Source organism: Pelecanus crispus, chromosome 13 (genome assembly GCF_030463565.1).
Source record: "Pelecanus crispus isolate bPelCri1 chromosome 13, bPelCri1.pri, whole genome shotgun sequence".
In the NCBI taxonomy this organism is placed as follows: domain Eukaryota; kingdom Metazoa; phylum Chordata; class Aves; order Pelecaniformes; family Pelecanidae; genus Pelecanus; species Pelecanus crispus.
Genome location: NC_134655.1, coordinates 10865711 through 10937799, shown reverse-complemented (window position 1 = coordinate 10937799; position 72089 = coordinate 10865711).

Below are 72089 nucleotides of genomic sequence, written 5' to 3'. Positions count from 1 at the left end.
AAAAAACAACCTGAACTTGGAAAGTGTAATGGTAGGCAACCTGAACCAAGAAAGCACAATGATAGGCTACGCAGGTTCTAATTGAAACACTTATAAGAGGAAAGGAAAAAGAAGAAAAGAAAAGGGGAAAGAGAGAGAGAAAGATCACCACCCTTGGATCCCGTGATGTCAGTGATAAACATGGCAATCCTCCAGTGGTGGGCACGCTGCTCTTGGAGTGCAGGGCCTCCGGCTGTGCCGGCAGTGCCGACACGGGGTGGGAGAGGCAGGTCCAGAGCAGCAGCAGCATGGAGTCCTCCTATGGTGCGGACGCGCACGTGGCTCCTCAGAGTTGTGTGTTTTATAGGCTAGTCCCTGCCTCTAGTCTTGCCCTCCTGAGGCTTGTTCCAGAATGTTCTTCATCTTCTGTGCAGGTGCTACTGTATGTGTGTGGGTGGTTGTGAGGGGTCTTTCGGGTGGTAGCAAGCCCCTTCCTCAAATGAACCTTCAACCATCAGAAGGCAGAACTGTGCATCCTCCGACAGCCTCCTGCCTCTGTGCCAATTGGCTTCTCACCTGTGGTGCTATGCAGACCCCAATCTGTCATCATGGAGACCCTAACTTGTCTCTTTGCACACCTTAACTTGCCTCACCACGATGTTTGAGACATTAACGCTTTCAGTCTCTCACAACTGGGAATCCCCGAACTACTGTCCGTATCACCCCATTGACAGGACCTGAGCTCAGTGACTTGCAAACTAAATTTTCATGCAGACCAGGCAAGACGGAGATGGAATATCTGTGGTGTGTTTTGCTTACCAGAAGTGATCTGATATTATTCAGTAATGATAAGGCTTGAGGGTTTTGGGGACCCAGTGCATTTCTAAGTGACGGGCCAGCTGGCAACCAGTCTATAACTTCTCTGGTGGCTTACTGGGCTGGTGGTATAGTCCCCAAAGAACAAGGGGAGCCTATTGCCATTTGGATAAGGGGATTGCTGGAATTTCCAGAAGAGATACAAAAGGCTGTGTGTATATAGGCGATATATGAGAGGGGGCAGCAAGGCATACAAATGGCTGCACCAGTAGATCCCGCCCACCTCAGCCTCTCATTAGGGGGTTGCCAGATGCTTTAAAAACGCATGTCCAGTCCCTTAGAGAGAGAATTCAGACAGCCATAGAACACAATCGACAGAACCCCACAAATTTGCCTGCACGTATGCTGACGTGGGCCAAAACACTGCATAGTATAGTCACCCACAGGCAAGAAATGGGGTGGACAGATTCAGGTGGTGGTGCAGATGGGAGCAGAAGGGTCCGGCAAGCCAGCCGTGAGCCTCATCCCTGACAGCCATGCCCAGCCCCCAGGAGCCTGAGCCCTTCTGAAACAAGCTGGCCAACTGGGGCAGAACAACTTACAATGGACGGCGTTAGCATTGGGGGTACAACAAGTGCTGTTGCATGAGCAGACCACCAAGCATGTATGGAAGCTAGTGGAATTACTGGAGGGAAAGACTGGGAACATAAAGGAGACACCAGTGACTGCCCCCCTCAGGATTGGAGGCCGAACCCTAACCCTTTCGCATCTCTGTGAGGGGAATTACATGAACTAAAAAAATAAAAGTTGTGGTTTGGGGTTCGGGCCACCCAACCCACTTGGTAAATTCTTGTCAATGGTTCACCGTTGAGGAACCTTATGTACATATTCCTGTTGGTCCAAAGCAGGTAAGTTTGGAGTTTTTGATTGACACAGGAGCCCAAATTAGTGTTCTAAACATGCAGCAGGCTGACGAGCTTGGAATCAAAGCATCGAGAAAAGCCACCAATATAATAGGGGTATCGGGTGCAGCGGAGAATCATAGAATCATAGAATGCTTTGGGTTGGAAGGGACCTTTAGAGGTCATCTAGCCCAACACCCCTGCTGTGAGCAGGGACAGCTTTAACCAGATCAGGTTGCTCAGAGCCCCATCCAACCTGACCTTGAATGTTGCCAGGGAGAGGTGTCCTTTAGCCCGAACCCAGTTCTGGCTGCCCGGGGAGAAGCAGATGATGGCTGTGGAGGTTGCTCTGAGCCCTCACAAGGAAAACATATTAGGGTTTGATGTTCTAGCACCCGCTAGTTTTGGAAGCAGTGGGGTGGGAGCCACTCACATTAGGACCTTGAAGTGCGCTCCTGCATTGCCACCATCCAAAGTAACCTGTGCTTCCCAATACTCCTTGCCAAGCACAGCAAAGTGGGGTATAAGGGAAGTTGTTCACAATCTTGAGAAAAGGCAAATAATCAGCCACACCCATTCTCCTTATAACTCCCCAGTGTGGCCAGTTTGCAAGTCCGACAGGCAGTGGCGACTTACTGTTGATTATCAGAAATTGAATAATAATACCCCACCCCTAACAAGCATTGTCCTAAACATAACCTCATTGGTGACTGCAATACAAGCAGCAGCCCATCCGAGGACAGCTGATTTAGATGTCAAAAACATGTTCTTCATGATTCCCCTAAGACAGGAGGACAAATCCCAATTTGCCTTTACATAGAATCATAGAATAGAATAGAATCATTTAGGTTGGAAAAGACCTTTAAGTTCATCCAGTCCAACCATTAACCTAACATTACCAAGTCCATACTAAACCAATCAAGGGTAGACTAGACTAACCCAAGTCCCAAAGTGCCACATCTACCCGTTTTTTGAAGACCTCCAGGGATGGTGACTCCACCACCTCTCTGGGCAGCCTGTTCCAATGCTTGACTACCCTTTCCATGAAGAAATCTTTCCTAATATCCAACCTAAACCTCCCCTGGCACAGCTTGAGCCCATTTCCTCTCATCCTATCACTAACTACTTGGGAGAAGAGACCAACACCCACCTCACTACAACCTCCTTTCAGGTAGTTGTAGAGAGCCATAAGGTCTCCCCTCAGACTCCTCTTCTCCAGGCTAAACAATCCCAGTTCCCTCAGCCGCTCCTCATAAGGCCTGTGCTCTAGACCCTTCACCAGCTTCATTGCCCTTCTCTGGACATGCTCCAGCACCTCAATGTCTTTCTTGTAGTGAGAGGCTCAAAACTGGACACAGTATTCCAGGTGTGGCCTCACCAGCGCCGAGTACAGGGAGACAATCACCTCCCTGCTCCTGCTGGCCACACTATTCCTGACACAAGCCAGGATGCTGTTGGCCTTCTTGGCCACCTGGGCACACTGCTGGCTCATGTTCAGCCGGCTGTCGACCAGCACCCCCAGGTCCTTTTCTGCCAGGCAGCTTTCCAGCCACTCTTCCCCAAGCCTGTAGCATGGCATGGGGTTGTTGTGACCCAAGTGCAGGACCCGACACTTGGCCTTGTTAAACCTCACACAGTTGGCCTCAGCCCATCGGTCCAGCCTGTCCAGGTCCCTCTGCAGGTTCTTCCTACCCTCGAGCAGATCCACACTCCCACCCAACTTGGTGTCATCTGCAAACACAGGTCCTAAAGGATGGGCCCAGTGATAGTCCTGCCTTGCTTACTAGTTTGCAGGTAGGCTGAGATTGTTTAGGGCATTTCCTATGCTCTGCTACTGTTCTTGACTATTTTGTATTGCCTGGAATTTGCAGAGGAAAAGCTACAAAATTCTGTCTCATTCAGTTAAAATCATGCCTGTTCATGAACAGTTTAGGAAGGCAGTACAGGGGTCACTGGCTGATCTTTTTTTCATTTTCCCCTAATAAAGTGCTATGCCTGAGAAGAGATCTCTATAAACAAGACGCTATTGCTGTTGTGAGTGCCGCTTTGACTATGATAGGAAAATTTTATCAAACAGCAACACTTTATTTTATTTCTTAACAGTGATCAGATCCTGAAAAAAAAAAAAAAAAATTACTGACTCAGTGAATGAGTTTAAACCAAAATATTATGAGCATTTAGGCTATGGCTCTGTGCTGTACTAAACTTCAGCTCCCTAAAATGAAACAAAATGTCATCTGGTGCATGTGTTCCCTACATACTGCCCATACTGCCAGTGGAATACTCTACTTTAACCTAAAGAGGACGTCCACTACTTTGAGTACTTTAGAACCTGTTTGTTTCACCTCAGCCACAAGGTAGTCTTAGGTCCTTTATGGATACTTAAATTTCTCTGACAATAAGCACTGGAAGATTCCTTTGTTCTATAGTGCAAATGTGCTTCTTTCTCAACAATGTTTCTTTAAGTAACACCTCAGATTTAGATTTCTCTAATTGGTTAAACTTTATTTGCTTACTGTGAGATGAAATCAATGAAATAGAAAATTTTCTGAGCTACCTGAAGAAATACTCTCTTAGATGTATAGTTCTGACCAAGGTAGAATATTTCTTCTTGATATAATCACTCCAATTATTTCTCTCCCCCCAGCTGGAAAAAGCAACTTATCAGAAAGACATGACATATTCAAGGAGCAAGAGGAAAAAACAAATATACAGTCTTAATTGATGTCAGTCTATAAGAACCTAGCTAGAACAATCTGTTGTCCATATCCTGGGAAGCTTTAAATTTAATCTACCACATCATGATGATTTACAGGAATTGTCTTGCCTTCAATTTACTGAACATGTCACCCATCCTAATGTATTTTTGGTTGTTTTCAGATCGCTCCTTCTGATAGAGAAATCATACCTTGAACCTGGGGGGAGGGTGTTCTGAATTTCTCAACATTGAAAGAGCTAGTGTAACCTTATTATCAGTGTTTGTGATATTGTGTTTAAAAAAAAAATTCTACTGAGATAAATGGGGAGTGCAGAGAAGTAAAGTTTCTGTTTCTCTGACTATACATAGTATTTTTATACATGCACTAACAATCAGACTTATAAGTTGATTGCTTTAAAAAAAACCCAAACAAACAACAACTGAGTTGGAAAGAAGAAATAAATGGCCTAGAGTGGTTAGGGCAAAATGTCTGAATTTAGAGAGATATCTGCTGCCACCTGAATCTATTTATTCTTGATGGTATTTTAGGCATTTTTTTTTAAATCAATGAGATCATTTGAAGACAGTTTTCACTGAGCATGAGCAAGAGAATGTGGCCATATGAACTGATGACTGAAAGACAGTTCCCTCAAATTTTTTTTTAGACCTTTGAGAAAAAGTGTTGGCTTTTCTAAGCTAAAGATTTGGGATGACTTTTTTTTTTTTTTTTTCCTTTGTATTCAGAGACTCTGGGATGGATTTAAAGGATATACAACTGTTAAGTGAATACAACGAACTTTTAAAACATAAGGAAATAAAGTAAAGGAACAAGTGAAGATAAGAGGATGAAATTGAAAGAAAGACCTCCCAGATAAACTACCTGAGTTTGGGAAGACACCTGACTTTGGGAACATCTGTAGCTACTTCTTACAATCTTCCCTAGGCTTTATAGATCCTTGGGCACCTTTGAAAAGCCCAGCCTTCATTGACTGGGGTATACTGAATATAGCAACCAAATGGGGAAAAAATTGCCAGGAGGAATCTTCTCTATATGTGGGCAAAAGGTGCCAATATAATACATGATGCCTCAGGATGTATTATTGTCTATAGGGAGAACTTACAGGGTTATGGCTTGCATGAATTTTAGTAATCAAAGTATCCCAAGATACCGCAGTACTTGCTCTGATGATTAGTGTGGCATCAGCTCCCATGCTGCTCCATCTTTGTGACTGTTGTTACCCCTTTGGCAGGATAAAACCAAAATTAACATAGCAGCATATGCTTGAGTTAACTTTCTCCAGCGCTCAGTGGGTTTTTTGGTCATTTTTTTGTGCCGTTGAAAAAGCGCTCTCTCATATACTGAAATTTCATTGTTTTGGGGGCTGAGGGTGGGGTGTTTGTGGGATTTTTGTCCGTATGTTTTTTGCCTCTGGCTTATGCCAGGGCCTGAAGGAGCGAACGCCTCGCGGCGCGGCACGGCGCGGCAGGCCGAGGCCCGCAGCGGGACACGTTCCGGTCTCCGCAGGGACGAGCCGGGCTCCGCACACCCCACGGCCCAGGAGCCGCTCGGCGCGGAGCGGGCGCGGAGCCGCTCTGCTGCCGGAGGCCTCGCACCCCGCCCGCGGGGCCGCAGGCCACGCGCAGCTCGCTTCAGGAAGCGGCTCGCGACCGCCCCGCCCCCGGCAGCGGCGCCTGCGCAGAAGCTGGAGAACATTCCGGAACCAGCCTCGAGCGGGGCGGGAGCAGAGGCGGGGCCGGGCCCGTGGCAGGCTCAGCTGCCGGGAGCCGCGGGCGGCTCGCTCTCCTCCTTGCCTTCCCTTGCCCTCTGTCAGTGTGTGGGTGGGAGCCCGGGGCGCTCGTGGCGGTGCTTTCCTGGTTCGGGTGGCCGCCTCCTTGGCATAAGCCGCTGGGCGAGCTGAGCCTGAGCCTGGGCCCAGCCGCAGCCGGGCTGCTCCCTGGAAAGGAGCTCAGAGAGCGGGGGGGGGCTGTGCTGAGCCTCGCGGCGCAGCGGGAGGGTCCCCCCCGTGCCCTGCACATGGAGCTGCTGTCCAGGCTGGGCTGGGGTGTGCTGTCGGTAAAGCGGGCGGCGATCGTTCGGCAATCGTTTCACTTTAATGTAGCCCGAGGGAATCAGCACCTCCAGGATCCTCTCTGGACAGGCCGGTTCGGGTCAGGACAGCTTATCAAAGCAGTATGTTGAAATCAGGATCTCTGAAGAAATCCTTATGCACTGGAGACTAAGGTCTAAGTCACTACAAGTATATGCCAGGTAGTGAAGTTAATATTAAGTGTGTGTATTTTACTAGTCTGGGCAAAGCATGATAACACCTGTACTATTTTGAACCCAAGCTTAGATTCAGAGCTGGCTGGGTAGTTCTCGGTGACCTTGTACTTCATCAGATAGTAAGTTTCAGAGAGTCGTTCACACATTGAGACTAAGACCACTGTGTGTAATTTGGCATATAAACTTATCCTTTCTGTTGCATGCACTGAACAAACTTAAAAGCAATTTAATAGCTATTCATGATGTGATGTCAAGCAGACCTCAGGGAAAGAGGCTTGCATTTTTCTGGCTAACCAACTTGCCATACTGTTACTTCCCAGCTTACGTACAGTGTGTCATGTCACATTTCTAAGCTCTTGGTGGCAGATCTAGCTGTGTTCCTCCTACAGTCTAGTCAACTCTCCTTTTCTTGATCCACGTTGCATTCATTAGGTATGATAGCTGAGATGAGCAATTTTACAGAAAGTCATTTTATTCCAGCTGAGATAACGAATTCATAGGGCTGTGATAACCATCTACAGCACTTGAGATAACAATACCCCCCACTTGAACAAATTATCCAGCCTGCAAACCTGTACCTCTAACAAGATTTAGGTTGTCGCTTTTCTAGACCTGCTCTGTCAAAGTGTAAGGAGATTCTACACAGTCAAGCTCCTCTGAAATGTCCCAGAAAACAGCACTCTGGCATATGGCTTCCAATAAAGTAAGAACATTCCATTAAAAATGGAAGCATACATACCTCTATGTCTCTTCTGAGGAAGCATGTGCTACAAAATGAATGATCTGGCAGATGTCAGGAACAGCTAATGGAGCTTAGTGCAACTGAATGAAAAGCCATAGGACTGAACTGGGTGGTTCTTACTGATCAGTCACCTGTTCCAATGTATACTCATTCCATTATTCCTGTCAGCCCAGAAACTGAAAAAGGTTTTGTAACAGACTTGTGATGGACTTCAAAATTGGATTTCCATTGTATTTTTCTAGGTCATAAAAAAAGCGTGGCTAACGAACCTGTGACTGAATGCATTTATTGGAAGGTCACTGCAAAATTGAGTCTCCTGAACTGACAAGGTGGTAACCCATTATGTGAGACAAATTATTTTTCATTCCTTGAGTATGCATTATAATATCATTAATCATGATTAAATCTTTAGGTATTAATGCAGCTGTGCTGTATAATTTCAGAAGATTTTCAATTTATTTTAGCACCATTCTACATCCACCATAAAGTATATATCACAATGTTAGTGGCTTATGTGTACAGAAGATGCAGTAATTTTTCTGCTTTGATTATGAAATTTCTCCTTTTACAAAGATAGAACAAAGTACTGCTTATTATTTTAGAGTGAAACTGCAGACAATAGCACGAATATTGCTATACCACTAAAAAATTGGAATAACTCAGTACAGTCAAACAAATTTTACATGGACAGTCACATTTTCCATTTCCTGCTAACTAACAGTCTTTTTCATTGTCAATACTCCAGACTTCTTTTTTGAGAACTTTGAAATGCTTCATAGATAACTCCAAATGTTATAGATCACATGCTCTTCCTTAATTAAAAGACAATAACTTACCCAGCCTTCTGAGGGAGGAAAAATCTACAATTTTAGATTTGTTGCTGTTGAAAGGTCAACATTTATCCATATATCTTGCAGTAGATTATCAGGAGTGTTTCTGTTCTTCTGAGTGTTAATTTCTTTTGAATATACAGTCAAATACTGTGCTATCATGGGATGCCACAGTGTGGTAGCTGTTGGTAAATGCTGGGGTTTCTTGGTTTGGTGTTTTTTTCTTTTTTCTTAAGAATTACTTTTTAAAGTGTGTTTTCATGTGCTTACTTGTTACCTTATTGAGTTTTTAAATAATACCTTCCTTTCCCAAAAATTGACCTTTTTTCTGTGAGTGAATTTTAAGAGTTTTCACTACATTATACTTGCTTCTGTTTTGTGGTTTTTTGGGTTTTTTTTTGTGGTTGGGGGGGACGCCTTTCCAGTGGCCCTCATAATGTATTATTTACGAACACACAAATAGAGTATAAAACATTGCTACTAGATAGGAGTGGAGAGTTCAGCTCTATACTAAAACAGATTCTCTCCTACCAGGAGTCCTTCAGCAGCAGATTGTGGATTATAGTTCCTTGATATTGTAATCTGAATGATGTTTATACGACCAACAGGGAGCTTGTCATAGTCACACTAGATCTTACAGTATCAGAGGAACAGTAGAGGCACAGATGGAAGTGACAGTACCGGGTACATAAGCAGTGAGGGATCAGATGCTGCACATCTGTTTTATAGAGAGTAGTATACAAATATAAATGCAATATTGGCATATTCATCACTGTGCTTGTGGGAATTGCAACAATTAAAGTGCTGGTAACTAGCAAGAAGCTTGCAGGAAGTCTAGGATCTCCTTATCTCTGTTCCCAATAAAAGATTTCCTGCTCTACTTATGTTGATGCCAATATTTATTTCTGTGGCAGAGACAAAGATTTTTAAAATTTCATAGCTTTGAATAGTAGGGCAAGGAAAACCAAAATAAGAGGGGGTTTTATATCTCTCTGGTTGAGAGAGGCTTAGGACAGAGACTTACTTTATTTATTAGCCTGTCAATCTGTTTTCTGTGTTTAGAACTACTTACTTCCTGGTTATGGTCCATTACCCTGACTGATCACTTTCATCTCAGGACATGGGTAATGGAGAGAAATGAAACTGCGCTTTGTCGAGAGAGTCATCTCCTGCTTTTTCAGGAGATGGAAAGCATGTTGTAGTTTGTGATTCAAGTGCTGCAGAAGAGAATGGCACTATCCCCATCATAACTGATGATGATGTCAGATTTATCCTTTCTTTTATTGTTCCGCTGTAGCTACTAATAATACTCTTGCAAAGAACCTTTTTCATTCCCTAAAGCTCTGGTAGGATAATAGAAACCAAATTCTGTCTTACTCATTATGTGTAAGTTTTGGGCAAAGGTGAGTCCCTGACCATTGCAGAGCCACAGTACCCGAGATGATACCTTAACATGTGAACTAGAGGTTTTACTAGGCTGCTCCTTGTAAGCAGAACTATTTCCCCTTCAGTGAAGCAATTGAGGGGACTCTGCTTGAACTAAATTATGGGATTACACTGTATTTAACTGCTTTGTTTGTTTGAATCATAGAATTGTTTAGGCTGGAAAAGACCTTTAAGATCGTCCAGTCCAACCATTAACCTAACACTACCAAGTCCACCACTAAACCAATTAAAGGTAGAGTAATAATTAATTTCATGTTTCCTGGCTTGGTGGCTGGATTATTTTTTAATGAGTAGAACTAGGAATCATTAAGGTTGGAAAGGACCTCTAAGATCACCAGTCCAACCATCAGCCCACCACCACCATGCCTACTAAACCATGTCCTAAAGTGCCACTCTACACGTTTTTTGAACACTTCCAGGGATGGTGACTCCACCACCCCTCTGGGCAGCCTGTTCCAATGCTTGAACACTCTTTCAGTAAAGAAGTTTCTCCTAATATCCAGTCTAAACCTCCCCTGATGCACCCTGAGGCAGCTTGACCAAGATCTCACTGAGGGAATTTCACCAAGGCAGACCTCTTCCATCACCCCCAAGATTTTAAATGTCTAGGCCAAAAGGCTGTCTACCTTGTGTGGTTTTTGTGGGTTTGTTTTTTGTTGGGTTTTTTTTTCCTTCTCTTGCTGCTGCTTCCCACACAGCTTGTCAGTGTACTGCAAGAAGTGAGACAAAAGAATGGAAAAATAAACTGAATGTATTCTCAATACAATAAAAGCAAGAAAGTGACAGCCACTGACTGAGATGAGAACTAAAAGTACTCCTCTCTATTCTGAAGGTGAATCTTTGAGATAAGATTCATTTTGCTAATAAAAAGCAGCACAAACAGCTACTTTAACAAGTACAAAAAACTGATGTCCCATTTCAATAGAGACTCAATGCAGCATATTCTGCCAGGAGTTCCCACTCCCATGTGGGTTTTGGCTTTGTTTAGAAAAACATTGAGCACGGTTGAGCATTTTTGAGCAAAACAGTTCTGGCAGTTCAGTCTTCTCTCAACTATTTGTTACCACTGCTTCAGGTAAACTGATAACATGAGGTAGAAGAGAATAACATTTTTAACAGCCCCAAAACATGTTGTTTGGCTCTGTTCACACTGAATATCTTGTTCTACTGACTTACAGGTAGGTCGATTGACCTGATTGACAGTACCCACATGCAAAGATAAACATCAGTGCTTCTGTCTGAAATATGTCACAGTTCTGAGGATACAAAAAAAAAGAGTATTTTTAAGATTTTTGCATAAGCCTTTTGGAACTGGCTGTTGTATTACATGAGAACAGACTGAGAAGAGGCCTCTGATCTCTTCAGTTCTGAGTAATTTTTTAACAACACATAATGCTGAGAGTAAAACAAACTCGGGAAAATACTGACAGTAAAAATGACACAGTGAAAAGTGTTGTCAGGATAGACACTCTTGAACTGCAGCAGATGACTGCAAAGAAGAATTTCTCCTTTTTGTCTGAACTCAATGGGTGACAGCAAAATAAATAAGAAAAATTAGTTTTATTTCTTAATTTTTATACTGCTTCAACAATGAAGCCAAGATAACTAAAACCATTAACTCAGAGAAAGTGAGTTAAAAGGTGGCAGTATGGAAAAGGAAAATTAGGGGACTTTTGTGGGCTTGTGAACTCTCTTACGTTGTATATAAAAATGTACAAGGAACCACTGGAATATAAGAAAAATGTGCAAGTTTGTGACTCATCAGCCACTTACGAAGTTTCAAGGTAGAAGTTCCTGAGAAGAGCATAATATGATTGTGGTCTGGAACAAAGCACCTGAAAATACTGAAAAATCCAGAATGTGCTGAAGCAGTTCATCTGCTATGCAAACCAATAGGGTGTATGATGAGAACATAGTACTCTTACGCCATCCATTTGGGATTTTCCTAATCATAATTCAAGAAAATAAAACAAGCCAAAAGGGGCTGCATCACCTGAAGTTATAGCTGCAGCAGGGAAAAATGTCAAGTGTTACAGCAACCACCAAAAACCACCCAGAATTGGGGGGGGGGGGGGTGGGGGGAGGTGTGCTATAGGCTATAATCCTTCCAAGCCAGCACACTTTGCCACAAGAGCTAGGAGAGTGATCAACACTGAATAGAAGGAATCTGCCCACAGCAGTATAAACCCAGGGGGTTTGTTCTCTTACTCAGGACAGGAAAAGGGGAAATAGTTCTTAAAAGGGTTTCTTAAGAGATAGTTTACACTGCTTGGTATCATACCTGAACAGATGCTCATTTGCCAATACTGTCTGAATTCCAGGTGATCGATTTATGAAGTAGGAATGCACTGAATTCCTATGTTGTGAGTGATTACTCAACAGCAGCTACTTACATATCTTCAAAACATGGTCATTCAGTCCAGTGTGTATCAGTGCTTATTGAGAAATGCATTCATGATTTGTATACAAATCATGTATCAGAGAATCATCATATCAGAGAATCACAGAATAATTTAATTCAGGAGGGATCTCTGGAGGTCTCCGGCCCACTCTGTTCAAAGGAGACCAAATTTCAGTCAGAGTAGGTTGCAGTTTTGAATACTTCCAAGGATGGAGATTCCTGAGCCTCTCTTGGGTTTTGTTCTAGTGCTTTGCCACTGCCATAGTGAAGAATTTTTTTTTTTTTCTCATTTCCACCCAAAATGTTCTGTTCTGTAACTTGTAACTGTTGCCTCTTTTCCTTTCAAAGTATATCCGTAGGGTAGAGGGTTGTACCTGGATGATGGTAAGATACTGAGAACCTCAGACTGTTTAAGTATGAAGTCAGTTTCTGAAAGCACTGGGTTTCTGAGAAAATAGATGTATTTGAATGTTACAAGTATAATGTTTGAGGCATGCAACATAATACATTTTGTAATAATTTCTTTCAGTCATAGCAATACAATTGATCTCTCCTGCCTGTTGAATCTGTCAAATAATTTTTATAGTTCAGAAATGCTTGCAACTAAGATGAGTATATTGCAGTGTTCCTTACATGTATTCTTTATGATCAGAAATGTGTGAAAAATGGACATCTTTGCTATTTCTCCTTTTGTATGTGCCCACAAAGATGCTCAGATAGGGAGGAAATATGAAGCACTGAACACCATCAACCTCAGCCTGAGGCTTTATGGGGAAAAAAGAGAAAACTGCTATTTTAGCTTGTGAAATGTGCATATGGTTTCTTTCACCCTGAGCAGCAAATCAGGAAAGACAATGCTTCAAGTGTGCAGATGGAGCTGTACAACAAGTGAAAGAGATGCATAGTGCTATGGTCTAACTGTTAATTTTAATAAACTTACCTGTGAGCTAGAAGAAAGTGGCTTGTTGCTCTGTTATTATTTTGTTATTGGTACCCAAGAAGGTCCTTCAGAAGGCACTATGGTAAATTACTTTTTTGTCCTGAGAAACTTTAATTTGATGCAAGAGATAGGAAAGCTGAGAAGGGATAACTTTGGAGAATAAAAAGGGAATAGATTGGCTCAGTTATGAAAGGCAGATTTCAAAAAAATATTTAAGCAACTAAAGACGCACTTACGAAAGAAACCATGAAAGCTACTTGTGCTGGGACATGCATAGTTAGCCGATACAAGTGGTGTAATTGCTTTCAGAAGGGGTTTTTGTGCTGTTCAGTGCATAAATACTTTTCTGTGGGGAAAAAGAAATGTTGAGGGATGAGGGGATTTCAGAACCTAATTCTGTTTCAAGAGGCTGTCCTTGACCTTAGATACAGTAAGTCTTGGTTTAGACCCAGTGCAGCCAAAAGGTCCCAGAGCCTGATAGAGAGCAAAATGAAAATTCTTTGAAGTTCAAGCGTGTTGACTGCCATTTCTCAAGCCAGGCAGAGCTCTGAATGCTTTAGAAGAAAGAAGCAGGCCTGACTCAGGAGAAGGTGAATTGCATCATGAATATTCTTTGCATTCACTGAACCCCATCCACTCCTATTCTGAAAAGAAAACATAATGTACTTCTGTAGCTTTCTTTGATGAGAACCTGAACACCCTTAGACTTCTGATTATCAAATCACAGATGAATATGAAGGGAAAAAAAGAAAAATCTTAAATTGCTGCATAAATGTAATGTAGTCATCAAAGACATATTATCAGCCACAATTTCACTGTCGAAGCTGTGTATTGTTAGTAATGCTAATGCTCGTTTTATTACATATTCAAGTTTTATTATATTATTTCATGTACGATGAATGTGCAAATGGTAAAACAAAGGTAGGTACTAGTTGGAAAGATAACAAATATTCCAGTGAACTGAAAGAATTTTATTTTTTAAAATGTAGATAAAAACCCAATTTCTTTTAATATTTAGGAACATAGATATTAGTGTATATTTCAAGAGAAATAGTAGAAATACTTTTGCTGTAGGACACTTTCCATCAAGCAAAAGAACAAAAAGCTGTGACAGTGTTCAAAACTAATCATATTTCCATTTATCCTTTGGACCGTTAAAGACCTTGGTTTTGCTGTAGTATAAAATTTCATCAATAACTCTTACTGGTGTGACTGTTACTGACTTCATGCAAGGATCTGGGTTTTTCAGCCTTAATAAGGTCTCAGGAGACTGTTTTAGCTTGAAAAAGCATTCTCATGTATGACTCTTCAATTAAATTTTTTGAAACTTGCACCAGGTCTTACAAGACTTTGTCTCACATAATCTTCTAAATTGTTTCATGTTTATTGTAGCAGTGGTATGTTTCCAGTGATCAATGAAGCAAACATTTTCCTGTCATTTATTCTAATTGTCTTGTGCTCAAAAGGCACAGGGGTCGCTTCCAAACATATTTTATAACTTACCTTTGATTGCATGTTTTGGATATTTTCAGCTAGATAATTTGTCTGCTGAAAAATGTCATACCATTATTAAATTAGTCATAGTTACAACTTTTAAAAGGTCTCGATGCTAGATTTTGAGTGACTGATGTTGAGTAATTTGTTTTTGAAATGTTACTACCAAAACAGGCTGTGCACTTCAACAGTTTTGTTCTGTGGAGTGGAACAACACTGTCCAACAATTTTGGACAATGGAATACTTCAAAGAAAAGCAAAAACTACCCTAATGTAATCTTCTCAACAATGTTGGGATTATATTCATTGCTTTTAGTGTTTTACCTACACAGTAGGTCAAATCAACTTCATACTGCAGCAGCTTAGTGAAGTTCAGCTTTCATCAAGATTGTATGTAGTTCAGTAATTTTCACTCTTTTAAAAAAAAGATGGTCTACTCATGTAATCCCAGGTGAACATTTGGGTGAAAAGACTCTTCTAGTCACTATTTTGAGATTTGGGTGTGTTCCTAATTACGCTGACTCTGCTTGGGATAATCCAGGATCTTTGCTAATTCCCTGTCTTCTACTTTTTGAAATCTGAGGAGCATCCAACTCAGCTTTTTCGTTAATCTACTCACTCTCATCTGTGTGAACCAAAATGATTTTCATATAATCTGACAAACTGCTAGTTCTGGTGTGTAAGATAATTGCATCTTAGAAAGTATACTGTGCCCTTTCTGATGAGGAGCTGAACTGAATTTTACTTAGCCAGAACCCTTGCTGAGGAACCACAGCCAAAGGACAGTGAGAATGGATGGATGGATGCACTGTGCCAGCAAATGTCAGCAATACTCAGAGCTCCCTAAAAACTGTATGGGGATCATACCCTATTTTAAAAGCAGCATGTATAATGGAGCTGTTCAGTACACAAGGCAAGTTGTGTCTGTGCCTTCATGAGATGTTCCATGCTGTGCTCAGCAAATGCAAGTATCACAACACTGAGCTACGTCAGATACCAGCAGCTATGATAAATTTAGACAGTTTTTGACCAGTTTCATTCATCAATGCTGAAAAAGAGCTTTGAATGCTGAATTATGAGTGAAAATGTTCTGCAAACGTGTTGCGTTTTAAATAATTTTTATAGCACTCAAATTTGCTTTAAAACTTTACTGCTCCTTAAGAAAGAATCACATTTTTTAAATGTTCTCACTTTACATTTGAGGACCTCTGCTCACAGCAATAATGTCAGAAAGATGATATATGTAACTGAGAGCAGACCTTATGATGTAGTTTTAAAAATTACTTCTACTAAAGCATCTGTTCTGAAGGAACTATAATAGATTTCGTGGTGGCTGATGTTCTCTTTCTATTGAAGCTGACAGAATTCTGTGGCTGACTTTAATGAGCATCAAAATATTACCTCAAGTACATTTATAGGTAGTTTTACAGAAATATCTTTTCCTTGGAAGTTAAAAAGATTTTACTTTAATCTACTACCTCTGTCTTGTTTGTACATATCTGTTCAGAAAAGTCTGAGAACAGGTGGAGCATCCATTGTGAAATGGATAGAGCTGCTGCCTGCTGTCAGCCATCATATGGCACGACAGTTGTTAGAGGTCCCTCCTTCTGGAGGCTGTGTAAACTGGCAACCTCAAGCCTTTGGGCTGAAATCCAGAATAGTTTGCAGTCACAAAAAATGTATTTATTCTGTGATCATAGATTGTTGTGTGTGAACTGAAGTTTTGTGCACTTCGAAGTTCAATCCAAAAATATTATTCTGACAGTTGCCCTCCTTTCTGGAGTTGTCAGTAGAATGTTGAAGGATGTATTGAACAAGAAAATGAAGAGCAGATTTTCCTTCAGATTTTAATTAACTCTTTCTAATGAAATGACAATTCTTGTTGGCAAGGGAAGTGGGGAAGCATTTGCATTTCTTTCATGGACAGGTTGTCAGGGAGCAGCAAAAGAGGGGCTCTGCAAAGAGAGGGTGAGCCAAGAGCCAAGGGCAGCAGCAAGGCAGGCAGGACAGTGCCCTCACAAAACGGGGTGCAGCTGGCAGTCCAGAAAATGCCAGAGAAGGCTAATGATGAGGCACATCTAAATTCAGGTCAATAAGCCAAAGTGAAAGGCAGGTAGCTGCCTACATCTACATCATACCTACAGCATAGCAGAGGCAAGGGTCGAGGACAAGGGCAGCTCCCGAGACGCTGAATGGAGGGTGGTGGCATGGGGGCCCCAGATGAAGCTTCTTATTGCTCTTTCTCACAATTTCACTTTGATGATCTGATCTGAGGTTATGCAACTGCCATACCGGAGCAGACTTTGAGCACCAGCTGCTGAGCTTCTGGGGCTGGGATGGATGAGGTTGCAGAGGATTACACAGATGGGAGGCTACAGGAGTGTTAGGGCAGTCAGTCTGTTGGTGCACTCCTGATGTGAGAAACTTGTGTCAGACCCTGCCTTATTGGCTGTAGCTCCATTAGTAATAAAATAGTCCTTATTTAAATTAGCTGAGCTGTTAGTGTGTAGTCATTTGTTGCCATGATTCTTAGACCTTGCTGCAGTTCTGATGCTTCTTCACAGCACTAGGACCCAATTAAAAATAGAAAGGCACCTGTTACAAATAATGGCACCTATTCAGCTGAATTTAGGGGATAAGGAAAAAAACTTTTATGCTCTAGTTGTTTGAATTTGAAAATCCCAGCAGTTTTCTGATGAGGGAGTTACTAAAAATGGATTGTGAAGGTTGAAGTATAGGAATGACAGTCTTTAAAAAAAAAAATCAAGGTGAAGTTAAGATGTACCTATACTATAATATACAGTGCAGGTTGAGATGGGTTGAATACAGTTTCAGTGAGAAGTCCCCCAATCATTTAATGGTGTCAGATCCCCAGTGTATACCAGTCTTTATTGGAATCTCAATTTTCTTGCAGTAGAACACTGTCTTTAATAACATACCAAAAATGGAAGTATGTTTCCATCTTGACCAGAATTGAAAAAAAAATATTTGACCTTTCTCAGATTGGCTTTTGGGGATTTACTGCTGTGTCCACACTACTTTTTAAATGTTTTTTTTTTTAATAAACTCAATCTGTAGACTGAACAAAGTGGGGAAAAAGCTAAGTGTTTACAGTATGTACAGTCACTGGGTAATAACTGTGTTTAGTCTCTGTTTTCCTATAAGAGTATTAAATGTAATAACTCTAAAGTTTCAAGTGGATGACAACAGAAATGATTCATAGGTGTCCTGACAGAATATTTCTATTTTGGCATATAAATCAAAGTCATGTCAGATTTGCAGGAGACATCTGTGAGTAGTTAATTATTAGCAGCTTGCTTTTAATCAGTCTGAGTAGTTCCTTGACCATGTCAGGCTTCTGTAAGCACTGAAGGAAAACAATTTCTTGCAAGAGGTGTAGTATCTACCCTTTTAAAGTTCCAGTCCAGTTGAAATGAAAAGCCTTTTTTTTTTTTAAATATGTAAAAGACTGCATGTAAAAATAAGACTGACTTTAATACCTCTTAAAGTTATTGAGTTTAACACTGGATGTAGTGAGCTATAGTACCTTCTTTTATTAGCAGCAGCAAAAAGATTCAGAAATTAAGTAGTCCTAATGGGAAAGTAATACTTTTTGGGTTTTGTTTTGTGCTGTAGGTATTGCCATTTATTGTTCAACTGTTTTAATTTTAGAGTAAAAACCAAGAAATATGTCAAAGAAAAACATTTTGCTTTATTGGTGTAAATGATGCACAGGTTTTTAAAAATTATGACAGGAGGGGAAAGAAATCTTTGGCAGAAAACTGAAACAACGGCTTACAAATACTTGCGTGGTGGAAGCTGTAAGAATTCTTCTGTGAACAGGCTGAAGATCGATCTGTTTGCTACAAAATTAATCATTGGGTACCAACAATGATAATGAATACTAGCATCTGCTGAGAGTCCTGACTGTATATTGTATACATTTCTACTGACATCTTGGTTCCTGCAGGGTAACCATTCGAAAATTGGAATAATGGAGTACAAAAGTCATTAGATATATTCAGTTTTGCTGTAGCCATAGGATGTCATTGATGATTTTTCCTGAACCACAGTTTTCATCTGATGCATAATCAGGTGATCAGAAAATAACATTCTGGGAACTTTGACTATTATTGAGAAATGTATGTTTTTTCTGCTTTGTTCCTTCCAAGAAAAAGATGAGATTTTCAAACCTCCAACCCTTACTTGATTTGACGGATCTTCCATTGAATTTGATGTGCCCTTTCCAGAGGTTAGAAGTACAGAAACATGCTTTTCCTTGAACTCCATGACACTTACTCTTGAATTCAAATTATTTTCACCTATGTGTGACAAAATGACTGTATATCTGCTGTCCTCATCAGTCATTTGTATGTTACAACCACAAAGAAGGCATAGACTGTCAGCTACGCAAATTGTACAATTGCCTAGGAATAAAGTAGCAGCACTTTATCCATATGTACTCAATCGTTTTTGACTGACTGCCACAGTGGTGTCTTACACTTTCTTGGGGGGAGTGGAGCAAAACATATTTAGCCTATTGCCTGAAGCACTGTAGGGAACTATGACTATCTTTGATCACACAAGTACAACTACACATGAACAGCACTTACACAAAGTCTGTGTTTAAAAACAAGGCCAGCAAGATGGCACATCTCCAGTCTGGTGTCACCTGGGATAATACCAGGCTCCTTGGTGCAACAGAGAGGTATCCAAGAAGTCCCATTGCAACCAGTTGGACTATTTCCTTTTTTAAAATATCCAAAGACATTTGCAAGATTATAGCCCAAATTTAGACTGTAAACTCTCTGGACAGAGACACTTTTATCTCACTTTATGATGGTACAGGGTGTAGCATGATATAATCTTGGTTCAGCCTCTGACTGCAGCTGTCACATAAATAATGAAATTCTGTGCTGGAGTTACTCAGATTATTCCTAAAAGTCCAGTATAGGCTAACTCAAATAAAATAGGTCTCCAACTGACATTTTCGTCCCATCATTCTACTTTAAAAAGATAATAGGAAGCTAGAAAGGACATAAACTTTATTATAATGTTTCAAGATCTCTCTAACAGTGCCTAATAAAATCTTCTCAATGTAAGTAATGTTCAGTCTTTCCAAACCCAAATGTACAGTGGAAGGCAAACAGAGTAACATATACATTTCTTTATTTCCTCTGAAATAAAATCTTGTTAACTCTCAGCAGAAGCTGTAAAAGGAAGTGATTGTATTATTTCATTAACCTCTGGTTATAGCTAATTTTGTCTTAATGGGAATATGTGAACTTTTCCTCAATTTAGATGTCATTCTCCCGGCACATGGAATATTGTTCATGGGATTCTTACTGGGTTGGTAGATATTTCTTCTGCAAATGGTATTTGCAGAAGCAAAATCTTACTGCCAAGAAAAAGGGTGCTGTAACATCTTTAATATGCAAACGTATGTTCATCTTAATACTGCCCTTGTTGCTAATAGGTGCAAGCTGACATCTGCTTCTGTTAGCAAGCCTTGTCTAGGTCTCCAATAGCTATTTGAACAGAAAAGCCTGTGCTTAGATGCAGAATTAAAACTGTGAAGAAATTTTAGCTACTTGATCTAGAAATCCTTGAGAAAATGTTTATTCAAAATACAAATCTTCCTGGAAATAATTGGACGAGCTTGGTCCAGTCTAGCAATATGATACAGAATACAGAGCTGCATTTCTAGAAACTTGTGCTGAGGCGCAGGTTTCAGTGTAGTATTTTCCATACTTCTTGTGGGAGTGTTTCAGTTGAACATGATTAGTGAGTTTAACAACTGGATTGCCCAATTAGTTTGCTTCCCTAGCATGTCAGCGGTGCATACAGTTGTATCTCCTTTGCTCCACTCAAATAAATATGTTAACTTCTAAGGGTAGCCAGAGTGAAGCCATCATTTTTACGGATATCCTTGCTGGCAACTGTGTCAATATAGTTCCAGTGCCCATTGGCTCCAATCCCTTTTCCACACTGCTTTCTCAGTTGTGCCTTGCCTCAAATGCCTGGATTAAAGTACAGTACAGCACAACAGACCAGACAAAAGCTTTTTGTTCTGATTTTAAGGAATGACATTTTACTCTTGGATTTACACAGTTGAGGAGGAGGCAGGCTATGGAAAGGAGGAGAAGGAAGAAAATAGAAGGTTTCTCTCCGGTAATGGACAGCAGCGCTTCTCGCTTCCTTTAACATCTGCTTCTACAGAAGTTTAAGTTGGAAATGCTTGCTGCAGTCTAATGAGACAAATCTGTCCTCTATTACACTGATCCACAGGCAATATTGGGTTAATGCTAGGCTTGCAATTGCTGTAGGTTCAGACAGCCCCATTCTGTTTCTCCTCTCAGGCACCAGAGGGATGTTCTGTTTGTTATGGTTAGCACTGAATAGCTTTGCAAAGACTTGCAGTTGCTGAAGTTTTGCCTCTAGCTCTGGATGTACTGCAATAGTAGTGGGTGAAGGTTTTAAAGTTGAGTAAGCGTTCCCTCTCTAAGTACAAGCATTACCTTCATGTGCGTGCAGGTACGGCACTCTTCTAGACTGACTATTGTCTTGATGAGGACTTCAGTTAATTTTTATCTTGCACTGGAATTAATAGTGTTTTTCATGAAGCCTGCGTGAATTTTGTCTTGCTAGCCTGGATGAATGCTGTCTCATCCCTTCTCAAGTAATGTGTAATCCCCACAGCCACTCCACTTACGCTATTTAATAGTATATGTCATCATAATGTTACCTGTGCTGGTTTTGGCTGGGATACAGTTAATTTTCTTCACTGTAGCTAGTAAGAGACTGTTTTGGATTTGTGCTGAAAACCATGTTGATAATTCAGGGATGTTTTACTTATTGCTGAGCACTGCTTACACAGAGTCGAGGCCTTTTCTGTTTCTCACACCACCCCATCAGCGAGTAAGCTGGGGGTACACAAGAAGCTGGGACACAGCTGGGACAGCTGACCCCAACTCACCAAAGGGATATTCCATACCATATGATGTCATGCTCAGCATATAAAAAAAGCTGGGGGAAGAAGAAGGAAGGGGGGACGTCCAGAGTGATGGCATTTTGTCTTCCCAGGTAACTGTTACATGTCATGGAGCCCTGCATTCCTGAAGATGAGATGGCTGAACACCTGCCTGCCAATGGGAGGTGGTGAATGAATGCCTTGTTTTGCTTTGCTTGCGTGTGCGGTGTTTGCTTTACCTATTACACTGTCTTTATCTCAACCCATGAGTTTTCTTACTTTTTCCCTTCAGGTTCTCTCCCCATCCCACTGTGGGGAGGGAGCGAGTGGCTGTGTGGGGCTTAGCTGACTATGGGGGTTAACCCACAACATTACCTTAGTGAGGACTTCCTCTGTATATCTTTCAGAGGCTTTTTTCAGTATCAGCATTTCAAGTAGCCTTTGATAATCCTGCTGTGACATTAGAGAAAAAGATCCTGTCAACAGCTCAACTTAAAATTTTATTTTTTACACTTGTAAAGGAATACTGATAATAATTCACCTCTCTTCTATATTGAACTATTTAAAAGATGCCTCTGTGGACTCCATGCTGTCATCTGCAACCTGATGAATCTGAAATTTATAGCAGCATTGCCAGAAAGAGGCTGGCTGTTCCTTTACACTAAGCTGCATGTTTTCTGTGTGCAAATCCCAAATTCCTGCAATTTCTACAATATTTGTTCTTAAATAACAACAACTACTGATGTTGAGACCAAGTCTGGGTGGGCTGCATCTCCTAAAGAGTAGCATGAGTGAGGGGCAGGGTTTGCCACTCTGTGCTAGAACACAACCTTTTTAAGGAAATTGATTATTTGAGGGAAGAGCAGACAAGATGACAAAGGGACCAAGTATTAATTAGCCATGAGTGACTCCGGAGGGAGAACAGACAGCTTGCAAAGAATTTGTAGGCTTAGCCTGTGAAACTGTTTCCCCTCACAAGTGCTCCAAAGGAGAGCTGTGGCCTTGGAGAATGAAGAGGTGGGCAAGCTGCTCGACTGGGCATGACACCATCTGACGCTGAACTGCAGCTAATGAAATGTTCTCCCTGCATTTGACTCTATTCATTATGCCAGGTTAATGAATGCTAAGCCAAATTTAATCAACATTTTCATGACTAGTAGCAAATTCTTAAAATTTACAGGAATCTGTTATTTATTCTTAATAGCACTACCTGTCCTGGTTCAAAATACCTGTAATATGTGAGGTTTGCAGTCCATAAAAGGATTTAACTGTAGATTGAGTGTAGATAGCTATATATTTTCACACTGTTTTTATGTGGAGAAATAATGAGCTTGTAGCACATTCCTGATGATTTGGTGTTTTGCTACCCTGGCATGTGTTAGAGGCAAGGATGTTATGCATGTTTCGTAACTGAGGGTCGTAAGAGAGTCTAAATATTTTGTATTTTGCAGTGGAGTTCTGCTACTAATATATTTATCTTCCTGCTTCAATGCAATTCTGTTAGAAACAGGAAAGATACAATCTTCAGTGCGCTCACTTGATCAGTACAGTGGAATATTGTATATATTCAATATTTATTCCAATTTATTTCTTGTTTAAATCTTTTATTCTAGTTCCTCTTTAAAATACCATATAGATATTTGTTTTATTTCCTCCCACCATTGCACAGAGCCCAGATCAATGTTCTCAGATCTTTGGGCTATTGTGGTGAGGTTTGGAGTAAGGCCAGTAATTTCAGTGGAATGTGGCCCCCATTGGGAGCTCCAAGTTGTGCTGATACTTCAAGGAGGAATTTTGTAACTAAACTAGGGGTACCTTAAAATGAAGTTATTTGGTAAATAAGATGAGATTTTCCTAGTAATCTTGTTTCCTATGTAAAACTAAAAATAGACCCATTGACACTCCAGATCTCATTTGTGAAGTGCCCCGTTCTACCATTTAGGCAGTGTGTAAATAAGCTGTGAAATAATATGTCTTTCCTCTTTTGCAACTTGGGTTACCTGATTAGACTGACTCTTCCATTAAGAATTTGGACTTGAAGGGCAAAGCCAATGCACAATGAGTATCCCTGACTAGGAGGAATGCACCAATTTATGGAAGGTACAAGAAAACTGGAACTGCAGTAATGCCCAGTAGCAGCAGTTCCAAAGCACACCCCCAGAATTCTGAAAAATCTCTTTTATGGAAAGAAACAGTTTGAAAACCCAGTATTTTATCAAAAATTTTGATTAAAAAAAGTTGGATAACTTTGTGAATGTGTCCAGTGACAGAGGTAAGGAAAAATGAAAAAAAAAAAACCTTCTTCTAGTTCAAGAAATGGCAGAACCACACAAAGTCTACCTGACTGGTTTCAATAACAGCTTCTGAAATACACTGTCATAGCGGGAAGTTGTTGTTGACAGTATTCTTTTATTGTTGAACATAACTATGCAGGGGCCTAAAAAAAGTATTCTCAAAGAGGTAATTAAAATTTGTAATGTCTATGATGGATGGAGGAAAGGGGGAAAAGTATAACAGCTTGCAGTTAAGTATATTATAATCTTGGGAAGAAACTGAGATGTGTATGACCTGCAATTGTTTGGAGCATAGTGGGGGAGAGGGTCATATTCTTCTGAAGAAATAGAAGCTTACCTGTTGCCTGATAAGCAGCTTAAACTCTCTGCTCTGTAATCTAAATTAGGTAGAATTACTCTGTTCTCAAGGTTTTCTGCCTTAGTTATTCCCTTGAGCACTGAAAGTACTACATATTAATCTACTGTACTGTAGTGACCTGTTTCTCCTAGTTATCTTTTAAAGGACAAAATCTTTTTTACCTGTGTTGTTAGTTCAGGAATTTTCTCTTTTGTCTTAAATTAATAAGACTCCCAGAAAGTCTTAACTAGCATAAAGCAAGCCCTCGAAGCCTGTGAGCAATCATTTAACATTTGTCAGAGTTTTAGTATGGAAATGTAATTGTTTTACTTGAATTCAGTATGTTTTAATTTCATGTATGTATTTAATTGCATTTATTTTATATATAATATCTCTACAATATTATTTCAGTGTGAAAATTAGCCTTTCTGAAGAAACTAACTTTCAGTAACCTGTACTGTTTAGTCCTGAAGTAGTACCCAGGTTCCTTAGTCCAGATACCAAGGGGAGCCCTACTTATGCAGTTTTGTGGTTTGCCTGATAGTGTCCTATCAGTAGGGTATCCTTCTTGCTTGATGCATGAGAAACTGAAGGATCGAGATTTTTGTTAAGATTTTATGTGCTTTTTTCATTGCTCTCCTCAAGGCTAATTTCTAATATTCCCATTCACAAGTATTGACTGATCCCTTAGTTACTTCCAGTATAGTGGACAAAGCTCCTTTCATTTACTAGAATTAGCAAGGTGAGCTAATTTATAAAACCTGAATCAGGCGAATTAGAGGACATGACTTTGAAATAAAGAAGCCTGATTATGCTTTGGGATTTTATAGTTAATCTGAACTTCATAATTAGGATATGGACCAATAGTAATCTGAATTTAATCTTTTCAAATTCAATGTCAACCTCTCTCTCAACAAAAGCCATTTGAGGGCTCCCTTTTACTTTATTTTAATTTAAACATTCTTATGAAGCTGATTTATCAAAGTCCAGAATAATTCCCTTTTAAATTAAATTCTCTGGGAAATGGAAAAGTGCAAAGTTCCTGCCTTTTTAAGTTAGATTCCTAGATAGTATAATGTTTCTAAGAAGAAAATAGCTGCAAACAGCCTGTTGTTCCATAGAGGGCATATACGTGCTGGGCTTCCGTCAAAAAAGAGCTGCTACAAATGTCAAAACAAAGCAATTAAAGAAAGATTAATTGCATTTTTCAGGAAGCTAATCTTTGTTTAAAAAAAAAAAAAAAGACTGAAAGATTTTTCCTGTCAGTTGAAGTATTGTTGGGGGCTGTTTGTTTTTTAGGGTGGGGTTTTTTTGATATTAACTTCTGCCATTTCATTTGCAGAAAGTAGAAGATAGGTAGTATATGGAGCATGAGATTGCAGAAGGAAAAAAGGACAGTCAAGATAATACAATTACATAGAGATATTTTTTCCCTTCCTCTGCAGGTTTCCTTGCAATATGGCCTTATTGTGAGCAGTCCTCATTATGTGGGCCTGCAGGCTCTCTATAAGTCCCATTTTCGGAACATTCAGGCTCTGTGGAGGTCCTCAGAGTATCACCTGCAGGTAAAGATGAGGTTAGACCTAGCCAGACATGCACCGTCTCTGGTCGTATTAACACTGTGTTGTGCTTGCTACAGTATCTTGCTTGCACAAGATGCCTATTAGCTTAGGCACATTGCTTCTGCCCAGGGTTGCTTACGTACACCAAAGCCTTTGCTCACCAGATGAACCTAGCACTCTCAGCATTTTCCCAAAAAGTGGTATAAAAACCTACATCTTCTGGCAATGATAGCTTAAGCAACTCAAGCTACCACTATTTCAAAGCCAATAAACACTTAACGCTCCTTGCCTCAGTCTTGCATCCTTAAAATGTGCGAGTAACATCACCCTTTGTCTTTCCAATGTGTGAAATTAAAAATGGGAAGGGAGATTTTCACCATAGAGAAAACTCAGAAGTTCTTTTTGTAGCATACAGTGAAACAAGTTGTGTGGCTACACCATGGGCAAAGAGGAGCACTTAAAAAAAAAAAAAAAATTACTGATTATTTCCACTAGCTGAGCCTTGTCCTATTCCTGCTGGTGACCAGCGATAGGACACAAGGAAATGGAATGAATCTGCATCATGGGAAGTTCAGATTGGACATTAGGAAAAAGTTCTTCACTGAGAGATTGGTTGGTCACTGGAACAGGCTCCCCAGGGAAGTGGTCACGGCACTGAGCCTGTGCCAGAGTTCAAGGAGTGTCTGGACAACGTTCCGCTCCATATAGTTTAGTTTTAGGTAGTCCTGCGAGGAGCAGGGAGTTGGACTCAATGATCCTTATGGGTCCCTTCCAATCTGAGATATTCTATGACTCTGTGATTCTGTGGTGCAATTCAAATGACAGATTTTAATATCTACAATGTACATAGATTCTCTTGTGGTCCTTGGTCTCATGGAGTCCATGCATACAGCAGTGTGTAATGCTGACTAAGTTCACTGCGGGAAAGAACAGACACTTCCCTGGGATTTCAATGGTGATAACATTCAAAGTATATGTTCTACAGATGGCAGGAAAAGTATAAAGGGCTGGTTGTGGTTTTGTTTCATTTTTCTTCCAGAGAATGACAATTTAATTTAGGAAGGTAAAAAAGTATATGCAGAAAGTGAAAAAAATCTTCCTCTTGCAGAGCACAAAGTTAGGATGCTGTCTTTGTTTTTCTAGTTCATTAACAGTTTCCTGACTTTATGGCAGAAATTTAAAGAAAGTCTGTTTACTTAGTGTAAACTGGTTATAAAACTTTGCAAATTACACGGGTTCAAGTATGTCCTGTTCATCAATTCTTCTGATGGAGATACATCCTCCACACTAGTCTGGTACCCCATGGCAGTCAATTGAAACTATTTCAAAGTAGTGGGATTCTCCAGAGACACAGGCCTCCAATATCATGCATCTAATTGCAGAATTGAGGCCTTGAGGATTTCTGTCCATCTAATGAATTTTCTTGTGACCTCGTTTTCTAAAGCAGCAGCAGTTTATTTCTCCTTACTTCTTGCCAATAAGAACTGGGCTGCAGAAGGTTACTTGTATGACTTTGAAGTATTGAATCATTCATTTATTAACGGAAAGAATTAACAGATGTTGTTTCACATGAATTGTTTTGCTGTTGCACTACATAGCAATTTTATCAAGATTTTAAATCATCTGCAAATGTTAACAAAAAAAAGACAACCAACTGAAAATAAAGTAGGCTTTTTCTTAACATTGAAAGCTAATTTCTCTTTTGTTTTAGATGACTAAGTACCTACCACCAGAAATAAAATCTTTTGAGCATGAAACAGCTAAGCATAACATCTGTTAAATATGGAAGAGACCAAAAAAAACCCCAAAAACCCAAACAAAAAAAATCCCCACACTGCTGGAATTACAATTGAGACACTAGCCCAGGTGTTAGGAGACTTCTGCAGCGTCAGCTTGGTGCAGAGGTATTTGAAAGAATACTTGAAAGAATCCATAAACCTGTGTAACATTCCTTTTAGTTTTGCCTTGATAGGGAAAGGCAACATACAGGAAATTAAATTAGCCTTCTTCTGAGGTCAGAAAGATGTTTTCCCCCAAGGTCTGTCTTACAGTGAGTCTGCCCTGCCTAGATCCTTTACCTGCCCCTCTGAGATGGGCTGGGTGAAGGTGGTGAGAGCTGTTCTGGGAAGTGCTGCCCTCTCTCTAGGGCAGCAGCAGGGTGCAGCACCTTAAAACAAATGCTCTGGAGCCTGGAGTAAGGAGGCTCTGAAAGAACATTATGAAAGCAAAGTTTTTAATTTCACTGGTTCATCTCTTAAGCTATATGAAGTTCAGGTTTTAAAAAGCTTTGGTATATGTGTTATGTGTTATGCAAACTGTATAATCATTAAGAGCTTTCTCTTAATTTTTTTGAGGGTGTATTGACAGGTAGGCACATTAATGGAGAATTCCATCCTTACATCTTGTAATTAGTCTGGGTATTACTGGCAGCTTGTATTTTCTATGTTAAGCTACCCTCATGTTGGTGGTTTGTGTTGAAGGTACTGGGGCTTGATAGATTTCAGAATGCCATTTTTAAAAAAATTGTTTTCCATAACAGGTGTGGAGAATTGCTCATGCAGAGTTTAATGCCCATGTCTCAATAAATTTCAGCTGGACTGCACATGAGCTAGCTTTTATACTGGCATTAGAAAAAAGTCCCACACTGGTTTATAAAAATATTTCCACTTCACTAATGAGTGCAGGAGAAACTTATTACCTGAGATTTTAAAATCAACTCTGTCTTTAATTGTCATTACTGCCAATGATGCTTTGAAACTCAACTCTATGTTTATCATATAGCATTTGGTATCAGCTGTAAAATTGACCAATGTTCGATTAAATGGCAAATTTTATTATCCTCCCAAAAGGTGTTAATTAAGATGTCTGGAGGCCAAACAGCTGTGCATGGAAATGATTACTTCAGCTGAAAAATCAAACTTTAAAACCCTTAGTTTCAAATATTTAGTTTATGTGCCATACCTTCTCCTTGTTATAGAAATCCAAATTAATTGTACCAGTAGAAATTGCAGACACACTTCTGCTGGTACAGACTCGGGAGCTGGAAATGAAAATGAGCATGAGAGTCATCTCTTTCTATTTGTAAACATCAGAGTGCAGCACTTTGGCATGAGTGATTCTCTGCAAGAGAGGATCAAGCCTGGCATACTGGGGCCTAAGACTGGAAAAACAGGAAGGCTTGAAGTAGTGCATGACTCTGAGTGTTTAGTTGAAATTAAAGATTGCTTGTGTCATTTTTTTCATATGATTTTGTAGGAATGTACTTATTTGTATCCTTAATATCCATGTGTAGGGCACCTTGTGATCCCTTATGATGATCTTTTTGGAATGCAGGCTGTTTTTTTGTTAGGGCTGTGTCTGTGTCTCACTCAGTTTTTATTTATGACTGAAGCTGACAGTGTTCTGAATACCAATCTTTAGGAACTTATTTGTTTGGTGTGGGGTGGGGGGGGAAGGGCACAGGGAGGGAGGTTGTTTTTGTGGTTTTGTTTGTTTTTTTTTTTTCAAATCCCAGTGAGCAAATTCTACTGCCACCCTCAAAAATGCACTCTGTGTGTGTGCATGTGTGCATGTTAGGGGGCTGGGTTTTGTTTAGAGTTCAAGGTTTTTTTGGTGAAAATCCCATAATATGTAATTCTGGCAGCATGTACGAATATTTCCAAAGCAAAACAATCCTCTTCTGCCTGTACTGTGAACTATACAGCAGGCTGTGGGGTCCTAGGAGTCCTGGCAACTGTTGGATTAAATTACTTCAATTTTTTCTACTTTACTGACAGAATAGGTTTGAAAATTGGAAGTAGCCTTGAAGCTTGAATGTAGAAATGCAGTATTCTGAGCCCACCAAAGGAGGTAGAAGTGTCCAAGACCTGGGGATTGAACAGCCTTTTACCACCTGTCTTGTTGCAAGGGCTACATCCCGGTAGGGTGTGACGGTCAATGTAGATAGTGAAATAGTCATGGGGACTCTTTCCTGTGCTTTTCATCCTCTCTGTGCCTATCTCACCTCTTTCTCTTCCTTTCCTGAAAAAAATTCCTAAAATATATCTGAAGAGCTGTGTATGTTACCTCTGTAAATTAAAAAAATAATAGATGGCCCATTTTAAAAGCCTTTTTCCTGGCAGACACATCTCGTCTGTTATAGGAATCTAATTCAGAGACACAGCAGGTTTCCAGCCATTAGCAGATGTTGAAGGTTACATTCCATTCACTAACCTTGGAAAAAATACCCTGCACATATTTTGACAAAGAACTGTGCCTCTTGGGAAGAGGCTTGCCATGCTACAGCACTCTTGCTTAAAAATGTTCTCCAAAAAGGAAGAGATGTGGGAGACCTCCATATAGTAAAAGGGCAAGAAAGCAAATGTTCACACCATGTTCACTTTCCAATATGCAAGAGCAGCTTCCCAAAGTAAAACAAAAATCAAATCAGAACAGAACTCCAGTGGCAATAAAATGTAATAATTTTTGTGGCAGTGTCTTTCAATTGAATTTCAGGTTGTGCTTTCTTTCTTGCCTGCTGCACTCCCCTGCAACTGATACAGCACTGGTTGATATCTTGGAGATAGAACAGAAATCAAATTTATGGGGGTATCCTCTCCTCATCTTCCTCTCCTGTGTCTCATGTAGCTCTGATCTGGTCCCTAGAAGATGAGGACGATTCCCCTTCAGTCCCCTTGCATTCAGGAGGTAATGATAGGATTTACCACTGTGTTCAAGAAACAGCTAAACGGCAATATCCAGGGGTCTGAAGGTAAACTTCAGTCAAGAGAAGTGTCAGTCTTGCTCTTCTGCACTGCGTAGCTAAGGGCAGCAGAGATCAGGGAGGGAACTCCATCATGGCAAGAGTACAGCTCTGTTTGACAGCCCTCTTCAAGCTTGTGGAAAGAACCACCAGGCCACATTGTAAAGGTGTCCTCACTTGCATCATAGTTATCTATACCTGGAGATGCCAGGTTTCCCTGCACCAATGCACTAATTTTAGGCCACACAGTGGTAAGATAAGAATATAACACTGCAAACTGTAGCATCTGTAGCTCTGCTAAGCTGTTGGGAATTGCTGGAGGGCATGCTACACTGTTGGGAGTCCCAGAGGAGCCTCACTAATGTATCAGAATCCATTATATGCAAACAATATTTCTAAACACTTGCAGCTGAAGTCTCAACTCAGCAATAACTGAGAATTATGACCCTTGGGGTGGGAAGCAAAATGTTCTGTTGTTATGGTAGGAAGTAATGGATGTCATCTCAACTAACTATTACACTCCATGATCCAGCTCTTCTGTGCCTGGATCGCCTCAGCACAGAAGAGAAGGAAGCCCTCTGTGGCTCATCGATGCTCTCACAGAAAAGATTCTGGCTCTTGCTTCCCTTGGTAGCCCAGGTACATCGTTTGTGGAGCACCTGCCAGAGAGCTGGGGGCATTCTGATCCCCTTTCTTTGTCTCTCTGTCCTGACGTAGCACATACTTGTGTTCTAGTTTTACAGATTGAATGGTCTGGGTTTGATCTTAGGACTTCACAGTGATGTGAAGAATGATTAGAAAATTATGTTTGTGTAAAATTACATGTTGTGCTGCTTTGACAGGATTATAGTTATTGCGTGAGATTCAGATAAGGATTATTCAATAAGGTATTTATCAGAACAAACTGAATGTTCAGATATCCAGGTTTCTAAAGGTTTATTGATCAGCCAAGATAATGCAGCTAAAGTATCCTAATTTAAATAAAAAATTAACCTCATATTTTCCTATATTTGCAGAATTTAAGGTATAAATCAAAAATAGACTTCTAAAAACTAGGATTTTCAAACCCAGGGAAAACCATGTACTTGAGAATGATTTTCATTTTGATTGTCTGGCAGGCTGAATAGTAACTGAAAAGAACCCATTTCTGAAACCAGTGGGACAAAAATATTGGAACAGAGTTGTCATTATGCTCAAGTTTGTATGTGTGACTGCACTGAACTACTCTTGCTACAGAAGACAAAAGGCTGTTTATTTGTTCAAGATGTTTATTTGAACATTACTATAGCAGCGGCCCAATTCAAGTAATAAGAAATTTTGAGGTGGTCTATATTTGAGATTATATAAAATTTAGAATTAGATCTTAGACAGTTTCCAAAGATCTGGAATTTTTTAAAATAAATTTTTAAGAAGAAATCTGTGCCCAAGCCCTCAAACCTACAGAGTATCGTAAGAGTTACTTTTTGTACAAGGATGGTCTTTGTCTTCTAGGTTGGCCTCTGTCCCAAATAATAGGAAATAGGCAAATGTCCTGTATGTTGCAGGATTAGGCCTTTCAAATTATAGGTAGTTTCAGCCTCTCCTGTGAGGCTATGAGTAACAAGTTGCTTCCTTTAAGGCTTATCCATTGGTAGTCATACCCTTCACAGTTTTGTCTGCAGTACTCTTACAAAGAAATAAAAAATCTTCATAATGTGAAAGAAACTTGAATTGTCCAGCAGCCTTGGCTCTGCTGGATGACAGCAGTTAATGAAATCAGATGGCTGCCTGCTTCTGGAGAGTGCTGGAGTCCCTGTGCTGTCTGCAAAACCCTCATCCACAGCCTGCGAGGTAGCAAGTGATTGTTTCAGTTAGGTACAGTCAATAGGTTTCTTCTGAATGATCTCATCTCATTTGTGCCTTTCTGAAAGGACTGAAACATGTGCACTTACAATGTCTTCATGCTTCAGTACCAGCATCTGGATGTATTTGGATATAACAACAGTGCTGAGACTTGCTGATTCCATGGTATTGCTCCTGTTAGGGCTCTTACAATAACAGTTTTAAAGTAAATTGGCATGGAAGCAGTGAGACATAAGATTTAGCTTAGCCTGCCCAGCCTATAATCATAGAATCATAGAATCATTTAGGTTGGAAAAGACCTTTAAGATCGTCAAATCCAACTGCAAACCTAACACTACCAAGTCCACCACTAAACTGTATCCTTAAGTACCACAGCTGCACGTCTTTTAAATACCTCCAGGGATGGGGCTCAACCACTTCCCTGGACAGCCTGTTCCAATGCTTGACTACCCTTTCCGTAAAGAAATTTTTCCTAATATCCAGCTACCTCCCCTGGTGCAACTTGAGCCCATTTCCTCTCGTCCTGTCGCTAACTACTTGGGAGAAGAGACCAACACCCACCTCACTACAGCCTCCTTTCAGGTAGTTGTAGAGAGTGATAAGGTCTCCCCTCAGCCTCCTCTTCTCCAGGCTAAACAACCCCAGTTCCCTCAGCCGCTCCTCATAAGGCCTGTGCTCCAGACCCTTCACCAGCTTTGTTGCCCTTCTCTGAACACGCTCCAGCACCTCAATGTCTTTCTTGTAGTGAGGGGCCCAAAATCGAACACAGTATTCAAGGTGCAGCCTCACCAGTGCCGAGTACAGGGGCACGATCACCTCCCTGCTCCTGCTGGCCACACTATTCCTGATACAAGCCAGGATGCTGTTGGCCTTCTTGGCCACCTGGGTACACTGCCAGCTCATATTCAGCCGGCTGTCGACCAACACCCCCGGGTCCTTTTCCTCCACCAGGCAGCTTTCCAGCCACTCTTCCCCAAGCCTGTAGCGTTGCATGGGGTTGTTGTGACCCAAGTGCAGGACCCGGCACTTGGCCTTTTTGAACCTCATACAATTGGCCTCAGCCCATCGGTCCAGCCTGTCCAGGTCCCTCTGCAGGAATCCTTTCTACCCTCAAGCAGATCCACACTCCCATCCAACTTGCTGTCGTCTGAATAATAATCGTTATCATCTGTCTGTTAAACAATGTTAAGCACAATTCTATTTAAAAAGCAATAATGTCTACTCCTGATAATGTCCACTTTTACTGGAAACTTTGAAGACTGACACATAACATGCTTGTTTGGCTGAATAGCATTTTCCCCAAGTTTATTACAGTTTAAGATAGATTGTATTTACATTTCAGAGGATGTGCCTTTATTATTAGTTACAATGAGAAGTATATTCTGGATGCAGTTAGTAGAAGGATTACAGTTTCTCACTGCTGTGTGTACTTACCCACGGTTTGTAATTGTAATTCCTCCTTAATATGGTATTTCTTTTGATGGACAGAATGCTGCTGTGGATACCAAAATAGCTCACAGCCAGGCAAGATCCTCCAAGATTAATCATGAAAACATACTCTGAAAGCAGAAGCACTGGGGCAAGGGCCGTCAGCAATATAGGACAGGTGTGATTGCTTCCATGTTCATGTATTCCTAAGGCTGAACAACCCCATATTCTGTGCTTCATCCCCCTGATCATCTTGGTTGTGCTGCACTCACTGTATTGTGTCAGTGTCTGTCTTGTACTGAGAAACCCAACTCTGGACAAAATATTCCAGATGTAATCTCACAAGTGCCAGGCAGAAGGTATTAGCCCTCAGTATGTCAGCCACTATCCCCATTTTGGTATCATCTGCAAACTTGCAGAGGGTGTTCTCTTGGTCACCATCCAGGTTGTTAATAAAAACCTTAAGAAATATTGGGCCCAGTGATGTAGTATCGATCCCTGAGAGGTGCCACTAGCAGCTGGCCACCAGCTGGACTTTGGCTTTTCCTTATCACTTTCCTTGTTTCTTTTCTTGTGGCTAGAAATGGCTTTGAGAAGGACTTGCTCCATAATTTTCCCACAAACTGAGGTTCCCCAAAACCTCCTTCTTGCTCTTGTTGAAGATGGGTTATGTGCCTTTCTCCAGTCATCAGGAAAATCCCTGAGCACCATGCCCTATCAAAGTCATCTTCCTCAGGACCTTCAGCTGCCTTGCATCTGGTTGTATGAACTTGTATATTGTTCAGTCCTGCCGATGGCCTTCATAATTACAGAAACAGAAGATATATAACAAGACAGAAATGCACTGATCCACAACATTGTTGGAGCTTCTACTGCTGCAAATTGGAATTTTTAATTTTTTTTTTTTTCTTAAATCAGTTGTGCTACATCAGCTTGTACCCACTGATGCTTTGGCAGATGGTTGAGCATCCCATAAGACTAAAAAGAATATTGGAGATATGTCTTTATTGTTATCAGTCTCAACAGGTTTAATGTCTAGAAAAGAACTTTCTGTTGCCAGTAGCCTCTGGTAAAGGACAGGGTTGGTTTATTCAAATCCTGTAATGGTGTTGCTGATAGAAATGTATGAATGACTACTCTTTGTAATGGATAAGATAAACAACTAACTGACAGACATGAGAAATCTAACTCTTCTGAATTCTTGATCAATGCTTTTTCATAGGAAATACTTTCTGCTTGTTTTGAATGGAAGTCTGGCCCAGAGTGCTGGTAATGGTATTTCAAAACATTTTCCTTAAATCACTACTTGCAGACCAGACCCGCAAAGCAGTAACCGTAAGGTTTTGCTCTCTCAAGACTGATTGACGGCTGATGTGAAATAAGTTTGTGCTCTCAGTATAGTTACTAGTGGAAGAGATTCATGTCATAAAAACCAGCACCATAGTGTATTGTCTCTATGGAAATTTCAGCAAGAAACTGAGGACTGATAGAGCTTGGGAATGAATTGCCTTTCTGCACCTAGAGGATATTCTGTCAAAACATAAAATGGTGGAAAGGCATCAGTGACACCGTACTGATCATCTCTGTATTTAAAAAAGGATAACAGCAGAATATTTTTTACTATTCCTTCTGTTCTTAAAAACCATGTTAGTGTGTTAAATTCATCCAAATTACAATATCAAAGGGAGAAGATTGCACCAGATGAAAAGGAAGCTAATGAACAAGTGCCTGTATTCATTGCATGTGTTATTTTTAGAGCTGACTAGGGGGGTGGCTGGGCGTGGGTTGGTTTGTTTCAGGCGATTTTTTTCTTAATTCCTATTATCATCAGTAGACAGAAAAATAGATAGAAGAGAGGTGTATTATCCCTGTAACACTGCCCAATGTCCATCCTGTATCCCGAAAGGCTGAATCACTGCACACAAACTTTCAGCTCTTCCATGATTTTTGCAGCTGACTTCAGACAAAAATGTCTACATTCAAGTCCATTGTGTGCATTGATGACAGGTCCATGTAACACTGCTGTTGCAATAGAATGTGATTCACTGCTGTGCCTTCAGGATATTACAAATGTACTGCTGTAAAAAGGGGAAATAGTCCTGATATTCTCTCTCTGCTGCAAGCCGTAGTGTACCATATGCAAAAAGATACTGCATTTTAAGTTAATAATGAGATACAGCATAATAAGGTCAAAGCGGTGATGATCAAACCGAACATATGCTGTGGCTGTCCACTCCTACTAGATGTAGACCTCCAGTTATTGATGATGTTGCTACCAAGGCAGAAATATTTTTCTTCCAGGAGATATTCCTGACATGCTGTAAAAAATCTTCCACATAGGCCCAGGAAAGTAGGTATCAAATGATCCAGAAATGCCTTCAGTGTTAATTAACATTTCCATCACTGGAAAAGGGGTGAAACAGCAGGCTAATGAAGTTCAATAATTTGTTGAGGGTAGTCTCGGAAACATTTCTGGGAAGCAATGCAACTTAATGGGGGAATGTATTACAATGTAAAAAGAATTCCAGGAAAAAATTAAAAGTTAGAGAAGTATGCCAAGAACCTATTGGTGGAGAGACCTGATTTCCCCCCCTTCCCCTTGTTATGATCATAACCTCTTCACTGAAATAGAATATGGGCATACATCGCTTCTTTTATCACTGCTGAATGTCTCTCTGTTACATGCCCTGTCTTCAGAGGGTAAATGCAAGAAGAAGCAATGTGAGATCTAAGAAGGGAAATGGAAAATGTTTACCCAAACAGCAATATGTCAGTTATATTTGATTGTTTGACAGTTGGCCACCTTATTAGAATAATTTTGATTCAGGAAAGTCCTAATGCTGTTAAATAGTTACCATGAATATTATAAAGCAGTTTGGCTCCATCAGTGCTATCTGATGGGTGTGGAGAACACCCTTCTACGCAGAGTGATTTCCTCAGAAAAGACTGCACTGCTTGCTGCTCATGTTCAGTCAGGTGTCCTTTCACCGGATGTTTCTAATTTTATTCATGCTAGTGCATTAGACCCAAAAATTTCCCTGTAACATCCTCAGCCAGAGAGCACAGAGTATTGTAGAGGACTACATAAAAGCAAGCAAACAGGAAAAAACATACAAATTCCATGCTGACTTACAGCTAAATTAATTTTATTTCTTATGTAAGTAAGAACTACCCCTCAGTTAGGATTCTCTAATTAAAGAGTTGAAAGACAGGACTGTTACAGTGATTTGAGTTAAAAATAAACAGGAATTGCTTCTAAAGTACTAGAATGTTTAGGGATTTGGCCAACTTCAAAATCGTTGTGGGATAATGTTTGACTAACCTAAGAAATTAAAAAAGTTTATACAACTTTCTAATCTATGTATAACATTAACATTAATTTTTTAAATGTACTTTATTTTCAGTAGAAGTGATATGTACATGTATTAGTTAGCAATAATATTTATATATAGTTGTTTTGTTTCCTTTAAGGCAAAGTCAACATTCACAGTCAGATGTCCTTTAGTTGTCTAAAGTTCCTGTCTGTAAATACATTGCTTTAAATCTGAGGTAGGTAGAGGTAGTAGGTTGGTAGTAAAGATAAATCTAACTGCAAATTTTTGAAGTCCAGCACATGATCTGGAACCTGTTCTTCTCACGTGTGCCTGTATATATATGCATTCTCCCAAAATACCAGGTGACATTTCACTGTTTGAAATCTCAGAGTCCTTCAGATTAGAAGTGCCTTTCAGATGGAGATGCTTTTCATGCTGTTCTTTGCTAAAATATAGTGTTGTGAATTGTCATATTTGGTTATGCTACATTACCTTGTGTCAGGAAAGCAGGCTGTTGGAGCAGTAGACGATGAATGATGAACAGTCCTGCTACCCTTGAAATGACATTAGTATCTGCATGTGTGGTAGATAATTAGCAGGTTAAGTACCTGCATGATAGTGGTTCCCTAGGGTTTTTTTCTTTGAATTCCTTGCTGTGTTCCTGTCCTGTATCTCATAGTTTGGGATTTAAAAGTTACTTCCCATTCTGTCTTCATATAGTGTATTAGTCATTGCCTTATTCAAACATATCTTATAATAGTGCATAAAGCAATGTAACAAAAAGCATGGATGTATATTCACAAGTGATTGTGTTGGAAAATTAATATTAATTAGCTTTAGCCACAGCTGTTTCATTTTTGTTGTCATCCCTCTCCAATTCCAAAATAAAACATCAAGAGGGAGTATATATGTTTCTGTCGGTTCCAAGTTCCAAAGTCTCAGATGCTTAAAAAATTCATTAAGACATCAGTACACAATGGCTTTCAGTCATCTCTGTACCACACTAAACATATATCCACTGTTTTTCTCACCTTCACCCAGAGCTAGCGTGTTTTAGGGGAATTCATGCACATGCCTGTTTTTGTTGTTAGAAATAAGATGTTTCCAGGAAGCTTCCTAATGTTTGTTATGATTCTTTGTCCCCATGACAGGGGGACAGGCAATTTCTGCCTTCTACTTATGTCTGTCTAATCTCGTTGCATCATGAATATTGGACATTTTGTGTAATATGTCCTAAAACCACTAGCTGGTGATCTTTAATTTTTAAATTCTGGCATACATGTTTAAGATGCAGTGCGTGGTTAAAACTGTGGGGACATACTATGAAACAAGAACCAAAATGCATGTCTGTTTTGATTTTAATGCATTGATTGCTATCATTTCATCAGGTTAACAGGGGAGCATAGTACCCTTTTCTCTGCTTACTGGAACTAGTAACATGATGTGCAGTTTCCTAATTTTTCTGAATCTATAGTTAAAGCAAGAGCTAAAGTGAGGGTATCTTCCACTTTTTCTTACCTTTGAGCTATCTAATGGTTTTGTATGCAAATATAGAGGAGTTCACTGCTAACTCCTTTCTGGGAGAACTATCTCCAAAGCCAGCCAATGCAGATGCTCTCTGTTGATGCACGTTACATCTGACTAGGACAGCAGCAGTAGTGCTTGCTGGTTCAGCTTCCACAGCTTACCTCAAGGCACCTATCAGCGACCATTTCCCTTGAGACAGCTCACTCCCCCATTTATATTGATCAGTTGACTCCATGAAGATAGACTGAACTTTGTAATTTTTTTTCAGCTATGCTTGCCTTTCAAAATGAAACCAAAAAAAAGGGTTAATGGGAAAATCAAAGAGAAGGTGTAGGACTCAAGGCAATGTACAAAATAGAAAAGGGCTACAAAAACCTATAAATTCAATTCTAAACCATGCTTAACTATTACTAGATATTTTCATGGAGAATAACAATGAGTTCAGCTTGTCACAGCTGAGAATGAAATGTTACTGATGCACTTGAAGGTGGAGTGTACCCATCTTTCCAATGTAACCCCCATGTGGATCTGAAAACAGCTGCGGGAGCTGGTGACTTAGCTAATCCTATTAAGGGCAGCTCTCTGTGAGTTTATTTATATTCCTTTCCAAACATGTCTGAGCTGCCACAACTTGCAGCGTAGAACGGGAGGGTATCTGAAATAAGTTCTGATTTAACTTAATGTCCTTAGCTATAAATTCTGCAGTTCAGCAGCTGCTCTACAGAGAGCTGAGCTCCAACAGAGAGAGTGGGAAGGGAACTTCCAAGAAAGGGAGAGTGGGAGAAGCACTTCAAGGAAGCAACTATTACGTATAGCCGAAGGTATATCCATGAAACAGAGCCTTTAAGTGTAGCGGTGCTCAAACTCTGCATTCAACATTGCTAAGAATCTTGTCTTCCCAGTTTCCTCCACCATCCTGACAGATTGCTTTTTCTGACCTGTGTCAACTACTGCGTGCTTTAGTTTCTTTGAAAACATGTCACTTGACAACACCTCTGTCACAGTTTCAGAATACATTGTGACATTGCACTGTATCCAAGAATGCACTGTATCCAAGAATCCATGAAATGAAAGGTAAAGAGGTGCTTTAGTATGATGTACTTTGCCATAATTGAGACAAATTATGACCAGTTGTGGAAATTTGCAAAACGTTGTTACCTGTTATCTTCGTCTGAAACCAAAATTAAAGCCATTGCCTTTTTTATAAAAGTTAATTACATTTGAGACTTGCTTCAGTGGTTTGTGGGGGTTTTTTTGTTTGTTTTGTTCCCCTCCCCCTTACCTTAGTGTAATATTTTAAAGAATAATTTTTGTAACATAACACCTTTTACCTTTTACATTATATTTCAAAGTAACAGCCTTGAATGATTTTCTTTTTTCTTTCTTTTTTTTTTATGGTCAAGAAATAAAACTTTGAAAGCAAAGGTTAACAATGTAGAAGTAAATCCTTCCAATGTAGCATCAGCAGCAATTTGAGCCATAAGTGATCTTCAGTCTAACTTCTATTGACATCATAGAATTCTTCTAGAGAGCAAGGACAGTACATGGCTTTGTAAATGTTAGTCTCAATTAAATTCACCTTTGCTGCAAGTATGTATATACTAACACCCAGAGTACGCAAGTGTTACTGCCTTGAGGATTACAAGATTTTAGAAAGATGTATTTGACAAAGTTTATAGTGAAGAAATCATAAGTTTCTTGGATTTCATTTTCCTTTTCGCTTTCTCTGTTTTTTTCTTGGTGACAAATTATGAAAGAAGGATTTCAGTTCAATATTTGTATTTGTTCTTAATATATATTTACTGTTGCGGTGGGTTGACCCTGGCTGGACGCCAGGTGCTCACCAAAGCCGCTCTGTCACTCCCCTTCTCAACTGGACAGGGCAGAGAAAATATAACGAAAAGCTCATGGGTCAAGATAAGGACAGGGAAAGATCACTCAGCAATTACTGTCACAGGCGAAACAGACTCGACTTGGGGAAAATCAGTTTAATTTATTACCAGTCAAGTCAGAGTAGGAAAATGAGAAATAAAAACTAAAACTGAAAACACCTTCCCCCCACCCCTCCCTTCTTCCCAGGCTCAACTTCACTCCCTATTGTCTCTACCTTCTCCCCATGAGCAGCGCAGCGGGACGGGGAACGGGGGTTGTGGTCAGTTCATCAACGCGTTGTCTCTGCTGCTCCTTCCTCCTCAGAGTAGGACTCCTCACACTCTTCCCCTGCTCCAGCGTGGGGTCCCTCCCATGGGAGACAGTCCTCCACGAATTTCTCCAGTGTGAGTCCTTCCCACAGACTACAGTTCTTCATGAACTGCTCCAGTGTGGGTCCCCCACGGGGTCACAAGTTCTGCCAGCAAACCTGCTCCACCTGTTCCTGCATGAACTCCTCTCTCTCCATGGGTCCACAGGTCTTACCAGGAGCCTGCTCCAGCACAGGGTTCCCATGGGGTTACAGCCTCCTTCAGGCACATCCACCTGCTCCACTGTGGGGTCCTCCCCGGGCTGGAGGTGGATATCTGCTCCACCATGGACCTCCATGGGCTGCAGGGGGACAGCCTGCCTCACCACGGGCTGCAGGGGAATCTCTGCTCCGGCACCTGGAGCACCTCCTCCACCTCTTTCTTCACTGACCTTGGTGTCTGCATAGTTGTTCCTCTCACATATTCTCACTCTTCTCTCCGGCTGCACTTGTGCAGGGTTTTTTTTTCCTTCTTAAGTATGTTATCATAGAGGTGCTACCACTGTCACTGATTGGCGTGGCCTTGGCCAGTGGTGGGTCCATCTTGGAGCCGGCTGGCATTGGCTCTATCAGACATAGGGGAAGCTTCTGGCATCTTCTCACAGAAGCCATCCCTGTAGTCCCCCCACTCCCAAAACCTTGCCACGCAAACCCAGTACAACTGTATTCCAGAAAATTTACTAAACTGGTGCCTCTCCTTGTGTTATGTACACATTTACAATAATTCCATGTGAATTGTTGCCTGCTTATATGTTTAAATATAATTATGTTTTCTCTTTGCATCCTCAGCTGAACTAATAAAAAACTTGCTTCACTTTTTTTAATGTAAGAATGTAAAGTTTTTGCCACTAGAGATTGGAAAGTTTCTGAGGTGGTAACCTGTGTTATTACTGAGCACTGGTTTTGATAATTCTGTGAGCGTGGAGTTCTGACAGACTCTTAAAGTCCTTAAGCCACATATTTCTGAAGATGCAGAGTGATAGCAGAGTCAGAGATGAGAGTGATGCAGGAGTTCACCCACTGTAGAACAACACATATAGCCATCTCAGGTGCTCAAAGGTTTTAAGTGTAGGAGTTAGCTGGGTTTGCAGAACAATATATTCATTCTTCTTGTACCAGCCTTTTTTTTAAGAAAAAAAAAATCAAACTGGAAGGACATGAGACTGGGTCAGACCTCCTGTCTAAACCACCTAGTCACTCCTTTGCTGGGCTGAGTACTTTGTATTGGACTAAAGCAAGAATACCAAATAGAGCCCATGTTGATTTTAACGTGTCCAAGGAAGAATTTACAGCTTTCCCTGGAAGATTATTTCAAATCTGAAGACACAACCCATTAAAACATTTATCTTAATTGTAACTTAATTTTATCTAGATTCAACTTCCAAGACTCACTTCTGGATTTACTGTTTTCCAAATTCAGTCCTTTTTATGTGGCTAACTTTCCCTTTTTCCATCTGTATACCATTTCCTTTAGCCAAATTAAAATGGTCACAGCCTAACCACCAATCCAAGCCAATCTATGCAGCAGCTTTGTTATCGTTCCTCATCACTGTGCTACCTACCTTTGAAGGTATTAAATAGCATAAAAGAGATGTGGGTCACCCCAGAACCCTAATATATACATCCTCAATCACTGCTGATTTCTTTTTAGGTGACTGTTATTCTGCTCTTCCAGTTCATTCAGTGTTAAGTGAATTTTAAAGGGGACTTGAACCAAGAAAATGCTTCGAGGTTATTTTGGTACTGTCTTGTTCTACACCTACATTAGAAACCCCTGCTGTGGTCATCATGGAACAAGGCTATATAAACAGCTGAATCTATTTTTTTCAATTATGAATAGTTAATATGATGTAGCTCTCAAGGTGCTTCAAATATCCATTTTGTATGGGAAAATATTATTTCTGGGTAAACAAGGAGTACTGCTAAGAAGTTACCAACATTAGGTAGCTCTTCCTAATGGAATAATGGAATTTCTTGGCTGTCATCAATTCTGTTCAACAAATGAAAAATGGAAAAGCACCCAATGTTGGAAGAAAATCAAAGAAAGGTAATAACATCTGCTGTTAAAACACATTTCATTGTACAGATCCTACTAGCAGGAGTAAGAACAGAGGAGGATAGAGAGGCCAGAGTTTCCATAGAGTGTTGGATAAAAATTCTGTGTCTAGTGAAAACTGATGAGATCAAACAACGTTTTCTGCTTGACTACAGACTCAGTTGCTTGCATATAAGAGTGTGGTATTTTGTCTAGCTATATAATTTTTATGCACTCTCGAAAAGATAAATGAATTGCATATAAGGTGTTATTTAGTTCCTGAAAAATTAATAACTTTAAAAAATTAATAATGGTACTTCTTTTAGGTTTATTTCTTCTGTATATTCTAACAAAAACTCGAAAGGAAAGCAGAGACTAGTTTTTGTTTCAGCAGCTGTATTGGAAGGTAGGAGAACAGAGCGGTCCTTTTAGATCAGCTGAAACTGGATTTAACTCTAAGGCAGGAGGCAAGCTTTGTTTGTTTTCCCAAGCTGACTGCAAAAAGTTGATTAGGGTTGTGTGGAGGACAAGCAGAATCATTTGTTTAGAGCAGTAAGATATTCCTAGGGTCTGTTCGATAATTCAGAAATAAGGAAGAGATAGCATTAATGTTCACTGATGAGTTGTAAGAGAGTTCGATAGACATTACTTACTACAAAAATAAATCAGTTGTGTAAGTATTTAACCTATTGGAACAATTGGCAGAAACAAGAACCTGGAATAAAGTTTGCCATGCTTTTTACTCAGAGGCAGAGGATATAGCACTTCTCCTGCTGAGCATCAATTGCTTTAGAACCAAGAGGTTTACACATCCTTGAATAAGTATCCAGGCTTGCTTTTTGGGAAGTTGTTAAGCAGACACTTACACTTGAAACGCGTGGATGGTTCCATATCATATTTGGATTCTTCTGTGTCCAGTACTTCCAGTTCTTCACCTGGCTGAAACCAAAAACTCAGTCCTGCAACTCATATTGAGAATAGAACCAATCACTATGAAATGCTTCTGTCAGTGTCAGATCTTGTAGAAAAAATACTGATGTTTCTTTCTTTTTATGTCAAATTTCATCTTGAAAATATCCAATGAAGAGTATATGATATGGTATCAAGATTAAACTAAAACTAAAATATGGAGGTTGATCATACAGGCTATAAACTCTTCAGAAGGGATAGAATCATACAATCATTTAGGTTGAAAAAGAACCTTTCCCCTGATTCTTACACATAAACACTCAACCCTTTCATCACGTCATCAAGCTCTAGACAGTCAGAACACTCCCTAACATACAAGGCTATCCCACTGCCTCTCCTTCCTTGCCTATCCTTCCTTCCCAGCTTTGACTGGAACTCAAGAAAAAAAAGAGACTTTATGACCTTCAGAAGAAGTGGCAGATAACTCAGGAGGAAAGTAGAAGGGCCAAAGCCCAACTAGAACTTAACCTGGCTACGGCTGTAAAAGACAATAAAAAATGTTTCGATAAATACATTAGCAACAAAAGGAGGGCTAAGGAGAATCTCCATCCTTTACTGGATGCAGGAGGAAAGATAGTGACAAAGAATGAGGAAAAGGCTGAGGTACTTAATGCCTTCTTTGCCTCAGTCTTTAACAGTAAGACCAGTTGTTCTAGGGGTAACCAGCCTGCTAAGCTAGAAGACAGGGACAGGTAGTAGAATGAAGGCCCCGTAATTCAAGGGGAGTTGGTTAGTGACTTGCTACACTACTTAGACACTCATAAGTCTATGGGGCCAGATGGGATACACCCAAGGGTACGGAGGGAGCTGGCAGAAGAGCTCACCAAGTCACTTTCAATCCTTTATCAGCAGTCCTGGCTAACCAGGGAGGCCCCAGTTGACCTTGACTGGAGGTTAGCAAATGTGATGCCCATCTACAAGAAAGGCCAGAAGGAGGATCTGGGGAACTACAGGCCTGTCAGTCTGAGCTCAGTGCCAGGGAAGGTTATGGAGCAGATCATCCTGAATGCCATTACATGGCATATACAGGACAACCAGGTGATCAGGCCCAGTCAGCATGGGTTTGTGAAAGGCAGATCCTGCTTGACTAACCTGATTACTTTCTATGACAAGGTGACCCACTAAGTGAATGAGGGAAAGGCTGTGGATGGTGTTTACGTGGGTTTTAGAAAAGCCTTTGGCTGTTTCCCACAGCATTCTCCTGCAGAAACTGGCTGCTCATGGCTTGGATGGGTGTATTCTTCACTAGGTAAAAACTGGCTGGATGGCTGAACCAAAGAGTTGTGGTGAAGGGAGTTAAATCCAGTTGGTGGCCGGTCAAAAGTGGTGTTCCCCAGGACTCAGTATTGGGGCCAGTTCTGTTTAATGTCTTTATCAATGATCTGGATGAGGGGAATGAGTGTGCCCTCAGTAAATTTGTAGATGACACCAAGCTGGGTGGGAGTGTTGATCTGCTTGAGGGTAGAAGGGATCCCTGCAGAGGGACCTGGACAGGCTGGATCGATGGGCTGAGGCAAACTGTATGAGGTTTAACAAGGCCAAGTACCGGGTCCTGCACTTGAGTCACAACAACCCCATGCAATGCTAAAGGCCTGGGGAAGAGTGGCTGGAAAGCTGCCTGGTGGAGGAAAAGGACCTGGGGGTGTTGGTCGACAGCCGGCTGAATATGAGCTGGCAGTGTACCCAGGTGGCCAAGAAGGCCAACAGCATCCTGGCTTGTATCAGGAATAGTGTGGCCAGCAGGAGCAGGGAGGTGATCGTGCCCCTGTACTCAGCACTGGTGAGGCCGCACCTCGAATACTGTGTTCGATTTTGGGCCCCTCACTGCAAGAAAGACATTGAGGTGCTGGAGCATGTCGAAAGAAGGGCAACAAAGCTGGTGAAGGGTCTGGAGCACAGGCCTTATGAGGAGCAGCTGAGGGAACTGGGGTTGTTTAGCCTGGAGAAGAGGAGTCTGAGGGGAGACCTTATCGCTCTCTACAACTACCTGAAAGGAGGTTGTAGTGAGGTGGGTGGTGGTCTCTTCCCAAGTAACAGGTGATAGGATGAGAGTGTTGTGAATGGGTGATTTAGATCGCTTAAAGAACCACTGTCAAAGATATTAGCAAAAGTGCTTTTATTGAAATACGATGTTGTAAAAGTGCAACTTAACAAAGTTTGATAGTGAGGTTCACTCTATTACTGCACTGCACAATCATTTGAACAATGATTCAAAACTACCAAGGCAAAGTCAAAGTTACCAAGACAAAAATGAAAATTACCAAGACAACATCAAAGTTACCAAGGCACAAATCAAAGTTACCATAACACAACGTTATGCACTGTATTGGTTGCTTACCAAAGATCTGCCATTGGTGAAAGGTCTCTCTGCCTCAAGGAGCACCCTTGAGAGGTGTCCCAGCTCAAGGGGAGATCACTGCCATGCTGCCAGGCTGCTTAGCAGGGAGGATTCAAAGACAGCTCATTTAGACTGACATATTTATGGAATAAAGTGTTTGGCTTGTAGTCAAATTGGATGCAATGGAAAAGGTATGCATCAGACTCCTTGTACCCACAACTGTCTTTGTTCCTTGATAAATGAGTCTTGGAAACCCATCTGTTATTGATGTGTTAATTGCACGATCAGCGTTCCAAGGTCATATGCATCGATGCTCACTGTGTCACTCTGCTTTTTTGTGGGTTTTCAGAGAACAGATTGGAACTAAGAGAAGTTCTTGGCCCAGTTACACCTTAGGCCTTTAGCTCCTTTGGAGCTTGTACCAAACTACTGCTAGTTTGGTTAAGGAGTCGAGTGGATCCATCACAGAGAGGAAGCCACCTCAGGTTGCACCAGGGGAGGTTTAGGTTGGATACTAGGAAAAAGTTCTTCACTGAAAGGATTATCAAGCATTGGAACAGGCTGTCCAGGGAAGTGGTTGGGTCACCATCCCTGGAGGTATTTAAAAGACATGTAGATGTTGTGCTTAGGGACATGTTTTTGTGGTGGACTTGGCAGTGTTAGGTTTACAGTTGGTCTGTATGATCTTAAGGGTCTTTTCCAACCTAAATGATTCTATGATAAAAGGAACTGCCTAGTCTGGGAAAGTATTTGATTTGGATATGCAGAAGGAGGCAGTGGGATGTGTCAGCAGAGATTTGTATGATTCTTAATTAAGTTCTGCATTCAGGTGGTATGTTTTTTTATTTAACTGAAATGTTTTATTACTTCCAAAACTTATTTTTATTACTAACCTTGCTATTGAATGTAATTCATAGAAACTTAGTAAAATCTTCATGAGGGACTGAAGCTATTTCAGGGTTCACAGGCAGGACAACACTTAGCAGAGTTCCTTGCTTCAGCATTTACTATTGAAATACCAGTGAGAAAAAGACAACATTTTTTTTTCTCCTTGAACTCTAACTACTGTCTAGATGTGGATGATTTTGATACCAGGACCTTCCTTTTTTTAATATATACATACATATGTGTGCGGTGGGTATGAAAATAAAAAAAAATTTGCTGTGTTGGCCTGACCCATGGTCATGTCCCCTGGCATTTCATGATTCAGTAGTGGTGGATTAATTTATCTGTAGTGAACTGACTGACTGAAGAATGTGACTTACTCGCTGAAGGATGTGTAGGAGGGGGGAGAAATTAGCATATATTGTCACTTTATACAGTGCTAAGCCTGAATTTAAAATAGATGATAGTGGATTCATTCTTTTTTTTTTTTTTTATTGATATTCATTCCAGACAGTAATGTCATTGTTTATAAATGCTGTCATCCAGCAAATCATGTGGGTGCTTCATGCAGTAAAAGAGCAGTCTAGGAGCCATGAACATATTATTAAGAAGGACTTAAATGCTTAGTATACATATATTGCCAGAACATATAGGTCTGGTCATCTGTACATGGCACTGATGAGATTATTAGTCATGTTGTATAGACTGGGTATTTTTGTAGCTAAATCACTGACTGCTCAAAGGGGTTGATTTTCTTTTTTATTTGTAATATGGGAAGCAGCAACAATAAATGATGAAGTTTAGAAACAGTGTTGTCTTTCCCACTGAAATTCATTTATCTGTCCTTTATTTCTTTCCTCAGCAACTGCTTTACAGTTTAATTTGTCTTGTTTTGCTATTTGCACCCCAGTGAGGCAGGGATGCAATGAAAACATGGTTTATTGCTGTTTATCTTCATGAGCTAAGAAAAGCTTTTAGGCCATCATGAAAGGGAAAACCTAGTGATAAAAAGGTTGAGGTACCATTGCCATTATTCATGTTAGGGCAGTAGCTCAAACAGGATGGTGTTCCTCTTGCAAATTTTTTTTTTTTTTTTAAACACAAAGTAATACACAATGCCATTTCTGAAGAGCTTTTGCTCTAATTGAAATAAGAAGGGGTGAGAAAATGGGATAGCCCCATTTTATGGATAAGGAACTGAGAACAAAGAGAAATCAGAGATTCAGTGTCTATATGAGCACGTGTTTGCTTTTAGAGTGAGTAGTTCCATTTCAATTCACCAGTGTATTCAGCATGATTTATACCAGCTGAGGATCCAGTCCAAGGAGTTCTCCTTGTATCAGTTTGTCTAGTCCTTGAAGAATAACATCCTCCTTCAGCTGCTTTTTGCTATGCAAATGAAATACTGTAGATTTTAAACATAGAAGTGGGTTTTTATCAGTCTGCCATATGTTTTCCATAGATAACTACATGGTCTAATTGGTTTGATTCAAACTACTGACACCAATATGCAAATCTGGTTGAATAGAGTGTGTTTATACTGCAGTTTCATTCTGAACCATTGATTGAAATATGAGTGCTGAAAATAGATCTGTATGGAATATTTAAGTAGTTTGCAATTACGCACATTCTCTCTTGTCTATGCCGAGTCCTATGAAGCTAATGAGGAGAAAGTACTGGTCAACTGCTCTTCTGTAACCTAGCGCAATGTATTTTAGGGACCTTAGTGTTTGCAAGATTTTTAAAATTGAGTTAGAGCAAAAGCAGCATATTTTACATAGCTATTTATGTAGCACAGTTGTTAGAAAAGCATATATATGCTTATGTGAGGTTAATGTTATATTATTCCAGCTCTGAAGAGATTTTATTGGAGCATAGGCCTTTCTGACTCTCTTTAAGGTATTAATTTCTTTTTTTTTTTTTTTTAAATAGTGCATGGTTTTGGTCTTATAATGAGTCTCTAGCTAGTTTCTTGTCTGTACTCTTTGCCCCTTTCCTTTCTTTCAGTGTCCTTCCACAATCTGTTCAGGCTAGATATCAGGTGGGCCATGCCATCATGTCAGTTATTTCCATTGGAAGGACTGCCAGTACAATCTTCTACTGTTAATTTTTCATTACCATGAAACATCCCATTTCTGTGCAAGAGTCCAAAACTGCTTATGCTTGCATCTCTAGATTGCTAGAAAAATATGTAGGCTCAGTATGTAATCATAAGTGACTAAAAAATTTCTAGTCTTACTGGAAGGTGCCTGAATTTAAAATAATTGTTTTTTAGGGAAGCAAAAATATGTATATGCTAAGCAAAATTTGAAAAACATTAACTCCATTTTTAGAATCTTCTCTGGCAGGTCTGTATGATTTGATAACATAACAGCTGCGCACTGGTTTCTGTCTGTTCTTTATTCAAGCAACAGTAATTATAAACAAGCAAGAGAGTTTCTTGTAAACAAGCAAATTAAGATTATATTTATCACCTGTAGTATCTCACATCATGTAACTGTGTTATGCTCTTATAGCAATTCAGTATCATTATATTAAATAGATTTTTATTAGTATGAATCATGTATCGATTTCTTGACTCAATTCTTTATATTATGCAGAGAAGCCCATACTTTGAGAGCCACATTGTTGCAAAAATAAGCATCTTTCATGTCTCCACCAAATTACAAATTGACAATACACAAACTAGTGACTACACTTGTGCCTGTTGTAGGCCCCTTAAAAGCTGCTGGTATTTTTAAGTACCAGTTTTAAAGAGTAAGCTTTTAGATAAGAATCTCAGCAGCTCTTTCAAGAAAAATAAAGGAACTTCTATAGTGAAAAAGACTTAAAAAACATAATTCCTAAGGGCCAGGTAATCAAGTGGTAGATGCAGCCAGTCAAGTGAATGGCCAGCAATTTAGGATTGTAGAACCCTACCTAAATATGTTTTGTAAAGGTGTCTTCAGTTAGGAGCCTGTTTAAGCACTCCTTTGCATAGCTGCTAGAGACAGCAGGATAGAGGGTGTTCCTAAAGTGTGCAAAATAGCGTGATATTGAGTTATGTCTTTTATTGGAGGTTTACAATGTTGGTTATGTTCTGCTAATCACAAAAAAAAAAGAAAAAAGAAGTACCCCTGGCCCCATGGAAGTCACTGAGAATGCAACCAGTCGTTTCCAAGGGGACATGCTCCTTTCATTCTCTTTTCTTCATGTTCCTGTTACTCAGTTTGAGTCACTGGTGAGGAGTGAGTTACATGAGTAGGGGCACTGAGGCTGCTGGGACTGTTAGTCTGAATAAGTTCAGCAGCATGAGTATTCTGGAGAGCAGAAGTCTCTCCGATACAAACAGCAAACACAGTCGTCCAGCTGGCTTTCACTGCCATTCTCAGGGTTTATTCCAGGAGCTGTGTTGCTTTCTCAGTGGGAGTATTCAGCTGTTCTCATTCAGCAAGATCCTTCTACATGCTCTTAAGTTTTAGACTGCAACAAGTATTGTTCAGCTGGATTACTCTTGCACTTAGAGTTGAGAACCTATAAGTACTCTGATGGAAAATTAGATTGAAAATTCCGTGCAACAACACCAGAAGTAATTTTTAGAAGTGGTGAAAAGGAACAATGAATGGCAAATATCATATTAGAAACTGCTGTGCTTCATATAAGTCAAAGCTACCTACTATTTTCATTACCAAGTTTGGAACTATTTGCTTATGCAGCTGCTTCTCTATGGGTGGATCCACTGGGTTACAGGGTCAGTTAATTCAGGACAACATCTAAGATTAATGTTCAGAGAGCTCTATGAAACCTGAGGAGAAGAAATGAAGATGGTTCTACAGGAAATAGTGTAAGAGCATATTAGATATAAGAAAATATGTATAGGCCTAGTACAAAATGCTTTTTGGTTGAAAGAGCTTATAATAAGATTAACATAGAATTTTCCTTAGGACTTTTCCTTAATGACAATGTGCAGCTGTGGTTCAAGATGTTTACAGAAGTAATCACCATTTCCAGGGATATAAATGTGTAGTAAAATTATTCACACAGAGAAAAAATGAGATTTAAACATACACACATACAGAAAGTTGTATCAATACCAAATTTATAATGGATTTTTGGCCCCCTAGGATAAAAATGATTAGGACTCAATCTTGTGAGCATGTAGTCACCTGCTTAATTTTGTTCCTTTGAGTCACTGTATTGAAGTTGCATGTGTTGTCTTAAATGGCAGCTTTCTGTGATGAAAACATCCTGGCTTTAAAAGGACAAGAATGCTATCAATCACACCATCAAGCGGACAAAACAGCAGTATTATGAGACTTTGGATAAAAGACTGATTTCATCACAAAAGGTGCCTGTTTGCAAATTTTTAAAAATTGAAATTGTGGGAGGAACAAATTGATCTGTGTGATAGTGAGTAAAAGGACAAAAATACTCAAAAATTCTGCTAGTTCTTTGGAGGAGCATACAGCTTTATGACTGTGTTTTCATCTTCCTAATTTCAGGACACTATAAGCCGCTGATTACCACCCTACTTCTGCAATTAGATCTATTTACACTGGCAAATGGCTGATGTGCAGGCTTGTTGGAGGATCTCAACATGGATATAAGATAAAAGAAGCAAAAGTCCTGGTTTTGGCTGGGATAGAGTTAATTTTCATCCTAGTAGCAGGCATAGTGCTGTGTTTTGGATTTAGGATGAGAATAATGTTGATAACACACTGATGTTTTTAGTTGTTGCTAAGTACTGCTTATGCTAGTCAAGGACTTTTCAGCTTCCCATGCTCTGCCAGGTGCACAAGAACCTGGGAGGGGGCACAGCCAGAATAGTTGACCCAAACTGCCTGAAAGGCTATTCCATACCATATGACGTCATGCTCAGTATATAAGCTGGGGGGGGTTGGCCGGGGAGCAGCAATCGCTGCTTGGGAACTGTCTGGGTATCGGTCGGCGGGTGGTGAGCAATTGCATTGTGCATCACTTGCTTTGTATATTATTATACTTATTACTATTATTATATTGTTGTTATTATTACAACTATTTTACTTTATTTTATTTGAATTATTAAACTGTTCTTATCTCAGCCCAGGAGTTTTTCTCACTCTTACTCCTCCGATTCTCTCCCCCATCCCATCGGGGTAGGGCGAGTGAGCGAGTGGCTGCGTGGTGCTGAGTTGCTTGCTGTGGTGAAACCACAACGCATCCATAAGAGAAGTTGGCACCCTCATGTTACTTTACAAACTCTTGGCATTTCTCAGTGATGCAACTTCCTGTTCCAGGGACAATGCACAGTTCTGTAGGATAACACCCAGCAAACTCCTTTAAAGTTAGCTTTGCTTTTATGAAGCTCCAAATCTCACCCTCAGCAATAATTTTGCATTAATTAGTAGCCTTACTGAGGAAATCTGCTCCAACTCATGCAATTAGAAGCTTTTTTAAATTGAAAAGCACAGCATATTTGCAGATTGATTATAAATCTGAGAACAGTTTTGAGATTCAGGATTAACATTGTAACATTACATGCAAAATAATCCTTCAGATAACTAAAATTACTACATAACTCGCATATCAAATCTTCTTGTTTCATGTTTCTTCATTACTTTATATCACTTTGTATGAATTTATATGTCTTAGAAATAGGGTAAATTCAGTCCTGAAGAGAAAAATTTGTTTGCTTTAATTTACACTTGTAAATATGTAACTATAAACATATATATACAATTACCTTTCTGCATTGCCATTTTGTCAGTATGAATGTTCTCACTTCTAGATGTTGAGACTAGTGCTGTAAAATGGCTCACAAGGGGTTCAGACCATCTGACTAACCAGCAAATGCAGCTCACTTTGCAAAACTGTATTTACAAATCTTGAGTTGCAGGCTGAGTTGCTATGTTTTAGCTAATTGCAACATGTCCTTATAAATATTTGCATAAAACTCTGAAAGTGTATATTTTCTGAATAAAAATAATCGCATATTTTCTTTAACTTAGCTGAAAGTGTCCATGCTTAATTAGTACTCTGTCTCTGACTTCTCTTCCCCATTTTAGACTTCATATGCACAACAGCAGACTATATACTCTACTTTTCCTTCCAAATTTGTCTGTGATGAAACTCCTTGCTGGGAGACAGGACTCGGTGGTTGTGATGTAAGACCTTAAGGTATGCAAGCAATTTACAGAGAATTACTTGTTAAGATATTATCTTTAAGGACTTTATGGAAATGCTCGATGAGCAAATGAGCAGTAAAAATACAGCTTTTCTCTGGGTTTACTCTTTTATGCCTTGCAAAATTATTCCAAAGATCAGCTACCTATTGTCTAGCATGTCCTAAGGTGACAGAAATCAAGGACATTCATAAGTGATAGAACTTGAGCCAGAGAAGAGCATGTCAAGGTTGGACTTGGTTTTATGTTACTTAGTTGCTGGTCTCAATGCTCTCTGGGACAAGATATGGTCCTTTTGACCCAGGAATTCTTCCTAGTCCAAGGAGAGCGCTTGAAACCACTCGTGGTGATAGATGCTCTGCAGCTTTCAGGGTCTTATGTAAAGTGTAATTGGTTGCAATGATATGGGACAAAGATCCATACATGAATCTTACCAGATGTAAATATTTTGGTTTTTTTTCTTTTAGCATAGATCTCTGAGGGTCAACAGTAATATATGAAGTTGAAGAAAAGATAACATGAGGCACTGAAAAGGCAAACTGGAATAATGTTGTGGTTGGTAGGGAGACCCTAGTCCAGGAGGACTGTGCAGATTTTGGGGTAGATTTTAAAGGCCTGCTTTGGCGGAACACTTGCAGACACGGGTTTGCTTTTGAGCGGATGTGGCTCTATGTACCGCGCTTTGAATTACATGATTGAGAACAAGTGTCTGGGTGAAATCTGGTTATTCATCTACTCCAGCATAGCTAAACACAGCATTTATTAAAAAAGGCAAAACAAAATGTATAAATTAAGGCCTTGAGCGACAATGTAAATAGAGATACAAAGAGACTTTTGAACACACTCAAATTCCTGGCATGACTCTGATAAGAGGCAAACCATTAGGGACCAGAATTGTAATTGAATGAGTTTTTGTAGCATGGCCAAGGAAAACACTACATAACTACCCTTACAGATTCTTAAACAAAACCCAGTTCAATGAGTTAATGATTTTCTAATACTTAAAAGAAAGTAAATTAATGCATGTACTTTGCCTATCTTGTATAGACAGACACGTAGGAACTGTGTAATGATATTAACTCAGTCCAAAGATGGGAGGATTTGTTAGGAGTTCTTAGTATGCATTGACCAGACTGAACACTAGAAGAAGCACTGAACCAGTACACTAAGTCTCACATGGGAAAACAAATAATGAAAGAATTGTTTCTATTATCAGGACATTTTTCCAGCTGAGAAACAACTTTATTTGGTGTGGAAAAAATTAAGATTGTGGAAGAACTTATACCAGTGTGGTATTCCACGTAACAATGTTTTGTTATTGTCATATACTAGAGGTGCTGGCATAGTATCAAAATTTTTCATACCACAGGGTTGTGCAGGGGGTTAAAATAGAGTTTCCAGCTTCAAAACTTGCAAAGATTTTCACCTTTAAGGAATCAGCTTTATTGTGTTGTTCTGTGCCATAGCAACAAATGTATCCATGGCAAGGCAGCAGCTGATTTGGGTTTTTTGGTAGTTTGGGGGGGAGGGGCTTTGCCATGAGCTAGTTGACATTTTCTGGAAACACAATGATTTAGAGTATGAAAACAAGGATATGTGCATATTGGGAGAGTACACACTGAGGAACAGGAATACTGGTTGCCTACTCTTTGGTGATTGGAAAGTGTAGGTCTTATGCAAGTGTTTCAGATATGGTCTGGAGAGTTTTTGGGATATAGGCCTGACAGTTCTGTTTCCACGATTGGTTGAGTTACAAAGCTGTCTCCTCTGCTTGCAAAAATACCTGCTCTGCACAGTTGAGTAGAGGTGGGAAGACCACGGAAGCAAATTTGGTTTTTTTAATGATTAAGAGGAAAAAACCTATCAATTGGATTGAAGTACTGCATGCATTTGAGAGGATTTTAACCCACTGATGATGTGAAACGTTGCTGGAACTGATGTACATACGTTTTTTAGATGTAAGGCATTAGCTATTGAGTTTATTTCTGATTTTGAATGAGTAAGGAGAAACTGTTGATTGTTGGATGGGACAAGCTGTGTGGGATGGGATGTGCTGTCACTGTTCCAGCCAGCGTACTTCCAGGATCAGACTGATCCAACAGGCTGCTCTTGTCCATCCCAAAAAAGAACACTGGTGTATGCCCGTCTGCCTGAGTACCGAGCTTGAAAATTGCCAGGAGATGGCGCTCAATATTGTGGTATGGTGCCAGGGGATTACAAACCTAGCACCACTTGGGAACAGCAACTGGCTTCCTCCGTGCATCAGGGAATGAGGAAAAGGTAGAAGGAGCTTAGCAGGTCACCCAGTCCATCCCTGCTGCAGGGTATTTAGAGGGCTTTGGCTTTTTCAGTGGGAGCTTCTCTAACTTCAGCAGTTCAGCTTATTTAAACTTTCATATTTTTTTCCAAAAAGTAGCTTTTTCTTCCATTCTTTTAGAGTACTGCTAAATACATGGGAAGAGGAATGGAGATTTAACATGCAGTTCTTATTAGAGGCTTTGTTAGAGAAAACCGTTGTCTGATGGGTAAGGATAGAAGTACAGTGTTTAATTTTGCTATTTTGTATAATAATATTTTTAAAAGCAAACAGGAGGCAGAGCTGTCTACTTCAGTAGAAGGAGGAGGGGGAAACGGGAAGTTGGAGCTTTCTATGACCTGAAGCCTTGGCTCCTTGCTTAGCTGTAGAGCATTCACCTCACACAATGGTGGAGATCAGATTCAGTCATAGCAGTTATAGCTGATGAATACTTAATTTGCTTTAACTTTCCTGCTGCTGCTTTTGAGTTTGACTATCTACATCTGCACATATTAACAAAAACTACTCGTGGTGCCCAGTATACCTGTGTTTAGGAACGGACTATCATTTTAAAGCCAAATTTGATCTCAATATGCAAATGTAACATTTAATTAAAACATGTAAATGTAACTGACCTCCAAAGATTTAATTAAAAAGATCAGAAGTTCATTACTAGACCACTAATAACAAAGTGAAACCACTGTCACCAGTTAGTCATGCCATCAGGAAAAAATACCTCTCTCAGAGCAATGCTTTATACAGTGTTAGGTCTCTGGCAAGCACGTTTTTATGAGCCTAATCACATCCACAAGTAAATTAATTGGTTCACAGGTAAAAATCTCTCTCTTTGCCTTTGTGTGTTCAGTTTTTCAATATTTTTGGTAGTAGATATGGGAATTAATTTCTGAAGCAACTTCTTATGATTATTATAATGCCTGACCTGAAAAGAATGCTGGAAAGTATTAACAACAGTGAGTCAGTAAACAGAAAGTGTTTTCACTTTATGATCATACTTTTAGTTCATATGAACCTAAGAAGAAAGGAAAAAATAACTTCTTAGTGTGAGGTTTCCTTCAGAGTCACCAATATACCTCTTTATATAACACTATCAGATCAAATAAATGTTTTAAAGTAAATTAGTTTCATGCCTTTTGTGAAAGCAGAAAAGAGTAAAAAAGAAAAAAAAAAAAGCCAATAGAGCTGGTAAGCCATGATGTCTTTTCTCCCAGACTTCCACAGCACTGTGAATTCCATAGGCAAAATTGGTCATAAAATTTTATGTTTTCCTTGTAGAATTATGCTGAATAATTCTTTTCCCCCTGTAATCCTGCACTGATTTGTCTAATGAGTGACTTTTCCTGTCATTTCCTTAACTGCTTGAAATTTCTAATGTTGTGGTTTCCTCCCTGCCAACAAATTTTAATTTTTATTTGGAAATGAAATTTTTGGTTTCCATATCACCAACTTCCTGTCCACAGAGAAGTGGCTTTCTGGGAACTGGAAATGAATTCACAAGATCATGCTATGCTTTCCTGACCCTTCTCACAAAAAGAGCTGAATCTCCTGCCCGGTCTGAACCCAAAGTTAGTGTTCTTAAACTAGACAAATTTCATATGGCTCTATAAAACTAAAGGTGCAGATTAAATAAGAAAGGAACTAAAAACTCATTTCTTCTACTGATGGAAAAAAGCAATGATTTTTTTATTGGTCTGTTCATTCTCATCACTGGTGCATAAAGATAGACTCATGAATCAAAAAGTTTCAGGGTTGTTTAATTTTTTTCTTTGTGTTAGAAAATGGAAGTTTCACAAAATTATTGTCTACAAAAATGTTCTAAGGTTTTGGTTGGGAGAAACAGAATGAGATGGCTGAGGGAAGTACCTCTCAGTTGCATGCACAGGAAGGAAACATTGACCACCAAAGCTGGTATCTGGCTAATAGTCCAGGAGCAACACAAAAAAAAATCCCCAGCTTTTATGATAATAGTAACTTTCCAATGAACTGCAAAACCTTTCATATTAATGTGTGGCATTATGCAAATCAGCTTGCTCTTCTTTGAGCAACTAATGTTGTCTGCTCTGCCAGGAAAGACTGAAAAGACTCCCAAGGCAATGGTAAACATTACTGGAATTATATTGCAAATGATCTAGGACTTAAAATTGTGTCTTCTGTGCTCCTGTGAAGTGTTATCTCTGACTATGCTTCAAGCCAGAGCTGCATTAAAGATGCAACAGGGAGATGCAGCAGACTTCAATGAATTCTGTAGGGAAAGTGAATAGGTAACAGAGTTGTCACATATAGTAATTTAATTGGATGCCTCCAAAATTATCAGACAGGAGATACTTCTTCACATAACACTTAACTTGCATATGGAAAGCATTGCCATGGGAAGTCTTAGAAGCCAAAATTATGAATAAATTCAAAGCAAGATATTAGACAGATTAGTGGAGAATAAATCATTCAGAAGCTATAAAATAAGGTAGTCCAGGTACAATCTGCAGTTGCAAATGTCCCTAAAGTTTAAGTTTGTCAGTGAGATGTCATGCAAAATGAAGGACCACTTTACTCATGCATCTTTTGATTTTCCCCTAACAGCTATTGTGTCAGAGTCAAAACTGAACTAAAACTTTTCTCTCATAGCACAATTCTTGTGCTCTTAAGTTAATATATTTCCATGCTGTTCCTATACTATTCATGTTTGCGATGCTGAGAAAGCAAAATCATATTGTGATGCTATTATAAAATGCATTCCAAAAATATGGTTAGTCTAAGGCACGTAATAGAACATCTGTGTTTGATACCAATGTGAAACAGTAGTTTAGAAGTTTAATTACACCAGAAATGAAAATATAAGTCAAATTATTTTGGTGTTATTCCGGTACTTAGGACTTGTTCCAAATGTTGACATAGGTATTCAGGATGTAAGTTTACTGACATGACTTGTTATGTACGGTAGCTGTCTAATGAAGTTCACTTTACTGTATTTTAAAGATAAGCAATTCTGTATTGGCTATAGTTACTATTAAGAATTTAATTGCCTTTTTCAGTCATCTCACTGCTTTGACTCAGATCCTCAAAGATATAGTGGTTTTCTGTCTCCCCAGCAGTTTTGGAGACTAGTTAGTATTTGCAAAGCTGTTTAAAGGCAAGAAGTGACGTTTCCATCGTAATAAATATGGTCAGTTAATGCTTGTAATGCATTTATTTTGCTACAAGTTAATATATTTGAATTAGATAAGGCATCAAGGTGTGTTCTTGATCAGTAATCCAATGAGCTGTGGATTTCAGTTTTCAGAACCTGACCTGACTTTTTGCATTTTACTATTTCAGCATAAAAGCTTCGTAATTTCTTCATAATTTTAATGTATAACAGTTTTATATAAAGTTTAATTTTGAGCAACAAGGAAATTGCAATTAACTTGGAAAGGAAGTATTAACTGAGGCAAAGCTGAGGTCAGTATTTTTCTTTAGGGTCACTAACCCTCTGAACCTATGTTTAGCAAAACAAGAAGTCAGTGAATATACTGACTACAAGTGTACATTCTAATCATCATAGGAGAAGTTAATTGAGATTCTGCCTGCTTATGGAGATTGTGATTTTCTTTTACAAAGTACAAATCTTGAGTTTGAAACTGTGGGGTGGAAAGGTGCAGGAGGAGGAGGGGGGGGGGGAGGAGGAAGAAGAAAAGAAAGATTTTTCCTGATTCTACACATGTCCAAACAGTGAAAGCATGGTCTAGCTGCAATAAAAAGAAATAGGCATGTTTCAATTGTAACACTTAAATACAATACTGCAACTGTAATAACATCAGTTATATGAAAAGAACATAAATTGGCATGAGCATTTGCAAAATAATGTCACCTGCCAGTCACAGTGTGAATCTAGTTCATAATGATAGACTATGTTCATCCCCACTCACTATGTCTTTTTTTTAAATCTCTGTCTTTGTTCTGTCTCAGCATTTGGCTGTCACATCTTTAAGAAAAATGGTCCCACTGTTTTGCCACTTGCTCTAAGAAATAAGTTGCTCTCAGCATATGGAGGTTTTCGCAAACAATATGCTTTCAGTTTTCCGTGCTTTGGATTTCTCCATAAAAGATTGGTAAAGCTAGTGTGAGATTAACTAAAAATGCTGCTGTCCATATAAACAGAGCCTGCAAAGACTCCTGCTGTACAGGAGCTTGTTAAGGACATGGATTTATTGCACATCCTGCTTTAAGTGAACTTTCCATTTAAGCAGCAAAGAAATAAGAACAACTGTACTGAAAAGAAATACTTGATAATGAAGAGATGCCATTACTAAAGCTGGATTTCATGTATGTGCCATATAATAGACTGTTCAATTATCTGTTCATTATTTCTTGATCAGTGCATGGACTAACCACTAAATGAGGAGAATATCCATGGATTGCCAAAGGTAGTAAAGGTAGTAAAGGTTGTTAAGACTTGGACCCTGCTCAAAATATTTCTTCGTTACCCTGGCAATCTTGAACGTGACTATTGACTCGCTCTTTGCTTTCTCTTATTCTTCCGACCCGTAGGTAATCAAGGCAATGTCTTTCTATTTCGGGAAGGGCACATGGCAGAGAGAGTCTCCTTCCTTGTTCCTGTGTTTGCTGGCTGGAGGCTTTCTGGTGTGCAAGGTGGAAAGCAGAGGGAATTCCCATTGCCTGACACTGCCCTGTGGCAGAGCATGGCCATAAGTTGGTATTGGTGGTAGGTATTGCCTCTAGCAGTTCAGGAATGTACTGCATTTTCTTTCTCATCAAAACATGACACCAACAGCTGCCAAAGGTATGGCTATCCCTGTGTCTTATCTCCAATAGTTACCAAAAGCAAATGCCAAGGGAAGAGTGTAAGCACAGGACAAACATCTAGTGATACTCTTCCAGCATACTCTACAGAGTATCTCCAGTGATTTGTTGCCTAGGCTTTTCCCAAGTCAGAGGTAATGGTTCTATACTAACCCTGGACAGATATTTCTATAAACAGGTTCAACTGTTTCTTGAACTCACAAAAATATTTTGCATCCAAAATACCTTGAAAAGTTTTGCAGTGTAGCATTCTGTAAACAAATAACTCCTTGCTATTGAGAGCCTGTCACACACTGACTTTATCTAATACACTTTAGTACTTATGTTAGAAGTGACAGTAAATTTTTGCTTTCTGTTACTCTGTAGATGCAATGTACTTGAATGTTTTTCATTTCCATTCCTGCTTAGGTGGAAAAAAAAGATTTAAAAGGGGAAAACAGGAATTGTTCCTTTTTTAAGCTGTTCCCCTATTTAGGCTCATTTTGCAATCTAATCACTAATATATTTCCATCAAAGTAATTAAACGTATTATTTAGTATGAATTGCTTTGATTTTTAACTGCTTCTGATTTCTTGACAGTGTGACTTGCTGCTTTGCTTGAAAAGCATCAGTAACAGCATCAGTTTTCATTCTCCAAGCTGATAGATTTTCTTCATAAATGTCAGCTCTGCTGTTTTAATTTTATTTAATATATTGGCTTTTAGTTTGCTTTGGTTTGGCAGAAAAAAAAATTAGCGTTACTTTGTTATATATTTTTACCCGTAATTTTATTTATTTTCAAATACTCTTGTCTGGCAATAATGCTTATGGAGCGTAAGTCTATGTAAGCTTTTGCAATTCTAAACAAATATGAACTTTTTATATTGCAGCTTTTAGATGTTTATTTTAAGTAGTCACATGAAATTTCAAAAAGAAATTTTTGAGAACAAATGCGGTTCTTAAAACTCTCTGCAAGAGGAATGTTCTATCTTGAACAATAAGTCTGACATTTCAAGGTATAGTGTGACATTTTTCATTCAAGTATGAGTAAAGGGCCATGATTTGCTACCCTTCTGTTGCCTTTTCTTTCAACCTGATTTCAAAGGGGGCATTTCTTGACTAAGTTCCAACCAAAATATGGCTAATGGGAAAGACTCAAAATTATGATAAATGTAGATACAGGCAGGTATATTATTTGAAGAAGGTACATTTCTTGTCAACTCAGTGTTCAGTGAATGTCTTCACCTTCCTCTAGAAATTTGCACACAGAAGCCTGTCATGAGCTCAACTTTGTTAGTGAATCAGAGACAAACTGGATTTCCCTGGATCTCATCTGAGAGGAATTCCCTGATGCTTAAAGTTAAATAGATGAAAATAATGAGAGTTCACATGAAAACCTCATGGCTCTGTGTTTAAATGAGTCTATGTGTGGCAGGGTACAGAAAGCTTTCTGAGAGTGGACTAATTTCCTGTGTTTTCCTGTGCTGTGTTTCTGATACCTTTTTCTGACGTTTTTAGTTCCAATCCATATGAAAGTTAACATCTGATTAGAGATGTGTGCAAATACGAAAGAGATAGTTTTTTGATTAAAGTAAAGAGTGCTTAGACATTAATTTCTTCAGTTGTGGAACTGAATTTAACAATAATGACTTGAGGAGAACTCATTGTGGCATGAAGTGAAGTGGAAACCAGTTATGGCAGAAGTGAAAGGAAGTTTTCTAATAGCAGGGTGTGACAGGATGACTGACGGTGTCATGAAGTGCCTTGCAACCTTCAGGGTATCATTAGGTGGACAGTCTTTTCCATCAACAGCTGTAAAGAACATAATCAGTCGGGAGGAGGGGAAGTATTTTTGTGTTGGAACTGAATCACTATATAAAATGGCTGTAGGGAACAAAGAGTGTAATGGCATGTCTGTGTTATAGAAGAGCATCTAGTAAAGCAAGACTATAACAACCCTAACCCAAAACCTTTTAGAGCACAAAACCAATCAAGTTAAAAGAATAATATTTCAGCCTTAGTACCCTGGGTCTTCTCTCATTCTTGTTCCAGACAAGATTTACGATTTATTTCAGCCTCCTCGCTTAGTCATTCTCATGAAATATATTGTAAGCCTCATCTCCCCCAGTGTAAGTTAGAAGAAACTCTTTTACTCAGCAGGGCTGCTCAAATCGTAAGCTTAGGTGAGAGCAAAGTTGACTATCACTGAATTTTCTAATTGAAACTTGATGTTACTCTTCTTTCTCCATCTTTGACTGAATTATACTATTTGCTCACTGGCTCTGAAGTAGATTCAAAAGGAGGGCATTGATAACACTGGGCTCGCTCTAGCTTCAGGCTTGTGACACTGACAGCAAAAGTGGGCAGGCATCAACCAAGTTTAGGGAGGAAGAGTTCTGCAAAGTCACATGCAGTGGTAAGTAGATATCTTCAGCATGCTTCAGAAGAGGCAAAATCGAGTTGGAGGAGTTGAAGGAAGAAGGGTGAGTCACCCAAGTGAGTATGAAAAAAAATAACTCTTCGGATGCATGCTTGATGTTAGTTTTAATAGGAAGTTTGAGAATCAGTTGTTATTTCAACAACCAGTTCAAGTGAATGAACTCCCTCACAGCTCTGACCAAGAGCAGAGTGGGATTCCAACAGTGCCGTGTAAAACACACCTTTATTTTACTCTCAGATGCACTGTATTCTTAATTTGTGTGAAATTCCTTTTAAAATTGCTATCAGATGGAAAAGATACTTGATGCAAAGAACACAGATACTGAGCCTTTCTTCAGCCCATAGCCTGAGTTTTTCAAGCATGAAGAACGTATGGGGAGGTTTGGGGAGGGGAGGGGGGGGTAATTGTGGAAGGAACTCTTGGCAGCCAGAGAAGAACTGTACAATGAAGAAAACCTGTTCTTCAGTGTTGAGCTCTGTTTTAGCCATGCCAGCTCCAATATACACATTATTTGAGTTCTTAATGCCACATACATATTTTTACATAGCAAAAGGCCTACTTTGAAGACCTATTTCAGTTCTTGCCAGGAACTCAAGATGGTCTGACTAGACTTAACCTCACAGATCTAAATTCATCTGAATCCAACTTTGATCTCACACCTCATTTCTTTACCTTTGCTGATCAAAGCAGTATATTTGGTCTGTGAGTTTAATGTTGCTGATTGCTGTGTTGGTTTTCTGTTTCTTTCTTTTAAGGAGAATGCCTTTGTTATAGAAGCTGTTAGAAAAACTATAGGAAAAAACCAAGCCATTTTAATATAAATAAGCAGGACAATGTATTTTCCTTTTGAAAGAGAACTTTGAAATTATTGGTAACACAGAAGCCAGTAAGGTCGTTACCTTACCAGTGGTAATTACAGTTAAACAGAAAACATTCATTTATTTGAATCTAGAGACTACTGAAATGATAGTGAACTAAAGCTATGCTACCAGAGCTGCTCTGTATTTCTATGACAGGTTAAATGCCAGGATTTCAAAGTTGCATGTCATCCTCTGCAATCTGTCAGCACTAATAGTGATGTGTATTTATTCTTCCAAATATGCACATATGTATTATAACCCACAAAAGTACATAATCAAACCAGACAATTTTATACTCTCATCTGGTCTTAAAAATCTGTGAGTAGCTCACTTCCCAAATCTGGTACTTCACCTAGCTCCAAAGTACCTTTTAAGTGGGAAAAGTTTTATAGAACTTTGACAAATGCCTTAGTTTAGATAGACTGTACTGAGATATCTCTTAAAATATAATGCTATTATATACCATTTATATGTTTTGTAACACAAGTTACTAGTGTTCCTCCTGGACTCACGAAATTATCTCTGTCTTCTAAATCTGTCAATAACAGAACTGTAAATGGTAAATCATATTTGGAAATATAATTAGTAAGTTTTTAAGGGTTTGACATTTTCCATCTTCTGCTAGTTAAATTGATTTTTATATAAAGCAATTAAGGACATCCTTTCTCCATTAAGGAAATTATATTTCACTTCTGTTGTGATAATGTATGTTATATATAGAAGAGAGTAGGTACTTGAGCTTCACTTTTTTCCCCACAAGGTCATTGTCACTGAGGGTGATGGAGGTGCTGTAATTTTCCAGAATAAATATATTAATAGGTGGTCCTCCTAGAACAAAATAATTCAAGACTTCAAATATAAATATTTCTTTTGACATAATTACTGTCATGAATGAGAAATTATTTTACTTTATTAAACAACTTTATGCTTTTGACAGGTTAATAAGCAGTATGGAAAATGTCACTTGAAAACCGTAACATGAGCACTCTGCTTTCTTGGCTGAGATTATTATTTGTTGTTGGTATTTTCCACAAAACTTCACTAGGATGGTGGCAGACATAAATAAATATATACATATATGATGAAGTGCTTTTGAAGGTATGTGTGTTAGCCCTTTCATCAGACGTTAAGCTGTTTGGAACAGAGTGAGAGTAGGAAAGAGAAACTCTGGTCAAAGAGAAGATGAAAATTGGCCTGCTTATGATGACTGGGTTTCCTGCAAAAATGCTTGAGGAACTACTTTTTTTTTTCTTATTTCCTCTTTGCTTACATCTGTATCCTTTTTAAAAACAGGGTGTTTACTCTTTACCCATCACTCCAAGGCAAAGCCCTAACATCAACTCTGTAATGATTAAAATTATTTGCAAAGGTTACTGATAGTATAGACTCCAACTAGGTTTTGCACAACAGTCCAAGCCAGGTATTTTTGTTCTGCAGCTTAGTCAGAAATGTAAGTGAGAACATAATTTCTTAAGATTTCTGTTCCGTGATTTGCTTCAGGAAAGAAATGGTAAGGAACTTAGAATAATGGGTGTTGCTAACAAATGGTATTCAACATTTATATATGCCTTTTCAAGGTCAGAAGATTTTATAAGTACTAACTGATGATTATTAGTTAACTTTAATGATATTACAAAAATTTAGATATAAAATATAGAGGGCATGTGACTGTTTTCCACAAATAAATCAGGGGTAAATAACAGATAAAGCTATGTAAACTAAAGAACAAGTTTATCACAAAAGCAGATAGGCATTAATTGGGCACAGATAAATTCAAACTGTAAATAAGTTTTCTAATTGTCAGAGGAATAAAGTAGGCTTTGCTAGGTTGTTATTTTAGTCATATTCTATGTCTAATATGTTGTAAACTGAAAGTTTTAAGCATTGAAATTAGCCTGGTTCCTGTGGCCTGAACAGCAATTAGTGATAAGCATGTTACGTAGGCTTCTGGAATACATTTTTTAATTCAGCTTCATCCAGGGGCTCAAAGATTTCTTTGCGATGTGAATCAAAGCATAGTTGGTTTGGTAGGTTTGATCTAAAAGTTCATTCAAAAGCTAAAACACTACAGTAGCTGGTTGGGTGGCCTATCATTGGCTAGGGGATTGATTTTTGTTGATCAAAAGTTTTTTCCATAGCTTTTGTATCCATCCTCTTACCTAACTTTTATATTGTCTTATCATATGGTTAAGTAGAACATTCTCTTTCATTAAAGAAAAAGAATTGTTGTTAGGATGATGCTCTTCTACATCTCTTCTATATCTAGAATACTATTTGTGTAACTAAAGAAGAGGCATCTAAGAGCCATGGTTGCATAACCAAGATTTTAATTTTTTTTTTTTTTTAGGTGGTAAATTTTAGATAACTCTGTAGACACACTAACAGTGTCTGTAGCTGACTGTCTGACACATACACAGGAATATTTTTCCCTGTCTCAGTCTGGGTTAAAATATATCAAAGTATTCCTTAACACACAACTGGACAAAGTCTTGAACTACGTCATCTGAATGAGGCATTAAGCAGGAATGGGTTGGCTGGGTGATGTCCTGATGTACTTTCTAACCTGAATTATTCTAGGATTCTGTGATGATGTGTGATTATTGTTATGAGAAAAATGTTGATAAAGTGTCCTGGTTTTGGCTGGGATAGAGTTAATTTGCTTCCTAGTAGCTGGCATAGTGCTGTGTTTTGGATTTAGGATGAGAATAATGCTGATAACACGCTGATGTTTTAGTTGTTGCTAAGTAGGGCTTACGCTAGTCAAGGACTTTTCAGCTTCCCATGCTCTGCCAGGTGCACAAGAACCTGGGAGGGGGCACAGCCAGGCCAGCTGATCCAAACTGCCCAAAGGGCTATTCCATACCACGTAACGTCGTGCTCAGTATAGAAACTGGGGGGAGTTGGCCGGGGGGGCAGTGATCACTGCTTAGGGACTGGCTGGGCATCAGTCAGCAGGTGGTGAGCAATTGCATTGTGCATCACTTGTTTTGTATATTCCTTTATTGTAATTATTATTTTCTGTTCCTCTGCTGTCCTATTAAACTGCCTTTATCTCAACCCCCGGGTTTTACTTTTTTTTTTTTTTCCCAATTCTCTCCCCACTCCCATGGTGGGGGGGGAGGGCGAGCGAATGGCTGTGTGGTGCTTAGTTGCTGACTGGGGTTAAACCATGACAGAGATGATTGCCCAATTGTTTTCTCAACATGTTCTTTTGGAGTAGTAAGTGAAGATATATGTATTTTTAGTAGCTTTTAAACACTGTGACGTATTTTGTCTTGGCTGTAAAGTGTGACTGAGCAGCAGTGAAATTAACTTTTGAAGAGCTGAGGTCAGCATGAACATCTTACCCCTTCACTTGACCTGAAGAGAATCTCTGTACATTACACTAAAGAGCACCCAAGAGCATTAGAAACTATGTTGAGGGTGGTTTTGGTTTTTCCCTGTCTTAGAGGTTTTTTACTATCTGTTCTTGTTACCTCAGAATTCACAGAACAGTTTCTATCACACTGGGGTAATTTTGCAGATGTACTCTCAATGAAATTGTGTCTTATTTACAGCAAAAATAATTTGCAGGGGGTCTCATCAGAGATTCTTCTCGATGCTCAATGTTACAATACTATAACACATTCTGATACCTGGGGGAAGTTTCATATCCTTGGAAATAACTTACAAAAATCCTGACATATCATGTCCTGCCACGCCAACTATTGTGATACATATTTAAGATAAATTTCCATAAGGATGCATGTCCATCAGTAGATGAACCTGCATGTAGTGTGTTGCAGCTCTTTTTAAAGACAAGATTACTGTTGGTAGGGACAAAATGTTTAAGTACTGTTCAGTTCATCAGATTTCTATACTAGGTATACAAATTTCCACTTCATTAAGGTACATTGCACAACCTTCCTGAGGAAAAAAGTACTATGAGCATAATTTAAAATGCTCTGTGACTGCCACAGAATCCCAGAGTAGCTTATTCTAATCCCAAATGGCTTATTCAGCATTCTCTTTAAATGGTTTTGTGGTTTGATAGTGCACTTAGTTATTTTAAAATATCTGCGGACAAGAGCATCTTCTTTGAAGACAGTCAGAAGGTAATATTGGATTATCTTCTCCATAATAGTGCCAGTGCCTCAATTACGTTGGTAGATGTTTTTCTTTATTCTTCTTAATTGATCCAGTTTTTCCGGCCTCCTACTCAGCCACAGAGACAGGTGGAAGGCTGTTTTCTTTTTATACCACCCTTGAGTCTCAATTTTTTGGAGGGCTGGAATACCATTAACAATCTTTAATTTTAGCAATGTTAGGAAGAGTGCGTCTACATCTATGCTACTGGGATTTTATTTGAAGGAAAAGGAGTATTTTGTTGAGGTCTCAGACCTCATCTCTTCTAATAGTGGGATGATAACATCAACTATTTCCAGAAGGTAGGCATTAACTTGTTACCACTGTTACTGTTTTTAATAACAGGCATCACTTTAATGTAAGGAATTCTTTCTTCCTTTAAAAAAAGATTTAGATGCTGCTGAATTCTGTTTTAACTTTTGTCATATTAGACTTTAATCTTCAAAGCATTTCACAGAAGTGTGCATTTAAGTTCAGTGAATTCAGTGAAGTGGGACTGGGCTTTTCAGCATACCATGTCTGTGAATACATGTGTTGATAATTAGTTATCAAAATATCTCTGTGAATTAGACAAGTCATTCTGATTCAGTATCATAAATGCTATTTATTAGAGGTCCATGCTGTTATTTTCAAAGTTGTTTGCCTTGGGTGGCTGAGACAACAAGAAATAATCAAAGTTCATATAGGGAAAAAAAGGAGTTTAGCTTAAAACTGGAAAATACGTTTCTCTTTAACAACACATAGTACAATTAGTGTTGAACTCTGGTATTGGAAGCTGTTGAGGGCAAAAAAATAGCAAGAGGCAAAAATGTAGATGAAAAACAGGAATATTCAGAGTAAACCTAACGCTACGAACAATACAGAAGTGATATTAAACCTCCAGCTTCAGCCTTTAGAGGCTTTTGTAGATGGATAAATGGAGGAAGATTATTATTTCATGTCTGGTTGCTTCCCTTTTTTTCTCTAGTGTTGTGTGCTGGTGGAGATGATGATGTAGGTAGGCCTATTATGACAGTATTTCTGTTCCTAACCAAAATCTTAGGCAAAGAAACAGGTAGCCTAGTTTCAGAGGAATGAAATAGCTACAGTAAAGATTGAGAACTAAGCACAGACAAGGAAGTAATGATCTTACTCAGCAGAGAACCTAAGCTTACATCTGCCCTGAAACATCTAAATAGGCCATTTGGCTTTTTACATCTTTTCAGACTGGCAAGTCTGATCAAGTACTTTGTAGAACTGGTCTGCAAATAACTCAGCAGGAATGTGGTTGTCTAACTTTGGACACGTAAAATTAGGCAGATAATTCAGTTGTGGTTTTCTTACTGCTACAGTTACAGCAGAGATATAGCCTGTCTTCCTTCCATTATACATACTAAAGCACTAGAGTACATCCTTGTCTTATGCAGAGGCCATCACTGTGTTTTCCCTGCACATTGTTTGATAACTGTGCATTAATGGAATAACATACTGTAGCAGCAAAATATATTGTTACCACATAAAAACGAGAGCTTGCATCTTGAAAAATGCAAAAAACTATTTCAGCTTAGTGTCTCATCATTCTTCATGGAGGTTGTTCTCTATTTTGAATTAACAGCACTCCTGTTCTGACTAGACAGATGAAGAATGAGAGTTATAGATGGGTTTAATTTCATTGAGAGAGAGAAGTGCTGACTTTCTGCATTTTATTATCATGTGGAACACTGGGGAAAACATGTTTGTTAATTCATTTCAGCAGGGCAAAACTTGAAAAAGGTCATGTAGTTTGGATTATCTATGATGCTGTTGCCACCTCTCCCAAGAAGCTACCACAGATTTTTCTACAGCTATGTATAAAAAATACTGAAAAATGGAGTTTACCTTCAATCCAATGGAACTTCAAAATATGTAAACCAAACACCTTCGCAGCTGTGTCATTTGACCTTAATATTTACAGTTCTTCAGAAATTTTTCCCTATTTTTTCCCCTGTTCTTGAAAGAGGCTGCTGTTAATTAAAATAAGTTTCATTATTAGTTCCTGTCTCTAAAATAACGAGATGAAGTCTCATTTCCTTGGGTCATTCAGTAGAAGATGAATGTAATTGTTTTTCCATTTATTTTCCTTTAAGAAGTTTAATAATTCATTGATCTTTTATATAAGTTTGACTTAATGCCATAAGCTTCCAATATAATAAGGTAAAATTTGTGACTATTGAACTATCCAAACGAACAGTTTATAAGTCTGTGCAAGATATGGAATAAAGATTTTCACCCTAATGCAAAATCAAAGTACTAATTACGATTGCCTGACTGGAAGAGGGTTTCTTAGCAGTTTAAAGTTTCAGTGTTTTTTATTAATCTTAGTTCAATGTCATTAAAATATGAAATCAATTAACTTGGGATTCTGTTTATTGAACAAGACAAATGAAGGAACATATCCACTAAATAGCAATTAGCTGAAATACTTGTATTTCAACAGGAAGAGAATAAAACAGGAGATTTAGTAAAGGAGTAAAATGCTTCCCTGTTTTCCTTATTCTTTAATTTACAAAGCTCCTCTTTTCAGTGGAACTGGACTTCCATATGGTATTGTCAATAAACATGAAGAGTCTCAAGTACTCTAGGTAAAGAACAAAAAAAGAAAAAAAAAAAAAAAAAAACCAAAACAGAAACCCCCCAAATCCCAAGGTCAGATTTAACATTTAATTTTGGAGACTTTTGGGTAAGTATAAGCCCTTTGTTTTCTGAGCTCTCATTCTAAATACGATATAAATCAACTATTTAGTGGCCCAGCTGGCCTGCAGCTAATCACCATTGTCATTAGCACAGATTAGAAAATTACCAGGTTGATTAGTCTTGCTGGTGTCAGCTGCTATAAGGAAAGAGTGGGGTTTTTTCTTTTTAAATTGGAGGATGAAATTAACTTTTCTGAAGTCCATAAAGTTGTCCTATAACATTTATACAAAATGTTATACATTACTGAAATGAGGTCAAGGTCTAAATACTGTTGGGAATTGCACAACCTGCAGTATCTGTGGGTATGGGAAATTACTGAACTGAAACTGAAGTCTGCATAGATGTCTCTGCTTGACTGTAAATTCTTCTGTTTGGCAGAGTGCTGGGGACCATGGATTTTTTTGCTAAGATTTAACTGTATTGAACTAATTACACCAACATTTCTTGTCACTTCTATTTCTGACAAACATGTAGAAATTATCTCAGTTGAGACGGGGGAATCCTCCTCTTGACAAGAACTAGGCACAAGCTCTACATTTGCAAAACACTTCATCAGTTGTTTGACATTCTCTTCCCTTGCTCCCTTCTCACAGTTTCAAAAGAAATTATTTAGTGGAGACTGAGAGGGTAGCCTAGTCTGCCACTGATAAGAAAAGAGATAACAATTTGCAAGATGTATTATCAGAAATTCAGGTAGCTATTAAACATATTGAGCAAAGATAAGCAGATAAATAATTTGTGGCAAGTTCACAGACTGATGGAATGAGCTTCAAATATTGATTTTGATGAAAGTTTCATAAATTCCTGCAAAAAGCATCTTAAATTGTGTCCTCCCTGAAGTACAGGAAGTAAAATGCTGGCCTTGTTAATGATCAATACCATGCCTCCTGTTGACTTCTCTGAACCAGAATGTTGTACCAAATTTTCATTAGATGTGAAGTCTGAGTAGTCAAAAAATCCAAGCTTGCAGGGGAGGTTGATAGTAAATAAAGTTTTTGCCACTAGCATCCATGGCTAGTTTATTATGGTAGTCATACTTAATCTAGGAAGTGTTTTCATAGTGTATTAAATAACATCAAAGTTTAAGTAAGAAATTAGGGAATTATGTTAATGAACCTGCACATACTCTTACTTAAGTTTTTTCATATATTGTTGGATAATGTGTTTGACGCTATGATTTAATATTTCTCCCAGAATAGGGAAAACACTGCAGTAATTAATACCTTGCCTCATTTGTCAAGATCTAACTCACTTGCATAAGATATCTCTCATCTGAAATGTAATTTGAGAAATTTCAAATGTACTTCCTCCTTATAAAAGGATAAAGGTGTGGAGCATAATGAGACATTCTGCTAATACTCTGCACACTAAAGGTAATTTATTGTATGGGAATGGTTATTGCAGACTTTATTACTAAATAGAGGCTAAAAATAATATCTCATTTTTCCTTACCGTTAATTAATAGTTTATACACGTGTTCCTCTGCATCAACACCTTGCACATGAGCATGTGTTTGATCCTCATGGAGAAGGTTTATGAATTTACAGTCATCAACATTATTAATTGCCAGTAGCAAGACTGATTTGCATGTTTTTTCTAGAGAGATTCCTGGTAAAGTAAGGATACAAGAGTATGCAAGAGAAAACAAATGGACTTTTCAAAGTTATTCTGATCTGAGTCCCAATAACAGACTTACAAAGCTCCCAGCG